Genomic DNA, 72,089 nt, shown 5'->3' with positions numbered 1-72,089 from the left:
GTAAATTTTATTGTTACCAGGGGTGAGAAAAGTCAAAATATTGTTCAGAGATGAGAGTGCTTTATTAGCCAGATGTAGGTAAGGAATAAAGGGGGTTCTGAAGCTGCAAGGTGCATGGGTAAACACACTAAAGATAAACTCAGAGGCACCAAAAAGTGTCAGCATCACATTCAAGATTGAAATCTCAACACTCCCCCTGGAACTCATTTGACCAAGAGAACGCCCAAGTTTGAATTCTCCTGTTCTCTCCCAGTGCCTCCTATCTGTCTATATAGTTCGTGTCCTTTACCCTTTCTGCAGTCTGTTCTATGTGTAATCTTTCACTGTTGCCTATGTGTTTTATGTCCCTAACAAAGTGATTTGCTCTGTCTTTTTATGGAGAAGCACAAAATTTATCATATGGGAAAGGAATGATAGGTTATTTATAGAAATCTTTAGCAGAGTTTTACAAGGGATTAAGTTATTCATTCCAACTGACCCCAAAGCACTCAGTACTATAAACACACTATTATCAAGCAATTTATGCCCAGTACAATATTTATGGTGAATGTTTATTGTATATTATGGCTTTTGACCTGTTCATTTATTTCAACAAATTATTACCATGAGACATATACATAAACACATATATGTATTGCTGTCTGGGTCAGGGACATGGAAGAATACATAACGAGATTAAAACTATACATTAATTTAGGTTGCAAAAGGTGATTACATGAGAAAACCAAGGCAAGTTGGTTGTTACGTTGTTCTCAAAGATGGTAGGTCAAATAAATGGGTTGAGCACACAGAAAACTATCAGGCTAAGTCTTAAGTTACTTCAAGGTACATTATTAACTTGGATGTGAGGTCCAGCAAAAATTCCAGTTCTTTATAAGAGCTATTTCGATAAAATGAATCACTACAGCTAGGTTCATTGTTTGATGAAAAGAGTATTTGCAGACTACATGTAAATGAAAGATCTAGGCTGTAAAGAGCATTATTATAAGGGTTGTACATAATCGAAACCAAATAGCAACCTGCAGAACTAAGCTATCCCTACTGTTGCCTGCCTCCATTCATGGGGCACTGAACTCAGGCGGTCAGTCTTGGCAAATACCTTTTTGTATTGATCATCTCACTGCCCCGTTAAAGGCATTTTCGAAGGAGCACAAAACACCATAGTATCAACAGCCTGATAACCAACATTCAATTATCATTTAAGACACATGTAAGTGCATGCTTTTATTAAATGATAAGTCATGGCACAATGGCCATGGTGTTAAGAAGCAAGGCTATGAGATAAGGAATGTGTTGAAGATATCAGTACAGATGTGATGGCTAAGGAGAATCATGCCATAGTTCAGTGAGAGTAAAGCCATAAACTACCCATTCCATAATACCACTGCAGACATGGTGCATTTATATAAATGAAACAAAACCACATCCAACCAGACCATAAGGTACATCTCAGCCTATCTCAGGAATTAATTAATATAAGGAGCATATCTTTGTAGCAAAGTCCAATAAAATTATAAACTAATAACAAAATGATCTCTGTTCTTCTTTAAGAATTTTAAAAATAAACTACAGATTGCTAACTTATTCAGGGACAAAAGAAGAAATCATGAAGAAACGAAACCAAATAACATCAGAAGTGAGAAATAACAGCCCACGCCCTCAACTACAAACTCTCAGGCTTACACTAGAGGGGTACCCCAGCATTGCTTTTCCTCAATACTTATATTGAAAAATATAGATGTTTTTTTAAAAAATTAATCATCAGAGAGGATCCCACTCAAGAAATTAGGATCAAAACAGCAAATAGGAAAACACACTGAAAAGTTAAGAAAACAGGACAACTAATATACAGCAGAAGTTAATGGAAATGAAAACAGCTAGGGCAGAGGCTGACACATTCAGTAAACATTCTTTCAACAAACACTTCCACGACATGGGCATGGAGGATTCATCACGACCCCTATTGGATCAAAAGCTCTGCTCTTAGGTAATTTGTTCCTCTTGGGAGGAACAAATAATAAACAAGATTAACAAGTAAATAAAATACATGGTATGCAACATAGTGATCTATACCAAGAAAAAAACACCAGGAATTGTGGATACAAAAATTTCACAGGCTGTGGGAAGTAAAATCTCAGAGGAGCTGATGGCAAGGGGAAAGACTCAAAATGAGACTTTCTGATGTTTTAAAAATGTACACAGCTCATGTTGGGGCAGGCATGTTGGTGAAACTTCATGGGTGTAACTTCTGAAGTTACTAGGAGACACGATCTCACAGCAAATTTTCTGCTCCCCTGGCTCTTATAGTCTTTCTGCCCCTCTTCTGAAACACGCCAAGCCTTGGGTGCAGGAGGTGTTTTGTTGATGTATCCTCCAAGAATGGGCTCCACAACTCAGCATTTTGACTGAAATAGCCAGACAGCCAACCAGTAAGCAGCACTGCTTCATAGTTTCCACTTGAGTTTCCTGCCAGCCCTCAGTGACAAACTATGATGTATAAACTGAAGCAAACACTTTCCTCCACTAAGTTGCTCTTGGTCATGGTGTTTATTATGGCAATACAAAGCAGACTAGAACCATGACATATACACATGTACACAAATGAACAATATTAAGAATTTTCTAGACCATGAAAGTATTTCCACAACATACTGTGATCATAATTCAAGCCACACCTTCGAATCAGTATAGCTTAAAATGTCCACATAATAACACATTTTATTTGAATCTGTAGTAAAATTTTAACCTCAAGTCTACCTCCAGAAGCAAAAAAAAAAAAATTCTACTAAGATTAGAAGAAAGAACTTATTGGGTTGAACATGCCCATTTATGAGTGTTGCCCTGCTTGGGCCAAGAACATTTGTGGGTGTGGTGGTGTTAAGAATCATTAGGCCATGGGCTAAACATATGGTCAGTGGTTAAGACCTCTTATTGTTCTTGTAGAGGAACTGAGTTCAGTTCCCAGCGCCTGTGTGGAGGTTTACAACCACCTGTAATTGCTACAGGGACCCAATGCCTTACCCCATGAAGCTTGTTGGAATGTATAGCAACAACTTTAGGGAACAAATACACAGATGATCTCAATACTATTTTTTAAATTTTCCAGATAAAGGCAAAGATGGAGAAAGCTAGCAAGCCATTTTATAACACTAATACAATCTTGATTCCAAAGTAGGCTAAGTTCACTTATGAAAAAAGATATTCACATACCTATCAAGCAAAATAGAAATAATAGAAATATCCTAAATGCAGTGGTATGTGTACATATACATAATGTACTATACTTTAAAGGGCATATAGTATCTTTGAAATGCAAAGTCACCCTTGGTTACATTTTGAGTTTAGGAGCAACCTGGGGTGAGATGGTACACTCTTTTAATCCCAGCACTCAGAAGGCAGAGGCAGGCAGATCTCTTTGAGTTCCAGACCAGCCATAGCTATATAAGAAGATCTTGTTTCAAAATGAAACAAAACAAACAAATGACAAGCCTGGGCTACATGAACCTCTATCTTTAAAAACAAGAAAGCAAATGAAAATTTTGAATAGCAAATTGTTCAATTAATTAAAATAAAACTAGGAACAAAAATGCCGTGATTTCTTTATAAAAATACTGAAATTCCAGGAAAAACATACTTACATTCAAGAATTGAAGGGCAGGTGTAGTAGGGCCACCAGAGCTACTACAGGACAGGGGGAAGTAAGGCCAGCTCCATGGACACTGTAGATGGATAGTAAGGTTTAAGAGATCTTGGTGGGGTCAGCTGTGTCAAGACATCAGCTTTTTCTGGTCCATGTCCCTGTCTAACTGCCTTCTCTGCCCTCTCCTGATCATCTCCAAGCCTTGAGAGTCTCAGTTGAGACTCCATCAACCATTTGCACAAGAATCCACCACTCAGCCCCAAGAGGCTGAGACTATTTCCAAATCTGGTTCCCAGGCCAGAGTATTCCTAAGAGAAAGCATTCCCTGTCATTGCAATGTGTCAGCAGAACAACCATTTCTGATCACACTGTCATTAATGTGCTTTGAGCTGGTAGAATCTATTGAAAGAACAATGGGCATTCAGCAGCATAATGGTATTTTCTAGGACTGCCAAGCTTTTCTCACTTTGCCTATGCTGAACCATCTTCTGTGACATTCCCCGACATAGGATCTGACCTCTAATTCTCTTCTAGCTATTAAAAGTTCTAATTCTGCAATACTATATTACACAAAACCTTTGAATTTCAAAACCTGAGTAGAGACGGGCAGTGGTGGTGCATGCCTTTAATCTCAGCACTCGGGAGGCAGAGGCAGGTGGATCTCTGTGAGTTCGAGACCAGCCTGGTCTACAAGAACTAGTTCAAGGACAGCCATAAAAGCCACAGAGAAACCCTGTCTCAAAAAACCAAAAAAAAAAAAAAAAAAAAAAAAAAAAAAAAAAAAAAAAAAACATTAACAACAAAAAAACCTGAGTAGAGTTGTCATGGTGGCCATGTTAGTGGTAGTGGTGGTAGGTGTGTGTGTGTGTGTGTGTGTGTGTGTGTGTGTGTGTGTGTGTGTTCAATGTACTTATTAGTGTATGTCTTTCTTATGGGTATGTGTGTGAGTATGAACATGTGGTAGGTCCAAGGTTGACACTGGGCCTCTTCCTTTACTGCTCTTCACTTTTGTTGTTTGAGACAGGGTCTCTCATCAACTTAAAACTCATCAGTTTGGCTAGGCAGGCCAGTCAATGAGCTTAAGGTATTTGCGTGTCTCTACATCCAAGCCACACTCCCCAATCCTTACAGAGCCACAACAGGATTACAGGTACTGTCACACCTGACTTTTTAGGTTGGTTTTTCGGAGTCAAATAAAAGTCCTGTGCTTGCATGACAGGAACTTTAGAAACTGAGCCATCTATATCTCCAGCCCTGTGATGGTTGGTCTTGATTGTCAGCTTGATTGGATATGGAATCTACTAAGAGATGTCTCCAGGCAGGTCTGTAAGGGAGTTTTCAGGATGGGTTAACTGAGGGGGTGGTGCTGCCTTCCTGTCTGTGTTCACTCCTTGCTTGTGTGTACATCCATCCAGTGCCACCTCCTCTGCTGCCGCTGCCACCAGCCCAAATCCTGTAAGCCAACCTAATAAATTCCCTTTTGTAATATATATTAATTTCATTAATTCTGTTCATTTAAAGAACCCTGACTAATGCATGACTCACGATCCCATTCCCTCTTATTTTCAGAGGAAGGGAAAGGAAGGACAAAAGAGAAGTGACTAGTCCAAGCCTTCATTGCCTCCATTCTCTCAGTTCTAGATACACAAAAGGGAAGTAAGAGCTTGCAAAAGTGATAGAGCTGCACCTGTTCCACTGCAGAGACAGCAAGCAGACAGAAGAAAGACAGGAGACAGACAACCGACAGATAGCAGACAGTCAGACAGCCTGCTTCCAGATTTCATCATACAGTGACAGGCACGGGAACTTACTCTTGAAGAAAGGAGGCACACAGCTGAAGAGTTTTGCAAATTGTCATGAGAAATGGGATGTAAGACACAAAACAAAGTTCTTTTTTCAATTTATAAAATGCCTGGGAGAGGGGTGCGGAAGACGGCTCAGTGGGTAAAGGTGCTTGCTGAGTAGGTATGTGGTCCTGAGTTTGAACCCCTAAAGCTCTCATAAAAAGTTGGGCATGGCTGCACGTGCCTGTAATCTCAGCATCTGGGGCAGACACAGAAAGATGTCAGGAGTTCACTGACCAGCCCCCAACCCTAGCCTAAACCCAGTCAGCTTTCTTTTCAATGACAGACCCTGTCTCATGGCAATAATGGGGAGAGCAATGAGAAAGACACCTGACCCCCTCCTCATTAGCACACACATGCACATGTATGTACCATATGTATATATACCACACACCCACACAAAAATAAAATAACAAAATAAAATGGATCACTGAGTCAGATATTATAACAATACAAACAAATGCCTGCGGAATTAATAACTATCATGTAGTCAGTATTAACTTTGTCTTAGGGAGATGACGCCTCTCAATCCTGTGAAGGGGATTTCCTTCATCCTCATGTTTGTACTGAGTCCAGTTGACCCAAACTCAACTCATGTAACTCCAGCCCTTCACAGCAGATCTGTTGCCTCTCCAAACTCATGTTTGCTCAAAAATACCTAGAGCTTTAGCTTAAAATATAAAATCTTGGGGACTACTCTTAGAATTGTAGATTTGCTGATCTATAATAGGATGCAGAAATTTTCTGAGGTAGCACTGTGATGTCTGTATGTCTGTTGCCCTGCTGGTGCACTGTGAAGAGAGCTGACTATTGCTCCCCTGCCTTAGTTATATGAAATCTAAGTACTTTCACCAGTGGCAAACAGAGAAAACAATGATGTGATCCCCCATGAAACCCAAGAGGAGTTAAAGGGCATTCTCTTCACTGCCCAGCATCATCTTTTAGGCATGGCTATATTCACACAATAGAAATATTTTTGCAATAATTTAGCAGCCTAATATTTGAAATTTATTAATGTGTGTGTACAGGTACATGTGTATATTCATGTGGGTATATGCATATGTTCATGTTGGTGTGTGTGGGGGGGGGAGAGACAGAGAGAGACAGAGAGAGAGAGACAGACAGAGAGAGAGAGAGAGAGAGAGAGAGAGAGAGAGAGAGAGAGAGAGACTATGGCAGTCAGGAGTCAACCTCAGATCTCATTCTAAGAGGGTCATCTACTTTTTCTAATGGATTAAGCTAGGCAGGCTGGACAGTGGGCCTCAGGGGAGTCTCCCAGCAAATAGCACACACCGCCACATCTGGCTTTTTACATGGGCTCCCAGGATCAAACTCAGTTCCTCAGCCTTCTAAGGCAAGTGCTTATAGCCTTGGCCTCCCTGCAACATAACTTTGAATTCATCAATTAAGTTTCATTTTATGTCTTTAGCTAAACATCCAGGATTAGCAGTGATACTTGAGGATGCTTCTATTTTTTAAAAAATAAGTAAAATTCTTCCAAAGCCAGTTGGATACTAACCATGTAATTCAACTTCACTGTATTACTTGTCCATAACACACCATTTGTGGGTGAAACAAAATGTATTCCTCTTAACTTCCAATTCTTTCCTTTAATAATATGTGGCTCTTTAAAATCTTTTTGTTCACGGTCATCACACATTTTCAAAGGAGACAAAGACAAGCTAGTTTAATACACGTACCTGAATCATTGGGATGCCCATGGTCATTGGGTGACCTTCAGAAAGCCAAAGGGTCTTGAGTTTAAGAGCCCTCAGTAGAACTTAGTACAAGAGAATTCAGGTGTTCAAACCAGCAGGGAATTATGACAAGGACACAAGGACTGTCTTCCAGCAAGCTTTGTCATGCAACCACATTTTGAAAGCAATGACCAGGCAAAGTTAAACCTTGCCGTGCTCAGAAGGGGTTCTGAGAAGCTTCTAAGTTGACTATACCAAAGCACAAATGGTAAAAGAACATAGTCTATGTATGTCCAAGAGCTGACTGCTCTCTGTGGTGGAGGTGGGGCTGGGGGAGCGAGAGGTAAATCACAGGACTCACTCAGTGACAGGCCAGTTACCTAGGCATGGATTACTATGAAATTTAAGATACGGAAATTTAATTCTTACTCATGCTAGTGGTTTAGTTTTTAAGTTTCTGTGTACTCCAGACATCTCAAATATTGTAAAAATATTTCAGAACACTCAACATCTATGAAAAGACTGTAAGACAAGAGGGTCAATAAGGACAAAGTAAGGAAGTTTATCATTTTTTCACACAATCTTTTAATTTCATGAGCGCCCAGGTCTTTTCAGAGAATAGTACTGTTTACAGCGGGGTCATTAGGGGGACGGACCTTGACCTAATGTTTTAGAAGTGGCCTGGTTTGATTCCAGTGTGTAGAATTTATGACTTGAGGGGTCTGTCTTTGGAGTGAACCCTGAAGACTGAATCCAGATAGTTCTTCTCTTAGATGCAGACATTGTTAATGCTCAGAATTCATCTCCAAGATAATGAGACCATAAAAGGACATATCCCATCCTGTCTGTGGTCTCTCAAGATGCATGGGGGAGGGGCACCTGAGTGAGGTCAGCTCAGCTTCCCTCCACCACTCTGCTCTCAATGCTTGCCCATCTTGTTCTAAAACTGCTTAAAACACTGGCCACCCTTTTCCCTTCCTCACTTCTGTGCCTTGGAGCTCAGATGCTTGTTGTAATATTTATCTCCACTTCTACTTTGCCTCCACAACCACACAACAGTGTCATTCCTAGAATACAAGCTCATAGTGTCTTGCTTGAAGATGCCCTCCAGTTATTCTAGGCAAGGTATTGGCAAACTCTACAGTATGAGGCAGGTCCAGCCCACTTGCTCATTTTATCACTAAAATTTTATTGGAACACAAGCATACCCATTCTTTTATATATTGTCTATGATTGCTTTCAGACTCTTCCCAAAGGCTAGAAATAGTCTCTATCTCGACAGAGAAAATTGACTAATTCTGATCTAGGCCTCCATCTACTTTTTCAGTCTGATTTTTCTGCCAGTTCTAAATGTAAATTCACTATTTCCTTAAATCAGATAAACTGTTCCTTAAATTTATCATTGTGTTTTAAGATTATTTTCTTCTCGGGACTGGAGAGATGGACTGTAAGCATGAGGACCTAAGTGTGTGCCCCAGCAACCATGTTAAAGGTGGGTGTAATGGTTCATGCCTACATCCCCAATGCTGGGGAGGCAGAGACAAAAGGATCATGGGAATTGCTAGCCAGCCAGTCTAGCCAAATGCACAATCTCCAGGTTCATAGAAAAAAGGTTGCAAGTTCTGAAAAAGTAAGTTGGAGAGTGATTGAGGAAGATAACTGGATACCTTATATCAACATTAAGCCTCCATGAGGGGAGAGAGAGAGAGAGAGAGAGAGAGAGAGAGAGAGAGAGAGAGAGATCAATTGCTCTTAAATATACAGTCTCTTCCTTGAACATCATATCATAATGCTAAAACTGGTCATTTCTCTTTCTTTCTTAAGACTTGACAGACAAAAAAGATAATCTCTGGGAACAGCTCGCTGACTCCCACAAGCAGACTGGCCTCTCCCTGGTCTTTATACATGCTCGAGGATATTCACCATGTCATAGCTCATTCACCAAGTTCCTTCATTAGCCTGTAAGCTCTTGGAGGACAGTTGTCTGCACTTTTGTAATCCAAATGTCTCACAGAAGATCAGGCTTACCCAAGAAAACAGTATGCATCTGATAGACAAATTAATGCTATGCAGACAGAGCATAACACTTTTCAGGGGTGTTCAGTTTTTAATTATTCCTCCTCTTCCATTAAGATTCAGTTTATTATTTCTATTTTCATAGCTATTTTATTGCATTTAACTGTGTATATGTGTGTACCTGAGCTTGGGTATGTGCTTGTGAATGCAGGTACCCATGAAGGCCAGAAGAGGGCATTGGGTCACTCAGAGTTGGAATAATAAGTGGTTGTGAGCCACCTGACTTGGGTGCTGGGAACCAAATTCAGATCCTCTGGAAGATCGGTGCATACTCTTAACCATTGAGCCATCTCTCTAGCTCTCCAGCCTCCAATTTTTATTATTTTTGAATTATGAGTGTGCATGTGTGCACATGCACTCGTGTATATAGGTATATGTATGTAAATGTGGGTATCCATACAGGCCAGAAGATAGTACTGAATTCCCTGGAGCTCAATTATACATGTCTGAGAGCCATCTGATATGGGTGCTGGAAACCAAATTTAGGTCCTCTCTCTGCAAGATCAGTATGTGCTGTTAAACAATGAGCCATCTCTCCTGCTGCCACTTCTTTTCTGTTTTAAAGGAAGAAGGAAAAATTGCCAGGGCTGAGTTTTAATTAAGGATGTTTGTAAGCATCACTTTCCACCTTCTTGATGAAAATCCAATATATCAAATAAGGATTTATTGACTAGAACTTTAAATTCCACTTTGTACAGAATTACATAAATCCCTCCTCAGACCCTTTGTAAACCTTTCTATTGACCAATCAACACATTTAACTCTGAATCAATCTTAGGCCAAAGGCACCTGTGAACACCCACAACTCTGTGTTACAGAGCCAGGCTGAAAAAGGCAGAAGCAAGCATGTGACACCACCCTGTCTATTTTTTTTGCTCAAGGTCTATTTCCTGACAATTCCTAACCTTGAAACAAGCACATTACTGAAAGCTCAAAATAATTATTTTTATTTAATAGGCTGGAACAAACACTAAGATTCATGATGCTCATTTCATACCAGAGATTGATTCATTCCTTGTGTCCTCCTGTATATGGAAATGGTTCTTCAGCTATTTTTGAAAGACTTGTTCTATCATTAATGAATAGCTAAGGTGTACAGAAAAAGAGAAGCAAAACATTAGAAGATTTCATGGAAATGCATCGGCCCCAGTTTGAGCACAACAATGGTGGCCTCACTTGGTCATTTGGGCAGATCACAGCTTGCTGCTCCTACTTGGCTGGGTGGGAGGTGACAAGTCAAACATGACTCCTAATTGCTTCTTTGGCTCTTGTTGTCCCATAGCCTAGCTCTTTGGATGACATGACTTTCACGAAGGTACCATAATTAAAAATCAAGTTTACATCTTGGGGGTTAACTGGTTTAGACTCAGGAGACCTGACCTCACGCCATGTCTTTAAACTGTTGCTAAAGGGGCTTGGGGGAAAATGGCTCAGTGGTTAAGAGCAGTTGCTGCTCTTGTAAAGCAGACAGGTTCAGTTCTCAGGACCCACATGACAGCTACCAACCATCTTTAACTTCAAATCTAAGGGGCCTGGCGCCCCCTTCTGGCCCTCACAGGCACTTCATGAACCTGGTGCACATAAATACGGCCAGGCAAAATGCTCATGCAGATGAAATAAAAATAATAAAAATCTTAAGAATAAACAATAAAACAAAACCATCCCTGAGCTTCTGAGCCACTCCTTGAAATAAGGGAAGGCTGAAAGTACACGAATTCAAAGATGGAATACTGGGTGAAAGGTTAGAAATCATCTTGGGGAGCTACAAGAAGTAGAGATCAATTTTTAAGATGATCTTTGGCTGGAACAGCTTTGGTAAATATGAACACAGAGAGGAATCAAAGAGGAAAGGATCACACATTACCCTCTAAGACCCTGAAAAGAATGTTCTCGGAATTGTGCAACCATGGCTTTGCAGGGATACTTACGTTCCCTTCTATATTTTATTAGAGAGTCAATGCTTCCTCAACATGGAGTGGCCTGAAAAAGTCATATGTGCTTATTGATTTGGGGATTTTCTAATTACTGTAGAATATTTCTACCTATATGTTTTTTTCCTGCTTCTCTGCATGCTGCTTATGGCTATTCCATAGGGTATGTGTTTCCTTAATGTATGAATGCCAGGCACTGGGGAAAATCATGAGATTATTTAAAAATACTATATGCGCTCAAAGAATCCAGAATGGTTAAAATCCACAGTTACAAACAGGAAGGGAAAGACATATTTAGCCTGTGAAAAAGCAAATGATATACCATGGGGAAAGTATTGCACTCCACTTCTGCAACTCTGATAACTAGTGCTTCAAATTCTTAGACATAATACAAATTTTCAAAGTAGTAAGAAACATCGCCATAGTCTTAAATAGAATTGTTATTGAAACCATGAACAGAAATTTACAAAAGAAACTAAAACAACAGTTAAAAGCAAAAAGCACACAAATTTCACCTTGCCATTGACCCAAGAGCAAATTTAAATAAAGCTATTGTTGGGCTGAAGAATGTCTCAGTGGGAAAGCTCTTGCTGTGCAAGCATGGAGACCTGAGTTTCAATCCCCAGAAGCCATGTAAAGCTGGGTGCTGAAGTGCATGTCTGTAACCCCAGCTCTCCTACAGTGAGACAGAAGGAGACACGGGAGAGTCCCCAAAAGTTCACAAACCAGCCAGCCTCCCACAGCCAGGAGTGACAACCAAAAGACCTTGTCTTAAATGTGATGTAAATTGGGAACTGAAACTCAAGATCCTTCTCTGACCTCTACACATATACACATACCTGTATATTCCTGCACAGACAGGAGCACACGTACACAAAGATAAAAAAGGAAAGAGAAGAGAATTTGGTGTGCATTTTCTACAGTGGGTCTCACCTTGCTGTGTGTCACAGTCCCTTGGGAGCTCTTGGGTAACAAAGATGTCTAAGTTGCAACTCTCAAGGAAGCTGATTCAGGAGATCAGAAATGGAGCAAGAACCTGTCTGACAGTTCCAACAGGGACTCATGCTGAGAACACCCCATGCCCTTAGTTCTCTGTGGTTTCTATGCTTGGTGCTCATCTTATTCTGGAACTTTCCAATCCTTAAGTTGTCTAATTTTGACATGAGTGGTATACTTTACTTTGCCCTGGTATCTTCAGGGCTTGATGTTGTTACCTTCACCTACAAGAGAGTTCTGGGGGCTGGGAAGATGACACAATGCTTAACATCATGTTCTGTTGTAGGGACTAGAATTTGGTTCCCATCATTAGTGTCTCTTAGCCTACAACCACTTGTAATAGGGAATTTTACTCCCTCTTCGGGCCTCCTCAGTAATCTGTATCCATGTGTGTGCGTGCACACACACACACACACACACACACACACACACACACACACACACACACACTTAAAATAAAATCTTAAAAAATAAATAAAAATAAGGATATTTGGGCTTAGGAATATAAAACAAACTATTTTTTACTATTTTATGCTCTCTCTGGTGTGTGTGTGTGTGAGAAAGAGAGAAAGAAAGAGAGAGAGAGAAAGAGAGAGATCCACATGTCTATTCACACTCAGAGGACAGAAGCAGATGTGGGGTGTCCTGTTTTGTCACCTACCTTATCCCCCTGGGAAGGCTCTCTGAACCTGGAGCTGATTCTCTTGCCTGCCCTGCCCCAGCTTTGGGCTTTGGGGTTACAGGAACATGCACTGTCACACCCAGTTTATTATGTGGGTGCTCAGGATTTCAGCTCGGACACCTCATACTTGTACAGCAAATGCTCCTTACCCACTGAACTGTCTCCCTTGCCCCTGTTGGTATATTTGTTGTGTCTTGTTGTTTTCCTTTATGGCAACCCACTCTTGTTTCCTAGATGTCTTGAATTCCTTCTTGAAGAAAACAGGGAACAATACATTGTAAGATTTGAATTTGAACTTCAGAAAGGTGTCTTTAAGGCTAACCTCTTCCTTTAAGCCACCAGACAATTTATTCTTTCAGTACCTGGCCCAAGACAAGTCTTTTTTTATCCAACATGGGACAGAGAAATCAAAAGAGTTAGGCATCTCTGTTTCATGTTTTCCTTTTTATGTTAAACATAGCTTTGCACCCACAGATCACTTTGCGTCTTCATGCTAGGGTATCTATGCATTGCCTCTCAGCCTCCCTCCCTCTCTTCCTTTTTCTGTTGTTTATTTGTCCTTAAAGATAGGAGAAGATCCCCCAGAGCTAGTGTCTCAGCAACAGAAAAAGCAGGGGCACCCTTCAACCTCCTGCCATCCAGCTGGGTGCCAGCAGCTCCCACATCTTAGATCATTTTGATAGATAGGCAGTTCCCTCACTTGGCTCCCTGCTGACAGCCTTTCTCTATCCGGGTGTGTTTGGTTGAGCCTCCGTCTGGTCTGATATTTGCTTTTCTGACATGACTTGAAGAATCAGTCACAGTTCGAAACAACACCCGCCGTTCACAAATCTCTGTCTTTCCTCCTGTCTCTGAGACTTTTCTATGGACAAGTAGAAGCTAGTGCATATGGCATAATGAGAGCTCTGAGATACAGTGGTTAAATACTTGTTTTTAAAAAGGTTACTGGGGATAGGGTGGGCAGACTGGGAATGTGGGCTTGGATGTCATTGTTTAATGGGGGTGAATCTTCCTGTTTTCCTGGGCACAGGGGTGCTCAATACACCAGAACCATGCAGGTGGATACAGACAGCCTTCCTCCCCAGGACTGTACTGCTGTAGTTCAGCACATGGGGAATAGGTTAGAGATGGGTAATGCTACAATCAGTGATTTGGTTAATGTCAATTTTCCAGCCATGGCACATTTAGTTGATAAGTCTGTCACTGCTTTCTGTCTTTATATGCCTTTTAAAATGGGGCATTTCACTGGGACACCTGGAGCCGGCTTACTGGGCACATCCAATTCACCACTCTGATCATTCAGAAGTACGGTGTCCTGAGTACATTTTCAAACCCCTTCCACTCAGATACCCATGGATCAGAGTGGGAAAGTCTGTAATGAATAAAGACAGAAAATGGGCTAATTGAAGGTGGTACGAGGGAATTAAAAACCCTAATTTTACATAAATGTAGGCACTTTATTTCACTGCACCCCCTGAAGGTAAGCACAATGCAATTGGGGAATAACTTCTGTTAACAAATGGTAAGAGCCGAGACACTTTAAATTGGGTTAGAAAATCGGAAATGTACTACAAAATGGATTGTGTAAACATAAGATCCTTGCCTTGGTTGCAGAGTGTGGGACCCACTCTTGCCCTATTTACATCTATGCCAGTAAACACTGGTATAATATATACACAGTGTAGTATCCACTAGACTACTGAAGGAGGTGTACCCCCAGACACTGTCTGCAAGGGGGAAACTCAAGCCTCACTGTGTCTCATCCTCCAGGGCAGAACTGGTCATTGTCCTGAGAAAAAACACAAGGACTTTGGCAAAGCCTTGAGAGTATCTGAAGTGATGGAGGCGCAGTCAGTGTCAGCCAGACACTGGCTCAGGGAACTAGAGGATTGGGGTAGCCTGGGGGGTGGGTGGGGAAGCAACTAAGACTAAAGACTACATAGTGAGTTTTTGAAGGATGTCATTGTGTATATAGGACTTGGGAGGCCAGAAGAAGGTATCAGATTCCCTGGAACTGGAGTTACAAGTGACTGTGAGCCCTCAGTGTGTGTCCTGGGAACAGAACTGGCATTCTCTGCAAGGACCTTCTCCCTAGTCTCACTTAGAGATTTTGGGAAACACAGCAGATTCTCTTTCTCTATGACCTACGAGGATGTTAAAGTATATCACATTGTTAGAGGCAGACCTAAATCATCTAAAGTGACTTGGGGAAGGACAACCTTGGGTCTTGGGGACAAAATTCCGAGGTGCCTGACTGGTGGCAGAGCAAGTTTTGTTGTAACAAGTCTGATGGGGCATGATGAGTAATCCCTTCATTTCCTGTCTCTTGTGCTTTCAAATGTTGGTATTGAATTGGCTGTGGGATTCCTTCTCGCCCTTGCAGTGCTCTCCTGAGTTAGTGATTCTCAGCATTGACTTCAGCAGAAGCAAAAGAAGGAAGAAGAGACTCAATAAGGAAATACAACAAGAAACTAGGACACCGATAGAAAACACGGCCCTCTTCTGAATCACCCAAATGACTCTCCGAAGGGATCTTGTGGCAATGTTTCAGTGGTAGAGCTTTTGGTCCTAAAATTCAAGACCAATGTCTTTACCAAGTACTTTGCATGTGTCGTGGCATGCGTGCCATCTCCCTGTTTCTTATTTCCTCTTTGGTTTTGTCAGAGAAACATGTGTAAGTAGCATTGGTGAAAGGGCGGGCCCAGTGGAAAGTAATCTATACCATTGCATTTGTTCTTCATAATAACAGGGGAGTTGGAGAAGCAGCTTGGTCAGGAAGGCGGCCACTGTATAAGCACAGGGACCTGAATTGATTCCCCCAGAGCCCATGTTAAAAATTATAAATAATAATAATAATAATAATAATAATAAAAACAGGCACAGTGGTGTCTGCTTGGAATCCCAGAAGTGGGGAGGCGGGGGCAGGAGAATCCCTGGAGCTCATCACCAGCCTAACCAAATTGGAGAGCTTCAAGTCAGTGAGAGTCCCTGTCTAAATAAATAAATAAATGAGTGGAGGAGCTAGGGCGATGACTCAGTGTGTAAGAGTTTGTCCCAGGAAAAGAGCTTGATGTAATGCTGGGAGGAGCTTCCCTGCTAGGCCAGTGAAAGATGGGATGTTCTGCCTCAGGCAGTAGTAATAATTTTAGTCACTGAAGGGATTCGAATATAATTGTACAATGATATAGCGGAGAGAGTTCTGTATCTAAGCAATGACACAGCACCAAAAACTGCCAGAAACATAGTGGTTTGCATGTAGTTTATCTGCCACCAAGGTTAGGTATCTGTCATGGTTTGGCCATAACTCCCTTCCTCATCCTCTGTGGCTTTCCAAGAGGTCCAGGCAGACAGAAGCAGCCTCAGATGGCAAGTGCATGTATGTTTCCTGTCCAAGCAAAAGGAGGAGCATAACAAAATTGTGTGTGTGTGTGTGTGTGTGTGTGTGTGTGTGTGTGTGTGTATTCATACATGCACACATGAAATGTATGAGGACACAGACATAAAGTACAGAGGTTATCACTGATGCCATTCTTCAGGAGCTACCCACTTTATTTTTTTGTTGTTGTATTTTTTTTAGATAATCTCCACTTGGCCTAGAACCTTCCATTCATGCTAAGCTGACTGGCCAGTGAGCCCCACAGAGCTCCCTGTCTCTTACCGCTCCAGAGCTGAGACTGTGTCTGCACAGCCATATCCAAATTCATTGGGGGGAGGATATAAGCAAACTCTTGTCCTTATGCCTAGAAGGCAAGTGCTTTGTCACCTGAGCTATCATCTCTGCTCCAGGAGTGGATTCTTACAGAGTTCAGAATGGTATTTCTGTACATATTTCATTAGCCAAACCAGACCCTATGGCCTGTCCTGAGTTAAAAAGGGAAGGACACAGAAATGGCCATTAGCTCTATGCCTATTTCATACCCCTGTAGGGTAAGGAAGACTGTGACCTACTGTACCACAATGACCATATGATGACACGGGCCATGAAGCAGGGTGGCTTTAGCCAGGTGACTGTAAGCTTCCCATTAGCCATGAGATTCCAGGACATATGCGGCTCTCTCTGTATTTGGGGGCAGGGAGACAAATATCTGGTGGTGTATTCATACAGGGTATGAGAATGTGGAGCAGAAAGAGAGGGTAAGTTTCCTCCAGCAGATTACCTTCATCCCACTGCATCCTTCCTGGAGGATGCCAGAGGATTTAAAGCTCAACAGAAACTCGTGGCACTAACAAGGTCAATGAAAGGCAATGGTGATAGTCATTCTAACCCTGTATGCGATCCAGGACAATTGAACTGTTACCATTTCAATATCCAATAAACATAAAATTATCAATATGATCTTATAGCCTTGGTGAGACTAAATTGCTTGAGTATGACTTTAACTTTTTGAGTATAGTGCCTCATTACTTAGAGTGGCCATCATATAACTCTGGCATCAGACAGGCATGGATTTGTGGTCTCGGGACAGATGTGAGGAGGGACTTTGGTTGCTGTTATTGAGGTTAGAGTCCTAGAGGGAACAACAGTAATAAAGAAGGTCTCATATATGTCACTGTGTGGCTGTGGTAAGTTAAGTGACTAACCTTGGAGACTGAGTCTAGACTCATGGGATTTGAAGCCAGATGTACCTCCCACCAGCAGTACCCTTGGGTAAGAAACTTTACTTCCTCTTACACGCCTTCCTCTCCGTAGAAAGAGGATGATTTTGCCTCCCTTGAACGATGCATGTAGGCATTATTGATAGTTTATATTATATATGTCACTAGGCATATGATAGACTCATAAGTATCTATGATAAAACCATGTTATCATTTTATAAAGGAAGAAAGATATAAGGCAGGCATGGGTTTGCTCAGCAGTTAAAGTGCTTGCCACATAATCATGAGGGCTGGAGTTCAGATCCTCTGACATCACTCAAATGCCAGCAGACATGACAGTTCACCTGCAGTTCTAGCATTAGAAGGAGGATACAGAGGATCCCCAGAACAAGCTTGCTGCTGAGACTAGCAATATTGTGAACTCTGGGTCTAATTGAAAGACTGTGAATAAGGTGGAAGAGTATTAGAGGATAATCCTGACTATCAACCTGGGGCCTACTCATGCACATGCATGCATGTGCACATATACCGTCATACATGTGTACCCCCCATACAAATGTTCATATATATGTACACCACACACACATGATAAAAATACAGGTACAGGTGACAAGAAGAATTATTACAGGGAGGAAAAGAACTAGTGATGATGGCCAAGGTTAAGGTTAAAGAACAGGGAGTGGGCACCAATTACCCAGGTAGTAGACCCTGGTCCACATTGCTTTCCATTGCTGTTTGCCCCACAAGTTTGTGTAAGTGAGCATCTTTCTAGAGACATTCAACTCAACCCCTATATATTATACTCTTTGTTTCAGCAATCCAGATGGAAAGGCGTTGTACTTTCTATTCCAAAGGGTTTGGGGAAATAGTCCACAAATGACAATTAGGTTTTGTAGATTCAAGATGGATACAGTAGATGAGACTGGTACTTCTATCAGCTTACTATGGAGTGCCATCTTGATATGAATGGTCAGTTTGTTCCTGACTAAATCCAATATACTACCATCGTTGAAACTGAAGAGACACTACCTAAAACTGAATTTCCAGCTGCATCCTGGGAGATCCAGCACATAATCCAAGATACTTCCCAGGACAGGGAAAGTCATTTAAGTTGAAAAATAAAGAATCTGGGGTTTAAAACATACCCAGAAGTGCTGGGCATGTAGCTCATTTATAGAGTGCTTCTCTAGCCTTGTACAACACCATGAGTTCAGTTCCCAATACCACATAAAAACAGGTGTGGTGGTCCATTCTTGTAATCCCAGTATTTGGGAGATGTAGGCAGAAGAACCAGAATTCAAGCTTGGTTACACAGCAGGTACAAGGCCAGCATGTCAATACACAGACACAGACACAGACACAGACACAGACACAGACACAGACACAGACACACAGACACAGACACAGACACAGACACAGACACAGACACAGACACAGGCACAGGCACACGCACACGCACACGCACACACACACACACACACACACACACACACACACACACACACACACGCACACACACACACAGACACACACACACACACACACAGAGAGAGAGAGAGAGAGAAGAGAGAGAGAGAGAGAGAGAGAGAGAGAGAGAGAGAGAGATTATGTGTGCATCTTTGGACTGACTGCTCCTGACTCTACTGTTCCCAGCACTATCCCTGGATTTAAAAAAAATAATTCCAAGCAACCTAGATTCTAGTTGGAGAAAACTTGTGACATACTCCTTTCCCAGGGCAATGAGTGCTTCAAAGTTGATTCTTGATCCCACAGCAAAGCAGAGGATGAGCCACGTCCTCTGGCTAGCCCAAAAGCCCTGTTTTCTTAGCAACCAGCATCATTGGCTTCAAAAGGAAAGAGGCAACCTTCAGAGTTTCCAGTGGCCAGTTTCCCAGAATTACCTCCTTCTCTGCTGAGAACAGCAAAGCCCAGTTGGCTTACACAGGGTACCTGTGGTGATCTCATGACACCTGGAAAGACAGCAGAAAACATAGCCTAGATAGTTCACAGTAAAATTACTTCTAACTTCAGTTTTCTATATATCCTTAGTTACCTTTACACGGTATATATATACATAAATATATATATATATATATATATATATACATATATATATATATATATATTTCCTCCCAGAAAACATGGGTAACTCTCTTAAAATGAGATAGGAGTGTGCACAATTGAGACAAATCACAAAGACATTGGTTTCACTCTATTTGATCTTGTTATTTTACATAAATAAGAAAACAAATGAATATTTTATGAACTTCACTTTCATCATGAATAATGTTATATTTGACATTTAAACATACTCTTAATTATTTACTGCATTTTTTGTTAATTTATGGGCACTTAAAAATATGGATTTTAAAAAAATAATCTGGAAACGGGTCGATTTTGCATAAACATACCTTTCAGCACTTCTATGCTATCTATTCATTTCAAGGACATTCTCCATATAGGGTCCAAATTCTGCATTTCTTTTGTGCTGCAGTTTAATGAAACCCCAGCATTTTTCTTGCTCCAAAAATGCCAAATGTAGTTAAGAATGCCTTGATAATATGCTGTTGCTAAAAACTATTTATATTCATAGATTCCTGACAGGTTTCTGCTTTGTAACATGGTATTTCTCATTGTAGGGCTTTGACCAACATATGAGTTTGTATATGTATGTATATATGTCTGTGTATATATACCAGGTAAATATGTATCTTGTGTTAATTTACATAATTAACATATATATTGTAAAAATTTTACTGTACTTGCTTTCCAACAGCTACTAAACATCTCATATTCTGAGAAATACAAATACATATAGCACTCATTATTAGGATAGAATTCTATACATCTATAAATCATCTTTAAATGGTTATGAATATTTTAGAAGCTAGGAATAATGTATAGGGAAGCAAGATGCCCTAAATTTCAAATACTGTCAGCTTCACATTTTACTGCTTCTATTTGAAATATCTCACTACCGTCAAGGATAAGATTAAAAGACAATACTAGTGGCTTCTGTGAAGTTTGTGTGTGTGTGTGTGTGTGTGTGTGTGTGTGTGTGTGTGTAAGTACACACATGCACATGTGTTGTTGTAAGTGAAGAAAAGATATAGAAAAGGGTTTAAACTATTTCAATGAAAGAATTTGATACAGTCTAGCTTATGTGTGAACATGCAGTATCATTTGAACCTTGGGTATGTGTGTTCGTGCACATGTATACCTCTGTGAAAATCAGAAATTAACATCGAGTGTTGTCCTCAATCACTCTCCACATTGATTCTTGAGACAGAGTCTCCCCCTGAAGCTGAAGTTCAAGGATTTGGATAGACAAGTTGGTTGGCAAAGCTCTAGGATCCTGTTGTTCTTCCTTTCCAGCGTTAGGATCATAGGAGTTTGCAACCACATCTGAGTGCTGGACATTTGAACCCAAGTCCGTACCCTTGCATAGCAAGCAGTTGACCAACTGAGCCATCTCTACCCAGCCCTGGAAAGTCTTTTTGTTTCATCATTAAAAACTGCTCCAGAGGTGCTGGAGACATTGGATCAGCCATTAGGAGCACTAGCCACTCTTCCATAGGTCCAAGGTTTGTTTCCTAGCATCCATACTATAGCTTACAACCTTCTGGAACTCCAGCTACAGGGGCATCTGATGTCCTTTTCTGGCCTCTGTAGGTACTGTGTGCTCACGTTGCATAGACATACATGCAGGTGGACACACATACAGATTAAACAAATTAATTATAAAACTGCCCCAGAGAGACTGAGCACAGATGTCACAGAAGTCAATGAGAGTCTAGATATGACTGCAGCAATGAACAGGTTGTAGTAGAAAAGGACAAGCCTATATTTCTGCCTTTACCATGTCCCCTGAGTAACTGTGTAACATTGTCAGTGGGTGGGTTATTGGTAGAATCTTTCCCTGCTGGCCAGATAATGAGTGGGCAATTCTCTGGATAAACATAGCTAAATGCTATTTGCATATCGTTTGAGAAAATAGGCTCAAACCTTAGGATGCTTTCCTGGACCTGGGTTTCAACTGTAATCAGGGTTCCGCATGGGATGTCCAGGGTTGAGTATCTTTGACCTCATTTTCAAAAGGTAACAGGCTGGAATACTGTACTCATCTTACAACAGCAAGGAAATGAACAGACTCAAAAGAGAGAATGAATTAAAATGCTGTTAATTATGCCTGAGGCTATAACATTGCTTCCCGGGTAATTATGGGAGGGATAAGCATCCCCAGTGCTTCTGGCTCCTGGGGGGTTGGCAAAGGAAGTGGGAAGAATGGATTGTATTCTTCTCTAGAATGTTCTTGGTCTTCCCAGACCACCTTCAAGCTAGGAAAGCTATTTGTAGGTCATTAGGTCCACATACGCTCTATCAAAATGGGGTTGAGCCAAAAGGGTGCCTGTTGTGTTGATAAAAAAACAATGACCTATTTTTGCCTCTTTTGTTGGTTATAATAGTGTCACATAGAGAGGATGCATCTACTTTACAGAGGGAAACACTGAGGCTCCAGGTATCACAACTGATTTAAGAATTCCCTGTTTTGCCACCATCCTCAGCTAAGCCTCCCATCCCTTAGCCACAATGCAGAAAATAAAGAAAAGATAATACAAGGTAGCTAAAACAGGAGTCAGCCCTGGGCCCTGGAGTTGAAGGGACTGAACAGATCCCTGACCTTCAGAGTCTCCCTTGATCTATGACCCCTAGTTACCGGAAGGAAAGATATTCCAGCTACTGCTGAAGTAGGAAATGCAATGTCTGGTACAATGTCTTTGGCAAATGGATTACAGGAAACGCTGATGGCCTCTGATGTCGTCTCAGTGGCATTTGGGGACAGTCTGGAGTTGAGGAATGGACCTCTGACTATTACATGTGTATCAGAGGTCAGAGGTTTATTTGTTCTTGTGGAGGTTCCAAATATTCTTGAATGCAGCCCAGAGAATGAATTAAGAGGGAACAGGGCCACCACAGGTACTTGGAGACGTGAGGAGACTTGATAAGGGCTCTGTTGAGATGAAAAGCCCTCAAACTCCATTAGCTGTATCCTTGGGGAAAAAACACATGTGCAAGAAGAGACATTCTGAAACTGGTGTCAATGGTACCATCCATTCCAAAGACATCTCACTTGAATGAAATTAATGAAGTCTCAGACAGATGAGACTGAGTCCTGGCGACCTCCGACCCACACAAGCGCCACAGGCCGGCCTCAGTGAGGAGCCCAGAAACTCAGTTTTCCAAAAGTTTGGGGATGGTGAGAGGAACTGGGTCCAAGACAGCACTGACACAAATTACTGAGGAATAAATAAGAAGTCTATTAGACTATTTGAAAAATGTTATTAATGCCATGAACATTAAGATGTACCAGCATGATGGCAGCTCCAAGGAGAGATCCGTCACCAGCTCCAAAGACAAACATGGAAGGGTCAGGTCTCTGAACAGAAACAGGCCATGTGGCAGAAATGGGGTTTCAACTTTATACCTTTTTGAGGGTAGCTGTGGTTTCCTGGCACAAGCCTATAGCCGACCTCTCTGGTTACCAAACAGGAGGCAGTGACAGGGGTGAGGAGGAGATGCATGGCCCTTTGCTATTATCACTTCCTAGGCAAATAATCTGGGCACCCAGAAGTCTGTTATCTGGGGACTCCCAGGAGGAGCCTGACAGCATTCGTAGGAGGAGGGGGGTTGCTGATGTCGACTGAGCAAGGGCTGGTGTCTTCCCTTAGAATCTTAAAGTTTCCCCCTAATTCTGAAACTCAGTCTCTGCTTCTCCATGTTAGGACATCTTCCTCAGAGAAATCAAACATTTCTGAAAGTGTTTGTTTGCCCCTAGACAGGGACCAGGCCAAAGGCCAACTCATCCTGGCAAACCTCAAGGTCACCAGTCTAGGAACTACGTTTTCTGAACCAAAGATTTTTTAGGGTGTGTGTGTGTGTGTGTGTGTGTGTGTGTGTGTGTGTGTGTGTGTGTATGTGTGTGTGTACACATATCAACTGGCAGATAAAGAGACTATTGAGAAGATGCACTGCTTTCTTTCTGTATAGCAAGCAGGTATTTATTTAATCATAGAAACTCGGAGCTCAGGGAGCTTTAAAATAGTCTTCACTGAGGCTGAAATCCTGCTTTGTCTTGTTTTGCATTTTGGTTGTTCAAACAAATCCCATTCTTTTAGAAACTGATTCTCAAACTGGCAGCACACTGTAATCAGCTAGAATTAAAAATATCACTTACAGGAACTCAATTTAATTGGCTGGAGAACCACTTATCTAGGAGATTTTAAGTACACATGCATACACAATTCATTGCATTATTAACAGTTTGAGTTTATCTTAAAGCAAAAATCATGCAACTACTCACATAAGGCTGGACAAAAGAGATTTGTTTTTATGTTAAAAAATGGCTTTATGGAAACAAGTTAAGCACTCTGAGGACTGGAGAGATGGTTCAGTTGGAAAACAAAAACAAAAACAAAACAAAACAAAACAAAACAAAACAAAACAAAAACCACTTGCCTCACAAGGACCTGGTTTTGTATCTGAAGGATCTACATAAAAAGCCTGAAGCAACTGGAGAGACAGAAGGTGGAGACAGGATATTTGGAAGTTCTGGCCAACTACCCGGAACCACATGGTGAAGTTTCAGGCCAATGAGAGAAACCCATCTTAAACAAAATGGTGGAAGGCCACCAAAGAACAGCACTCAGGTTTTACTCTATCTCCACACACATTCTGAGCAGGTGTGTGCCCACACAGGCAAGTGGACACATGTGTGTGCACACTAAAATTACATGCAAAAATAAGACAAAGCAAGATTTCTGCTCAGTGATTAGAATATTTGCATATTGGGATCATCTAATAAGAACTGTTGGCTGGGGACATGGAGTATCATGAAAGACATTCTAGGAACAACAGTGTGTGTGTGTGTGTGTGTGTGTGTGTGTGTGTGTGTGTGTGTGTGTGTGTGTCAGGCTGACTAACAAAAATTAACAGATAGCCACATGGCCTTTTCTGCCAATTTTATAGTTCAGGCTAGCCATCCAGAGCCCCTCCATTGCAGAGACTCCCCTTAGACATCAATGCATTGCCTGGGATAAGTAAATAGCAGAATTTCTGCATCATTCCTCCTTTTACACAAAGATGCATGCTCACCCCAAGGGCAACTCTGAACATATTAGCTGACAGTGGCCTTGAATCTGGTTTAATAGAAGATTATATTTCAAAGAAGCCAGAGAGAAATGAGGATGAGGCCACAGCCACTAGCTTTTGGGGGGCAGACGGGAAGGTCAGATGACATGTGTGATTAGAAAGTGACCCATGGTATCCTCCTCCAATCTGCCACCTAACAACCACCTCATCCAGGGTCTGAAATTTCATTTGCAAAGTCATGGGTCCTGGGAGCCATACCTGCTATGGGTATTGGGGTAAGACCCCGCAGGTAGTGGATGCTCTTCCATGTAATACTTCCCCTTCCCACAGGGAGCTGGAATTACAGGGTAGTGAAGGACAATGTTGATAATGGAGAATTATTATGTATTTCATACACATGGTATGGAGATATATTTTTAAAAACCCGAGGACGATTGATTTAGACCAAGAGTGATTAACATTTTGGCACAAATTAGCTGATCAGATGTTAGCAAAAGCCTTAGGGACAAGGACATGGGAGAGGAGAGATGTGATTGGGAAGTGGGACAGTGAAATCCAAGGCTCGGGGAGAGATATCAGGAGAGACATTGTCCCAACGGTCGTGGCCAAGAGGGAGAACAAAGGAATGGGAGTTCTCAAAAGACAGAAGTGAAGACAGGACACAGGGGAAAGGCTGAAGGACAAACTGCATGCTGCCCCATCTGAACCCGACAGGGAGTGAGGCAGCTAGCCTTGTTTCTCCTTCCCACATCCTCCTCAAACTAAACATGTTTGAAATCGAATTTTCTCTCTTTCCTCCATTAATAGTAGTAGCTAGCAAGTGCATGCTGGGTCCCAGGCATCACTCCAATCCTTTACACCATCTCTATGACTTGGTGCTCAGTAGCCTCACTTTAAAAATAGAGACCAAAAAGACCAATTTGCCAAAGGTAACACAGCTTTAAGTCTCTAAACTAGAATTATAAATGTAGCCAATGGGTGTGTAAGTCTCTGTCTGTCTCTGTCTCTTTGTTTCTGCCTTTCTTTCTGTCTGTCTATCTCAGTGGCATAAGAGTCAGAGTTAAAACTGCACTTAAATCTTGGTAGAGTGGATATCCATCCTCTTCTTTCTATGTAGATGGCTCTGGGTGTAGATGTGGTAGAAAGGTGATAGACAGAGGGGCTAGCATATAATATCTCTCTTAGACAGAGGCATAGAAACAGAGAGACAGAAGGAGAGAGGGAGGAATAGTTATGAGGTTTTATTTGAAAGCAAGAGTTAATGGGGCTGAGGCCAGAGATATTTGGGGTTTTGCTGGTGAATGGAGAGGATAGGGGACTTGTGTGGCTAGGAAATTATTAGAGGTATTTTGTCCAAACCTAGCCCCAACCACCCAACAAGCCCCAGAGCGTACACGTGTGTGTGTGTGTGTGTGTGTGTGTGTGTGTGTGTGTGTGTGTATGTGTGTGTGTGTGTGTGTGTGTGTGTGTGTGTGTAAGCATGCACATGCCTATTATGGCTACATATATGTTTGTGTGAAAAGAGAGAGAAGACAGATAATATATGCATGTATTTCAACTGGCATGTAATTATCTTTACAGGGTGCAGTGTGACATTTCAATACACGCATAGATGTGCAATGACCAGATCATGACATATCTGTCACTCAACATTACCCTTGTCATGTGTGCAGCCAGGGAAGGTCAGGAGCCTTGAGGCCTGTGTTTGGTCCTGGAAGATGGCAACCAAGTTGGAACTATTGCCATTTTGGGTGTGAATCTAGCCTTCAAGAGCTGACCCACCCTTCCAGACCCTCAGGTGGAATTCTTAAAGATTACTCCTGATTCCACATGGCTAGTGAGCATGAATGAAGGAGACAAGAGATGGGGATTTTGAGGGTGTGCACTAAGTAGGGCTTATAAGAGGACAGAGTTACTCTGAAGAGGAGTGGGAGAAGTGGAAAGCCATAAAGGACCTAGGGGGCCTAGTGTCAGAGACACTGGGGCTCACTGCAGACAGTGGTCTCAGTCTGACAGGCTGGCATGAAGGAAGCAGGCCTCCAACAAACAGTACCTGTCTTTATAGCCCAGAAATAGTGTTGCTCTCGTCACTTCAGGGCTATCTATCTACAGCATGGCTCTTTCTCTCTTAAAAACACAGAAGGGCTTCTGACTGAGCTGCTAGCATCAGCAGCTTATGCCTTCATTGCAGGTGCCTCTCCAGGTCATGGGCTCCTTTCACAGAAGGAGCCCTGCATTTGCCTTGATTTTAAAAGTAGTCATTTACAAAGTAATACCAAAGGGCTAAATGCATCTGCTTGTGGTGAAAGCCCCCCAAAGCTTCCAGGGTGGCTCCAGGTTTGTTCCTCCCTGGTGCTTCAGTGGATCATTTAAAAGAAAGACCTGGAATCTCTCTTAAGTCCCTTGTATACCTAGCTGGGTGATGGAAATATCCCACATGCCATGAGGCTGGACAAGAAGCACTATGGGACCAGGAAGCTCCCTGTCTATTTTTCTTGCTCTTGTGGACACTGTACTTACCTCAAGGAGCAGCACAAAGAAGGTTCTTGGCCAGGAGATTACAGTCCAGAGATGAAGTTACGTTCCTGAAGTTGCACAGTGAGTGTGTTTGTCATCTGTTGGGCACAACAAATTACCACCCACACATTACAAATCCCTGCTAAGAGCCTAGTATAATGTTTATTATCCCAGTTTCTGAGGGTAAGATAGACAAATACAGGATTGAAGGTGTACCTCAATGGTAGACCTTAGCATGTGCAAGGTTCTGGTTTCAAACCTTTGTATCATGGAAGGAAGGGAGAGAGGAAGGAGGGAAGGCATGCAGGGAGAGAGAGGTGGGGATGGAAGGAAGAAAGGGGGAAGGATGAGGGAAGTGAGAGAGAAGAAAGGGGAGGAGAGAGAAAGAGAAAGGAGTAAAGAATGGAGGGGATGAGAGAAGAGAAAGCAGATGGGGAAAGGTGAAAGAGGGAAGGGAATAAGAGAGGGAGGGAAAAGAAGAGGAAAGGGGGAGAAGAGAGAAGAGATAAGGGGAGGTGAGGAGGAAGATAGAGGGGAAGAGAGGAATGGCAGGGAAGGAAGGAGTGGAAATGGGAAGGACAGAGGGAGAGAAGGAGAAAGAGAGAGTGGGGGGCACTACCTCTGCCCCAGAGTCCCCTCAAAGCTGAAGAAATGGTGTCATCAGAGACCACGCTCCTCGAAAGCCAGATGGGGACAAGTCCTCACCTTCGGCAGGATCTAGTCCTTTGCTAACCATGGGCCAGAAGCCACCCTCACATCCATGATAGTTATATCCAATCCATGGCTGCTTTCTTGGTCAAAGACAGAGTCTGTCAGGTAGAGAAAGTCACTCTCATACCCTGACCGTAAATATGGCCTCACCAGGTCTACACTCTGCACCAGTGAGACACTCTCCCTGCACCAAAAAGAGAGACTTAAATGAGGCAGTTACCAGGAGAGCCTCATTACCAGGAATGTCTCAGAGTCTGGTCCCAGAGTTGATAGTGGCCACGAACCTGTTGCAAGCAGTGTGTACCATAGCGCTTTGGCCTTCCTTCTCCTCCTTCCTTCTTGTCCTTCATGGTCCCCCAGATTCATGCCAACAACACACAAAGCAACATGAGAACAGTCTGGGTGACTGTGAGAGGGACTCACAGTCTTCTGGAAAAGAGGGCTGCACACAAAATGTTCCTCAAGAAATGCTGACCCATCAAGCACACACTGGGGGAGTGGGGGAGGATTCAAGTCCAGAATCCTAAGGTCCAGTGAACTCCATCAGCTTGGAGCTGGAGTTGTCCAGGATGTTCACAAAGAAGGTGATTGGAGATGGATCATGAGTGTATAACTACCAATGTGCATTGACTTTTACCTACATGCTACTAAGGCTTTTACAAGAAACATTTCACTTAATTATCAAAGCAATCCCCCATAGGGGATAGAACCTGAGGGGTTAAGGGATAAGTCGCCGAGGACTACCCAGCTTCCAGGTGGTGAAGAGGAGGCTAAGCACATGCATCACACAGTATATACACTCTCCACTTATTACTGCTATGTGGTGATGCTCTCACTGGCCTGGCTTCTGGGGTCTGAGAGAATGGGAAAAAGGAATTTCTTGAGGAGGAAATGGCATTTACAGAGGCATGAGGACAAACAAATACCAGCTAACTCTTCTACCAGGAAACTTCAATTCCCTGTGTCTAGAAAATTCTTTATCTCTTTCTGGGTCTGGCCCATGATGGCTTCAGATTTCATCTCAGACATCATTTCCAGAGAAAGTGGTTAGGACCCCACAACCCATCACTACCAGCAGCCACCGTCTGTCACAGGATCTTGTTTGTTCACTGCCCTGGTATCACCAATGTGTTCATAGAGGTCATTGTAAAGCACATGCCTGATTCAGGCTGAGGTGGTCACAGATGAGGAATGTGGCCCAAACAAGGACTGTACAGGGTGCTCTTAGGAAGTGTGACTTACTCAGCAAATAGTGGTGGAGCCATGGGATGGGAACAAGAATGGCAGAGCTTAGTGACATGACAGTGTGAGGGACACAATTCTAGGCAATACTAACTAAGTATGCTTTCAGGTTCCTAGAAGCTGTCTCCTGTGTCCTCTGCCTCCCAGCACCCAATCCCACCTCTCCACCTTCTTCCTCCCAGAGGGAAAACTTCTGTAGAGGGAGACGTTTGGGACTTATTTCTGATTCTTCAATAAAAATTTTCATTTCACAACAACAAATTGAATAAATAAATAAGTAAATAAAAAGTAAATACCCAATGCTCGACATCTCAGGATCCCAGGTTCCAGACCTGATTTTGGCTCTAAATGCTGGGTGATCTCAGATAAGACTCTCCATATCTCTAAGCATGAGCCTTCTCTTCTAGAAAATGGGGGGTTGGGCTAGAAGCCAATTCTATGATCTCATTATACTTGTTCCTAATTTGTAGCTGGGAAAATTTGATATATAATTCAGGACAAATGGGGCTTTATTCTAAGGCTAGGAAGATGCCAACATATCTAATTTCATTGTTTCTTGTCACCTGTTAATAAGGAATGTCATTGTTTCTAGTTATTACTTCCTGGCCTCTATTCCCAAAATTTCTTGACTAGTTGTCAAGAAAACATATGCCTTATGTTAGTCAGATGTGTTTGTTTACATATCTCAATATTTTTTCTACTTTTAGACAGGGTATCATATAGCCCTGGCTGAATTTGAACTGCATGGCCAAGGATGGCCTTGAATTTCTGATCCTCCTGCCTTCACCTTCCAAATGCTAAGATTACAAGCATGTACCACCATGCATGGATTGTTCATTGCTAGGGACAGAATCGAGTGCTTCATGTATGCTAGGAAGAAAACTCTACCCAGGTTGCTACATGTCCAGCAATCGACATGCTTCCTTGAACTCTGCATCCTCCTCCATGAAAAATCTAGAAATATGTGTCTAGTGTCCTGAAAGACAGTTCTGAAGGTAGGTGGGCATCATATTCTAACACCTTGGTCTACCAGATATGGACACAAGACAGGGTCATTCCAGAAATTTTGAAGGCAAGAAGAAACAGACAACAATAGGTCTCGAGACTTCCTCATAATGCAAAAGTAATACAATACTCACAAACACCATCATTCTAGAACTGTAGCCACTGTCTGCCTGTCCTCTGCCCCCTGTACTGTCCCATCTTTACTCGGGTCTGTGCAGCTTCTGGTAAACACATATTTAGGAGTTCTCAGAATTACTTCCATGTAAGGCTTGGCCAAGGAACACAAATGCAGCATCTGAAAGGGACCTTGGTGATTTAACATCTGTGACCCTGCCTCACCCCTCTCTCCTGATCACACATATGCCTTTTGCTTTCTAAAGGCTCTCTCTGACCACTAATCTATCTATCTTCTCTCTTCACAAGTTCAGAATCTTAAAATTTCACTTCCAGATTGAAAACACAAAAACTATATTTAAATTTCTTCTCATATTATTTCAGAACAAGGCAAAATTCAATAAAATGAAATTCAACTTCCCCATTCAAACCTGGAGTCATTTAATGAAAGCCAAGGGGGCTTAACCTAAATTATCTCAACAAGAAAGGTATTGCTTTCCCTAGGAGTAGGTGACAGGTGGAGTGCAGGGCATTTGTCACCCCAACTTCTGTCTTAACATCTATAAAATTAAAGCAGTGATGAAATGGAGACCCTGTATAGATGTGAGGGCCCACTTTTCTTTTCTTTACAACTGGTGTATGTGAACATGTACTTAATCCAGCTAGGGCACAGTTAACTCCAATGTATATAGGCCCAGCAGAACTTACATGTGGTGTGAGGCAAAAAAGGACACCATCTGAAAGGCTCGGTGGAGTGACAGGGTCATTCTAAACACTCAATGAACCCAGAAGCCCATTCATTGTAAGCAAATAGAATGGAGAGCAGAGATATCCAAAGGGGTCCAAGGTCACCCACTGGGAGTGAGAAGAGAAGATTTGCTTCCTCAGGATGGGGATGCAACTCCACTGGTGAGGTACTTGCCTAGCACACAGGAAGCCCTGGATTCAACCCTCAGCATCACATAAACCAGGTATGGTGGTAGATGCCTGTAATTCCAGCATTGGAGACCTGGAAGGAGGAGGATCAGAAGTTCAAGGTCATTCCTGGCTACATAAGGATTTCAAAGAGGCCAGCCTGAACTACAAGAAGCCCTGTCTGAAAAAAATAAAGAAATAAAAAGAAAATGGATTACAGATTAAGTCACGGCATCCCTTGGTGTGTGTCAGGTTGTCTGAGTGACCTGAGACCAAGCAAGTCATCCTTAGGAAAGACTGTGCTCCTGACAATAAGGACATGCCCAGAAAGTCCTTGCCCAGGTTATGCCACTGTGTTGAGTCAAATTAGTGCATATGTGCAGTGAGACGAATGGGACAATGCTGTGCAGTTTGAACCAGACAAAGTACCCATGTGTCTAGGAAAGCTTTATGCTTCACTTCAAAAGCTTTGTAAATGATACTGTTGATAATCATATCGGGACTGTTTCCTAATGACAAAGCTAACTTGACACAGCACATGGGCACTGGCAAAGGACACAAGACCTCTGGGACAGAGACAACACTTATCAAGTGGCAAGAACCTTGTGTGTGTGCAGCAACATTGGTCCCAAGTCCACAGAACCACCAAGGGGACATGGGAAGGCACTGGCCTTGTAGTGCTAGTGCCATGGCTGAGAAACCTTGAGTGAAAGAAACCCAAATCTTTTATTATGGTACTATGAGAAAGCCCATCCAACTGGACCTCCAGGGGACAATATAATCTTTATCAGGCTGGATGGCAAACAACACTGTTCTCTATAGTGAAGGGAGCCTGACTCTTGTTTCAAGTAAAACATGCTCCAGACTGAAGCTGTTGGAGGCTCTTCCTCTTCTCTCCTCCTTTCTCTTTTCTTTTCTCTTTCTTCTTCTTCACCAAACAGGCAAGAAAACAAGAGACCTGTCTCAAAGTTGTACAGTGATATTGTATATAAATGCAATTAAGAAAGGATGGACTACTGCTACTCCAAGACTAAGCAAAGCCTTGGAGAAGACCTGATTAAAAACCTACCTTAAACATAGAGTCACACCCGCCATATAAAACCTGATGCAAAGATTTTTAAAACCAGATGTAGCTAGATGGTGCTTGCCTGATGTGCCTGAAGCCCTGGGTTCAATCCCCTGCCAGCACTGCATAAACTGTGGGTGGTGATACCAGCCTGGAATTCCAGCACTCAGGAGGAAGAAGTATGAAGGTCACAAGTTCAAGATCATCTTTGACTACACAGCCAGTTTGAGGCTGGGATAGAATACATGAGCCCATCTCAATAAGAAGAAAAAGAAAAAAATTAAAAACATGATGCAAATACAAATATGCCTTTAAATAGTAGCAAATGGTAATCGCTCATTTATATAAGGTATAAATAAGTATTCAGGAAGAAATAAATCTGGAGTCTCAATTTGTTTCTTGGTGAGGAATCCTCATTCAAAGGTTATGAAGCTTCACTTTCAGAATGGATTTCCCACAAAGGGCAGAAGGAAGAAGGAGGGGAAAACACTGGTATAACATTCTTCTGGGGTGGCAGAAGGTCCAGAACCAGCAAACACATAGCATGTCCTAAGTGTTCCTCATACACTATTTTGTTCTTTTCTCAGTTCCTGTGTTATGGAGCAGGCAGAAAAACTGACAAGATACAGAAATGTTCTTTCTAACCCTGACTCCATTAGACGTATTGTTTTATTGCTACCATCTGGCATTTCCCATTTCTTCATAAAAATTTAGGTGCCTGTATGGTATATATGTGCATGTATGTGCTTAGAGGTTCATGTGGGTGTATTTGTTCATACAGATGCATGTGAATGTGTGTGCTTGCATGTGGGGGCCAGAGGACATCCTTCGGTGTTATTCCTCAGAAACCATCCTCCTAGTATTTTTAAGACATGATCTTTTCTCTGTCCTGGAATTCACTGATTAAACTAGGCTAGCTGGCCAGTGTGAGCCCCAGGGCTCTTTCTGTCTCTGGGATTATAGGAGCATTGCACCATGTCCAGAATTTTTACATGGGTTCTGGGGATTGAACTCAGGTAGTCATGCTTGTAAGGCAAGCACTTTATAGACTGAGTCATCTCTCTGATCCTGGGGAGGACCATTTCTAACTCATTTGTGATATGAATTAGTGATAGGAGGAATTAGTAAACAGGAAATGCTAAGATAATAAAAAAAACATGAGATTTAGGGGCATTTCACATTCAGATCATAACAACCCCATGCATCCTTGCACAGTTCATGCTTCTGGGGTTTGTAAAGCAGAAGCCAAGAAGGTATTCAATGCTATAGGATTTACCAGGGGAACTTCCCATGAGAGCAAAAAATGGCAAGAATGGGGGATTGGTACAACAGTCACACTGTTCTGAAAGCTGGATCTCTCTGTGCATAAGAGATAGAGAGGGGAGTCAGATGGAAGCCACCAGGTTGCCACACAGAACACAAAAGGTTAGGCAAGGACACTGCAGAATTCTCTAGCCAAGTCAGCTGTCACTGGAGTCCTGTGTCTCTTGGGAATGGGCCTGCCTTGGCATTGCTGCCACAGTCAGTCAGTGGCTGGGGATGCCTGACTGGGAAGGCCTGGCCTAGACACAAAGACAGCAGTGGCTATCAAAGCAATTCAGCTGGGTCCTAACTCAACTGCCCTTGTAGTGTAGGCCCGCTGGCTGATTCATGTGACCAGCACAATTTAGGCTCCTCTATACTCACTTTCCCTCTTTGGAACAGCTTCAGAGCTAGACATTAGAAGTCTTTTCCTGACTGATTTGAAGCTATGGAAAGTCATAGTATATTCAAAAATACTTCCTGGTGGAATAACTGAAACACCACTACTTATGTTTTAACCCCAAATGGATTTGATGGCTCTTTGAAGAAGAATTTATTCAAGATTTATTCAGGTGAATTTGAGACAAAGAGGTAGGGTTGAGTGGTATTGGAGGGTGGAGCTGTTAAAATATGAAATTCACTTTAGGGGAAGTGAAATTTCCCCTAAAGATTCAGGCTTTTGAACACCTGGTTCCCAGCTGGTTGCATGTTTGGGAATGTTATGGACCCTTTAAGAGGTGGAGCCTTCTCTTGGAGGAAATGAATCACAGGGGACAGGCCTTGAGGCTCTGTAGCCCAGCCCTACTTCCTGGTCACGCTCTGATTCTATGGAAGCACCTGTAGTGGTGACTTCTCTGCCATGGTGGACTGCAGCCTTGAACTGTAAACTGCAATAAACCCTTTGCTGTATAAGTGGACTATAGAGCAAAGTATTTTATCACAGCAACAGGAAAGTAACTGCCATGGGGTGAGGGTTGAGAATGTTCTATTCCAGATGATGGATAAGCCCTGAACGACGCTACATCAGTCTGAAGGGCTACCATGTGAGCATTTGACACAGCTGACCGTCTCACTGATCTTCACCAAAAGATAAGCCTGCATTAGGAGAAGTGTGGCATTGGGACCTAGTGCTGTGTCCAGATGACTTCCCAGGGCATCTCAATGTGGGGGCTGGAAAAGACCTCCCAGTAAGAGTTTATATGCAGATTCGGTCTTACCGAACACAGTCCCCAGCAAAGCTGGTCCCACAGCTTTGGGCTCTGTGACCTCAGTGGAGGCTGAAGGACTCTGCTTGTCTGTCCTCCATGTCCAGAAGAGAGTTGTGGCTGTTAGAACATTCAGGTCTGAAGCACATACCCTCTTTGGCTGGAGCTGTGGTCCCGTCAGAGGACAGAACTAACAACCCCCTGGAACCATTCCCAGAGATACATTTCTCTAGGAGCCAAGAAGAAATACAAGTGATCCATTTTGAACTTATTAATAATCGTCACATTCCTGTCAGGGACATGGGAGAGTCAATTTGGGGGAGGGTTGGTGCCTTGGGCTCTCTGTCATAAGTCAGTATGTCGAGATGGTTCAGGGCTGTGAATTTCCCATGCAGCTGCCCTTAAGAAGACTAGGGCATGGGGATGTCAAACGAATGTGGATCCCAGGACTCCAGAATCCCACTGAAGATGGCCTGGGATCCTTTGTGGGAGAATCTTTGTCTGTCATTCACATGATCAGCCGCATAGGTATGAGCCAAAAGCACCATCCCCAGAAAGGCACCCGAAAACAGTAAGATGTTGTTGATTTTTACTTCATTCTGATCTGAATTAGATTTCTTTTTGGAACAAACTCAGAAGAACTATGGCCAATGCATTAACATAAAGTCAAAATGACCCACATGTACCAAAGGGTGGTTTCTGCAGGCAGTTGGCTACCTGGCCCTTAGATGGAGGTTAGCATACTGGTTTTGTGTTTTCATATATGTAAAGTGTCTTAGTTGAGTTGCTATTGTTGTGATGAAATACCATGACCAAAAGCAAATTGGGGAGGAAAAGGTTTATTTGGCTTATGCATTCATACAATTGTTCATTATTGGAGGAATACAGGACAGGACTCATGCAGAGCAGGAACCTGGAGGAAGGAGCTGATGCAGAGGCTATAGAAAACTGCTGCTTACTGGCTTACTCCCCATGGTTTGCACAGCCTGACTTTTTATAGAACCCAGGACCACCAGCCCAAGGATGAAACCACCCACAATGGGCTGGGCCCACATCAATCATTAATTAAGAAAATGCCCTACATGCTTTCATACAGCCTAATCTTGTGGAAGCATTTTTCCTAACCGAGGCTTCCTCCTCTCCAATAACCATAGCTTGTATCAAGTTGACATAAAGTAGCTAGCACATAAGGATATGCATGTACTTGTATGTGCACGCACATGGAAGCCAGAGGACAACTTTGAGGGAGTGTGTGTGTGTGTGTGTGTGTGTGTGTGTGTGTGTGTGTGTGTGATAGTCATGGAGGCTAGAAGAGGGCATTGGGTTACCTGCATCAGAAGTTACAGGACGTTATGGCTGCCCAGTGTGGGTACTAGAAACTAAGGTTGGGGCCTCTGGGAAGACCAGCAAGTGCTCTTAACCACTGAGCCATCTCCTCAGTCCCACCCCACTCCAAAGGTTCTGATGATTGAATTCAGTCCTCCTGCTTACATGACACACACTCCACTAACTGACCCCCCCCCCAGCATACAGGTTTGACTTATAGGTGATTCCTAGAGTCGGCAGCTACGGGAGAGGAAAGAACCAGAATTGTGCAGAGGGAGGTGGCTAAGCTGTGATGAAGTCCCAGGAAAAGCCCTCCAGGACCCCAGAACAGCTTGGGTGCCAGGCTAGCCTTTTAGAATTTCCTAGAGTTGAGGAGGGTCCTGAGCCCTTGAAATCATTGGGCCAACTTCATTCCCTGAAGACTTCCTGTGCAAAGAACTGTGGCCTTGAGCAGCTTTACTAAGCCCTAAGAAGGCTGACAGCTGAGGGCACCTGTTAGGAGCACTCACAGCATCTGGAGGGGTGTCCTTTATTTTTGTAGAGGGATCTAGGGGCATAACCATTGCCAAAGTAGTTCAAAACTTCAGATGTGACTCATGTATACTTAGCATTTCATCAGCACCTGCTGCACTGGGAAGCAAGCCAGCTTCCTCCTCCACCCTCCGTAACACACTGTCTAGTATGAGCCCCTGATGCCAGGGGGTGGGCGGGGTCAGGATCTATCACTTTTTACCATCTGAGAGACACTGACTGAGCAATCTATATGTGGGAGTCAAATGAGACAACAGATCAGGCATTTGGCTTTTAACGTTTGATAGAAGAAAGTTATCATCCATGCCCTATGATGACAGGCCAAAAGGCGGCAGAGAGCACCAGTGTTCGCCAACAAGGGTCTTTTTCTTCAGTTCATCATGAACTGGAGGGAAGCATGTACTATCAGAACTCTAAGGCAGAGATTCCATCAATTCCATAAACCACAAAATAGTGACTATACTATCCAGCAGGACACACCCACTCCTGACCCCATCTCCTTCGGATAAAACATGAAGAAGAGGTTTTCTATGGTGGGAAATAATGATGCCACACGCAGGTATTTGTACTGGGTTTTGAATGTCTCATGATACTGAGACTCCCCAAATCCCTCAGTAATTATTTGAATCATCTGGGGAAAAGACCCCCACCCCATTCTTTTGATGAGTATGACTGTTTGGCTTCTCTGTTTACTTATTCACTTGTGATGAGTGGCAGGCACTTGGTGAGTCTGTTCTGCTCCTCCATCAGATTCCTTTATGCATACGTTATTTGAGGCTGAGATTTATGTTCAAAGAATAATGAGGGAAACATGAGTGAAAGAAATAATTTAAAAGCAGTTCATATTAAAGAGGAGATCAGATATACACCGAAAGCCTAGAGAACCCCAGCCTGCTACTTGGCTCTGTTTGAAAACTGTGTCAAGGGATCACTCAATCCCAGGGATGACTTCTCCAATGAGACATCCCTCCACACCCCACACTCTCAGATTCCCTTTTATTTTTAATTATGTGTACGGGTACATATGGGAGCATAGAGGCACAAAGTGCAATTCCCTGCCTGGGGATGCCAGAAGAGGGAGTCACATTCCCCAGAGCTGAAATTACAGGTGGTTGTTGGGTACTCAGTGTGGGTGCTGGGAACTGAATGCCGGCCCTTTGAAAAAGCAGTGTGCCACTCTTAACTGCTGAGCCATCTCTCCAGCCCCTTAGTTTTAAGAACAAAAACTACATTTGGTTTATGTGTACAAGTGCCTAACCTACATGTATTTAATGTACTACATAAACATCTGATGCCCATGGAGATCAGAAGAGGGTATCAGATTCCCTGGAATTGGGGTTTCTGGTGGTTGTAAGCCACTATGTGACTGCCGAGAACTGAACCCATGTCCTCAGGAAGACCAACAAGCGCTCTTAACCACTGAGTACCTCTCCAGCACAGCCACCACCTTATTTTTATTTTCTAAATTAAAGAATTCTGCATGCATGTGTGTTCCCTAAAGGTTTCTACCTGGATGTAGAGTCTCCACCTTTAACCCAAACAACATTGATTCACCCATGTTGGAACCCAGCCCCCATGGGGTCTCTAAGAGTTGTTTTCCAGCATAACCACAAGTACCTCCTGTTTTCCTGACCTCACCCCACTGGGATCAATATCCTGCTGTGAACCCTTTGACCTGGGTTTTTGTAAGTTTGTATGTAAGGCTTCTCCACAATAAAGGTGGGAGACATTCTCTCAGAAAAGGACCAGGAGTCTTGTGGTTCATCCAAATGTCCAGGCTTTTGCCCATTACTTGGACTTAGTGGCCAAGAGCAGTCACAAATGGAGGTTTCACCGAGATAGGGAAAGGAAGGGGACCCTGAGAGATCACCCTCAGAAGGCTGGAAAGCAAGTAAGGAGTTGTGAGGGTGGAATGCAAAAGGTACTAGGAAATAGTTACCTCAACTCCTGAGAGAGTTGGATTGGCAAAAGGTACTAGAAAATAGGTACCTCAACTCTTAAGACAGTTGGATTGTAAAGGTACTGGAAAATAGATACTTCAACTCCTGAGAGAGTTGGATTGTAAAGGCACTGGAAAAGGGGTGCCTCAACACCTGAGAGAGTTGGATTGTAAAAGCACTGGAAAACAGGTGCCTCAACTCCTAAGAGAGTTGGAATGTAAAAGCACTGGAAAAGAGGTGCCTCAACTCCTGAGAGAGTTGGATTGGAAAGTTACTGGAAGGGGTGCCTCAACTCCTAAGAGAGTTGGATTGGAATAGAGATCACAGTCAATCACATAGATAAAGTTTAAAGAGACAAGGTACTGGTAAGATTTAATTTTAACTTTGAATTAAGCAATAATGCTAAGAAAATTATTAAAGAAAAGCGGGAAATCCGATACGGAGGAATCCCTCCTCCATGAGCTACCCACCAGCAGCCAGCTGACCCAGCAGCCCATGCTTTTGTCCACTCCAGCCTGTTTCCGGCTCCAGTTAGTCAGCAACAATGTGGTGTGCACAGGCTGGCTGGAGAAATTGCCTCCTGAGAAAAAGTTGGGGCACTATGCTTGGAAGAAACACTGGTTCATCCTACGGAGTGGTAAGATGTGTGGTGACCCAGGTGTTCTAGAATACTATAAGAATGAACACTCCAAGAAACCCCTGGGGATCATCAACCTAAACTTCTGTATGCAGTTGGATGTAGCCCTGACCTTCAACAAACAAGAGCTCCAAAAGAGTTTTATGTTTGATATCATTACCAATGAGCTCACCTTCTACCTGGTGGCTGAGACAGAGACTGACATGAATAGGTGGGTCCAGAGCATCTGCGAGATCTGTGGCTTCAGTCAAACTAAAGAGAGCACTGACACCCTGAGAAACCTTTCTTCAGTCAGTCATAATCTCTGCTCTTCTCCAGTTGAATTCAACAGCTCCAGTCAGCCCCTGCTCAGAGCAGGGTCTGCGGCAGATAGTGAGGATATGTACACCTTCAGGGCACCCAGCAACACCCTGTGTGTGGAATTTGGAGACCTCCTAGTAGAGATAGCCATAGCTCCCCCACCACAGCACCACAAGACACCTCTGTGGGGCAGCCCTCAACAGAGACCTCCAGCCAGTGACTACAAGTATCCAACACGAGGTGAAGAAACTGCCTGCTGGCCTGCTAAATATCTAGAAAAGACTGTCATGGATCGATCAGACACTGCCAGCTCTGATGACAACTATGTGCCCACAAACCTAGTTTCTGACATCCTCATGAGCACAATGCCCCATCACTTTGCCAATCGAGGAAGCGAGATCCAGCCACCCCCGGTCAACATCTACCTCAAGCCTGGCCAAAAAGCAAAGCCAGTATCAATGAGCTCCCTTTCAAGACACCTGTCACCAAGTCTTTGTCCACGGTCAACCACACCTTTAACTCTAGCTTCTCCCAGTACAGCTGTTCCAACTCCAATACAGACTCCAGAAACAGTGAGGAGAACTATGTCCCTATGCAGAACCCAATGTCTTCATCCCCTGTATCCAGTGGCACTAACAGCCCAGCTCCAAAAAAAGAGTACTGGCAATGTGAATTACATAGCCCTGGACTTTCAGCTGGTCTCCCAGAGCCCTCATTGCAAGCCATCCACATCATCTGTTGCATCAGATGAAAAAGGAGAATATGTCCAAGTAGATAAAGAAAAGACCCAGGCCCTACAAAAGACCATACAGGAATGGACAAAGATGCGGCAGTCCTCAACACCCTCCAAAGATGCCAAGCTATGGTAAGGATGGCCATCCCTGACACCTCCTCTCTTTTGTGACTTTTGTTCAAAAGATGTATGTGTGTTCTGTATGTATGGTGTGGCCACACGTGTGTATGAAGTGTGATGGTAAATGTGTGATTGTTAACAAAAGAATGCTATTGTATTGTCTTTGGATTTTTTAATTGCTGGGGAAGGAGCAACAGTTGTTAAAGTACAGGTTACTTGGGAGGGAAATTTCTGCTTTTTTTTTCCATGGAGGGTGAAGAGCTGTGGATTTCTTCCAGACTGGTATGGTTTCATGGGGCAGGACACCCTGAAGCAGTGGCCCAGGTGATCTGAATATTTGTTTTCATTTAAATTTGGTCAGTTAGAAATGGTAGTGGTCACAGTCAATCACTTTTAAAAGAAAAAAGGAGGAATATGATATAGAAATGATACTTTGTATTGGAATGGATCCTCATTTGTTGATACTTTGTATTGGAATGAATCTTCATTTGTTGATATTAGTTAGGTTTTCTAGATATATAGATATCTTTCATACCATTCAAAGACCTATGAAATACATGTCATTTAAACGGTTTAGGGTTTTTCTTGACAGTAAGACACAACTGCTCCTGGCACACCAATTACATCTGAGAGGAAGATGGGCATCCAAGAAACTTGTTATAGAGTTTGCCTTTGACATGGCAAGACCAGCCATTTGGTCAAGAAGCTATTCTTGCCTGAACTATTTAACTGTTTCTTTATAAACTGGACATGTAGGACCCACAGAAAAATGCCTAAAGGGTTCCTGCTTCATGGGGGAGTACAAACTGCCAATGCAGGTGGACAGTTTAGAATTTCCTGCTTTGCTGAGAAGTCTGCCAGACACATTGTGGCCTGTAGGCTAAAGATGGATGCCCCAAGATTACCAAGAAACTTTGGGTGACTGTCTAGGAAGCAAGATGTCTCTGTCAGTTCTAGAGTTTATATATTATCCTTTTATGGTCTTTGATGGAGTTGAAGATAGATAGTTATAGTAACACACTAAGATAGAATGGTTAAAATCTTATAGTTCTTACTTGATAACTGTTTTGTTATATATAAAGAAGGGGGAGATGTTGGAACCCAGCCCCCATGGGGTCTCTAAGAGTTGTTTTCTAGCATAACCACAAGTACCTCCTGTTTTCCTGACCTCACCCCACTGGGATCAATATCCTGCTGTGAACCCTTTGACCTGGGTTTTTGTAAGTTTGTATGTAAGGCTTCTCCACAATAAAGGTGGGAGACATTCTCTCAGAAAAGGACCAGGAGTCTTGCGGTTCATCCAAATCTCTAGGCTTTTTCGCCCAATACTCGGATTTAGTGGCCAAGATCAGCCACACACCCACATATTCAAACAATTCACAAAAACTTAATGGAAGCCTGGCTTGATGTGTAAGTCACTGGCAAAACCTCTGATGCAATCAAAAGGCATTAAGCAGACCCAATAACTTGATGACTAGAAATATAAACAGAAATATAATTTGCTAATGGTTTGTTTCTAAGGCCAGACCTTACTCCTTTTACCTGGTCATTAATCAGTGACATCAGGGAAACGAGATAGATGCAACATATTTGAATTCCATGTTGAAATCTGTCAGGACTCTCTGAATGGATACATTGAGAACAACAGTGTCTGGGACATCAGTGGTAACCTGGAGGGCTGGTCTTCAGAGCCAAGCACAGTCTTACATTGTGTTTTTTGTTTTCTGCAGTGACTGTCCTGTAACTACAACATATTGATAAAAATCTATGAATAATAATCTGACCTAGGGAAAACCACTCTACAGCATTTAACCAGAAGCCACTGGACTCCAAACCTATGTCTCTAGTGTGTTTTCTGAGCTCTGTGCTTGCCTGCCAAACAGATCTGCACACTGTCTGCAGGCAAAATTACACCTATTGCCTTATTGCACCCCCAACTGCTTTACCTTCTGCGGTTCTTTTTTTTTTTTTTTTTTTTTTTTTTTTTTTTTTTTTTTTTTTTTTTGTGTGTGTGTGTGTGTGTGTGTGTGTGGTGTCATGTATACAGAAGGGGTTGTACATGTCCACAAAGCACATGTGCACATGTGAAGGTTAGCAAACAAGCTTAGGTGATGGGTCTCATCTTCCCACCTTGTTTTAGACAAGGTCTTATATTGCTTCATCAGTCTGGCCTTCAGGCTTCCTAGAACTGTCCTGTGTCTGCCTCCCACCTCAACAAAAAAAAATATAGAAATTAAAAACAGGGACTTCCCAGGCATGGTAGTGCACACCTTTTATCCCAGCAGAGAAAGGTGGATTTCTGAGTTCCAGGCCCAGCCTGATTTACATAGTGAGTTCCAGACTAACCTGGTCTGCAAAGTTCCAGGACAGCCAGAGCTACATAATAGAAAGACACTGTCTCAAAATAACAAAGAAATGAGTAACAACAAAAATCAGATACTTCCACATCTAGCTTTACATGGACTTGAACTCAAGTCCTCAAGCTTGTGCTTTACCCACTGAGTTATCTATCTCCCTTACCCTTCACCCATTATTTTTAATATATAGGCCATAAGCTAAATTCACTTGCACGTTAACCATAGCAATGTATCTAATTTTATGGGCTCCACACTATAAACATTTGTCCTATGGTAGGCATTGGGGTGACAGTACAAAATGCTGAAGAAAAGGAAAACAATATTGTATGGCTTTTAAGTCAAAGAGGAGTTAAAGTTAAAAAAGATCTAACTCCCTAAATAAAGAGATTTGGAGCTACTGTAACTGGTTAGTTCATTATGAACCTATAGTTTAACTGGCCTCACATAGGCCATATGACCTGACATTTCACTAACTAAATTACTGTGTTTGTAAGTGAGGAGCGCTTTCCTGTGCCCCACACTTTCAGATCATAATTCAGTTCTTGGTGCTACATTTCTATGTGAAAATAGATGCACCTATATTTAGACGAGAGAAGGAAATGCTGAGGGACACAGATCCACTATTCAGCAGCGTTTGCAGGGAATGGGAAGCTTGCCCATGAAGAAGAGGTTTCTGGGGACAAGGGGGCTCATAGGTTGGATGTCATGGCTGCCTACATTGGGTTTGCCTAAAGGATGTTGTATAGTGCCCTGGTCCCAACCTGCAATACAGTCTGAGCTGGACCAGTCAGATAAGACTACCCTTGCAATGATGTTCCAGTCTCAAGTCTCATTCCAAGATCCCAAACAAGCCCTGCTGTGTTACTTATACTCTAAAGGTCCCTTGGTGATTCTGCACACAATTTGGAAATTCATGCAAATGAGATTTCAGGATCTATAAACAGACAGCCAAGAGCCAATGGATAAAGTAAATGTCTGTAGACTATCAACAGATACATTTGAAATTAGCCATCCAGAGAAGTGATTGGCTTCCTTAAGGGAAAGGATGGCATGACAAGTCACTGGAGAGTAAAAGAAAGCTGGAGGGACATTTGCAAGCATGAAATCAAAAACTTGGAGTAAAATAGGCAGTCATACTTCATGGTCTTTAGGGTCTTTGTAAGACTTATATGGGCACAGCCTTTATGGGTACTCTAAGATTGTCTAGGGTACAAATACCAGTCAATAGCAGCAGCTGCTGGTGTCCTGTTCCTCCTTAGGAATTGCCTGTTGACCAGACTTCATTCCGCAACTCTTTTGTGGGTGTGAGTACGTGAAGATGTGTGAAGAGTTGTGTACACACATGTGCTCAAGTTAGCACAGCACCAATACCACAAGCTGCTTTGCTGTCTCTCTTCTCTCTACTCCCCTTCTCCTGGGATCACCTCACAATTAAATTACTAGTGCTCAAATCCTTGTCTTAGGGTCTGTGTCTAGAGTAACCCAAAATAACTCTCCAACCAATTATTGCCAGCTAGGCAGCAAATAATTACCCATTAACTCAAAGTTTATGGAAATCGGAATTGAAAAGACATCTAATTAAAAAATTTTTTAAGAAGACTTGGCAATTTGACAGCACCTGGAGTCTGGGGTGATACTGGTAGCTATGGCTGCATTGGAAGGTCTGGCTGCCCTCATCATCTGCCTGATTGCTGAGGGTTGTTATCTGTTGACCGAAACTGCTCCAGCTTCTTCCATAGGACTTCCTACACCTATTCCCCTCGTTATGCATTGCAATCCCTTCTAATTCTTCCTACACACTTTGTTTCAGACATCTGAGCCTCTGAGTTATTTCCCATCATTCCGGAATCTTCTATTTGTCTATAGAAGCATATTAAAGCTGCCTCTTCTTTCAGCAACCCTTTTGTTCCCTTTCTTTAGAACAGTGGAGTCAACTGATGCTTTGATTATTTCTGCATCCTGGGGTCAAATGGCAAAATTGCTTACTCAACTGCTGATTCTATATCAACATAGAAGTGAGTGAAACCAGAAGGCAAGAGAGACATCCCCCCTGGTTCCTGGTTCTCCTATACCTACCACAGAGGAGGGTGTATTTCAACACCAATTTAATCAGTGTTCCACAGCTAGTTGGGTTAGAATGAAATCAGTAAGCCAATATGCAACACCCTGAAAATGAAGATATATTATTCAACAATTTAGAACACTGTTTGAGGGACTGGAGAGATGGCTTCATAAATAAGAGAACTTACTGCTTTCTTAGAAAACCAGAGTTCAGATCACAGCACCCATATCAGGAGGCACCAAATACTTGTATCTTTAGCTCCAAAGGATCCAGTGCTCCCTTCTTGCCTCTGTAGGTACACACATGTGTGCATGTACACACACACACACACACACACACACACACACACACACACTCAGGAGAATAAAAACAAAATGCATATGTTGCCTTCTTCATGGGGAAGAGCAGGATACATCAAAAGGAACAGGATAGGGGTCAGATACAAGATTGATATACAAATAGCATTTAAATACTACTCACTTGGTTCACATAATTGCAAAAAAAATCTCATCGTTAATAGCCATGAACATATAATGTATCTGGAAGCAGCCCCTTGAGAGCCATGACATACGTGAAGGAAAGCAATATGCTTTGGCAGGTGGTATGAAAGAAGAGCTGGGAGAGCAGAAAGATGGATGTGCTTATAAAGTCATTTGAGAAACACTTATTACAGTCTTTAATGCAATCTCAATTAACAACCCCCTTTCAGCGAGACAATTTGAATTCTGTTGAAACACGAGATGTGAGAGAATAAACAGCTTGGAGCTTGACATGGAGGAGACACCAAGTATGCCAGGCCACAGACCAGATAAGCCCCTCCCCCTTTTTGGTTCTTTGTTTACACAGTTTATAATCACTGTGCAATTTGAAGAAATTTTTGTGTTGACTCTCTCTCTCTCTCTCTCTCTCTCTCTCTCTCTCTCTCTCGTGTGTGTGTGTGTGTGTGTGTGTGTGTGTGTGTGTTTGCCTATACACAAGTGTGCCTGGTGTGGTTGCATGTGTGGATGTGTGTACATAAGCTTGTGACAGTCAGAAGACCCCAGGTGTTGTCTGTCTCTTTTTCTCTTGTTGCTCTGACACTCATCAAGCAGGTCAGGCTGACTAGGATCCCCCTGACCCAAGCATGTGTTAACACACTTGTCTTTTTTTTTTTTTTTTAACTTGGTGTCTTGGGATTGAACTCATATCCTTAGGTCCTTGTGCTTACAAGAAAAAAAACATAGTTTTCCAATTGTGCTTTCTCCACAGCCCTCTTTATAACATAAAGTTTGAATTTGGATCTTTCATTGTTCCCTCCCAAATAGGTTGCAAACTCCTTACAGTCAAGGAGTAAGTCAAATATCAAATGTGCACTGGTCATCCACAGAGATGTCAGTCTACAAAGCCATCATTGGGTCATTCCCACAGGAAACAAAAATGTTATTAGTCACCATTGGGCAAGTTAGACTTGGGTGTTAGCAAAACAAAGTGACAAGTTGCCTAAGCACAGTGCTGTCAGTGGCCTGAGCCTTCTGTCAGCTAGAGCAGTCATGGCTACATACATTGGCTGAGACTTCCAGGCCCCATTCCTAAACCATCCAAGAATGGCTGACAGAGGGCCCAGGACAGCTCACTCACTCTGTTGAAGCTTCTCATACAATACGTGTGACTAGTTTGAAGAAATGTATGTCTGCTTAGTCTCAGCCCACGACCCACAAAGCCAAAGGTTTGAATGAATTCCCCCAAAGCTGCAAGCACAGAATCTTTCAGAAGGCTGCTGTGAGTGGGTCTGGCAGGTTCTCAAAGTAAAGAGACTGCAAATTACTCACTTGATATTTTGAGCATATTTTATGTGCTTACATTTGTTTAAAAAAATCTGTAGAAGTTGGGGAGAAGAGACGGTCAGTTGGAAAGTCTCTGAGGAAACATAAGTATGAAGTCAGTGTGTACAGCTTCCAAGAACAGTGAGTAAGCAAACCACGTCTTGACTTCAACTGGGTGTCAGTTCCACGGAAATATATGCAGGGTATTAATGCTATACTTGTGTTTACTTTCACAACCACCAGGCCTGTGTGAAAATCAGCTTCGCAGCCAAACAGAGTGATAAAAATGACAACTCCAGGAACACAGAAGCCACTTCGCAAGTTCTGCCTGCATTTTTTCTGTGCAATCTCCGGAAAGGAAGAAAAAAAAAGGCAAGCTTATACTCATCTACACCATTTACCCATTTCTGAAGACCCTGGTGACTCACAAGTAGGGGGTCTTACAAAATTCAAGTTCAAAAAGCGCCTCCTGTGTTCCAGCTATTGCTAAGAGCTGGCTGGATGTTAGTCAGAACCCCTGCGTGTCAGAGCAGAGTCACCCACTGCTGACATAGCCCCTAGAGAGAGAGAAGGGAGGTAGGCCCTGCCTCAGAAGGAGCTCAGCTTCCTTGGGGCCAGAAGGAGGCTTGCCTCCTCTGTGTGCCCTCTACTTCAGGAATTTCTAGCAGGCTACAGCACAGGTGTTCAAGGCCTGTACTCTAACCAAGCTAAAATATATTGGGGAAGAAAATTCACAAGTCACATGAATTAAAATGGAATTAAAAAATAATAAAAGAAAATCCATTAAAAGTTCATGATGAGGGCTGGGGCTACAGCTCAGTTGGTAGGATGCTTGCCTAGCATGCACAAAGCCCTGGGGTTGCAACCCAGCACCAAATAATCACATGGGGGAATAGTGGTGTGTAACTATAATCCCAGCACTGGAAAGGGGAAACAGGAGGCTCAGGAATTTAAGGTCATCACTGGATACACAGTGAGTCTGAGGAGACAGTGCTGTGATGGGACCATTTTAAGAGGCTTCAGCCATTAACAGGGGGCCACTTGTATGTATAGTATGCTTCACAATTACACACACACACACACACACACACACACACACACACACACACACACACAACACACACGGAGGGGGTGTCCTTGCCTGAAAAATGGGTCTAACAGTATCTACCTTGAGGTCTGAGTCAGGTAATAAAAGTAAAACAACTTGATCTTCAAAGACAGACTGGCAACAGGAGATGGAGGAATAGGGAATGCAGTTCTGAGCCTGTGCTTGGGAATTGCTAGAGTCTGAAGCTGCTTCCCTGCATCACTAGCTTCTCTGATTTGAATGTGCCATGGCCCCCAAAGGCTCATGTGTTTGATCACCTGGTCACCAGCTGGTTGCACTGTTTGGGAAGGCTGTGGAACATTTAAGAGCTGGAGTCTTGCTGGAGGAAGGGGCTCACAGGGAGAAGGCCTTGAGTTTGTATAACCTGGCCCCACTTCCTGTTTATTCTCTGTTCCCCGAATGTGAAGATATGTCCTCCTATTTCTGCCACTATGCATTCCAGCCAAGATGGGAAAGATGGTTGACTATAAACCAAGAGTAAACCCTTCTTACTGTAAGCTTCTACTTGTTGTATCACAGCCATAAGAAAAAGTACCTAATCCTCTTGCCAAAACCCATTTGACCATCCTTTAGGAATTTGACTCAGAAAAGAGCACATCTTTATTTCCTTATTGGTCAATGAACACATTTTGTGGCCAGCACAGTACCATCAGAATACCACCCCAAATAGGAAGACATCACAAAGATAGAATAAAACAACTGCTCTAGCCACAAAGGGCAGAATTTTCATGAAAATGGATTTAAGAGTCACTCTGAAACTCAAAAGAGGTGTTCCCCCAACCCATCAATAAGAAGTTTTCAACTACATGAAACCTGGAACCAATGCAAATGTTCAGGACAGTATAGACAATCTTCACCAGGCCTCCCCAAACTTATACTACACCCCGAGATTCTTTTTCTGCTATTACCTTCCTACTTCTTCAGCACAAACATTAAGAGGTTGACATGTGCCCCATTAATCGATCATCTTGGTGCTATACAGCTGTAGCCAATGAGCTGAAAATGATTCATCCAAGGAACATTCTAGCAAAAGAAAGGGTAATAAAGGGGCCATTTCACGACCATCCACGATGATTCCCAAATTTCACATTTCTACCTATGATCTGGCAATTACAGCTACAGATTGAAGATTTTCAAGCAATTTCTGCCATTCCAGGTGCAGGCAGAGTTGCTTCTGGGTGTTTGTAGGTGAGGAGGGAGCTAATGGGACTCCCTCTCTATGACCTCCCGAAACCCAGCTGCAAAATCTAGAGACTCTGTCAAAACAGTTTCTCACCTAACAATATAGAATCCGAGATCCACTTAGAGGAGCTAAAATCAAGCTGTTGAATAGCAGGCTTCAGAGGAGAGAGGAAAGGGGTGGCCCCAATGTCCTTTGGCTCCATGTTTCTGGGGGACACTTAGGCCATAGCACCAGATTGCCAGTTGACAGAAGTCTAGTGATAAGCTTTTGCTTTCTGGATGAGACCTGCCACACTTTCTTCTTTCACACACCATGGGCTGGGAGGCATGCTAGAGAATCTACAGTCAACTTACAAGTCAATTTTTATAATCACTTCTGCACGGAATGGCCCACTTTCCCCCTAGAGCTTGGGGATTTCATCATATTAAGGAGAGGCTGTGAAAGAGGCACGTTCTACCCAGCAACCAGATACATCTTCAGGCAACGTCTGCCAGAGAAGAGGGGCTCTCAGACCAGCGTGTAACTCCCTAGCAATCACTAGTAAGTCCTTGCAGGTCACCTTCAAGGAGTGTATGCAAAACAACTGTCTGTCTTATTAATGGGGGTACAGTTTTTTGTTGTTATTGTTTTTTGAGACAGGGTTTCTATATATTACTTTTGGAGCCTGTTCTGAAACTCTGCTCTGTAGACCAGGCTGGCTTCAAACTCACAGAGATCCCCTGCCGCTGCCTCCTGAGTGCTGGGATTAAAGGTGTGCACCATCAATGCCTGGCCAGGGGGATACAATTCTTAATACATAGAAAACAAACTGACACAAACCTGCCTCACTCATGGCTGAGCATGTGTTAGTTTTACAAAGCAGCAGTGGTACCGGGGCAAAGCTGCCTCTGGTTTGCCTCCACTACTGTCTGCCAGCCCAGTCTGTCTTCATACTCACTAGGACAGTGCTCTTCAGTTTGTCCTCTTCTGTCTGTCCCTCTGTTTGGCACACTCTTGTTACTCAGTTAACCCTTCACATCAAGATCAGAGTTTCTAAGAGGCATTTGAAGCCACATGGGTGAAAGTTCTGGTAGTATTTCATCCACGTGTGATAAAAGTCAAAAGGATTTAGTGGACTGAAGCCTCTGTTCTTGCCTCAAACCCTTCCTTTTCCTCTCTTCTACTCTATCCAGTGATGTTGCACCAGCAATCTAGAACCTTCTTTGGGAAGGTCCTGGTTCCTTTAACACTTGCAGTCCTCGAGGGTTGCACTATCCCTACTTCTGCATAGGAAGATGTTATTCATTTTGGAAAGGTCACCGCCTCTCTCAAGCTTCTCCTATGACCTTTAGACCTAGGTCAGTTTCTTCTTCCCTGGGGTTCTCATACCCATTTCTATGACAGCAGCCATAAAATGGGTAAGGTCAATAAGGAGTAGAGGTGGGTATCCCAGTGGGGTAATTTCTTTTGCTTTCCACCAACACACACCAAACCCTCAATAAATGACCAGTTAGAGGGCAGTGGAGAGCAGTGGCCCTCCCTGGGAGTAGAGATTCATTTTTCTCACTTTCCATGTCCATTGACCTTACTCAATTCCTATCATATTTACACACACGTGCCACCAATAGAAACACGGAGGCTGACAGGACTTAGGTGCAAACCCATCTCTCCCACCACCGAGCCATCTGGAACAGACCTCCGCAGCATGGGGATTTGTATATAAACTACTAACTGATTTGTGCAGCAAGTGGGAGGACAGGGGAACCAGGTGAAGGTTGACAGCCACCTGTGAGGTACCCATGCCACCCTGGCTAGAGTATAGCCTTTCAATCCAGATATGTAGTTGGGTCAATGAGCACTTCATCTCTGAGAAGGTGTCGACTGCTTCTTGGATTCAAAGAATGATCCTTTCTCTAGAAATATTTACCTCGTGCAGGCAGCTTATTTGCTGGCACTGACTGTGTGTCCATCTCCCTGTAGCAGCTTGATCCTTTTTGTTGCTGTTAGGTTCCTCGTGATGCACTGTTCTGGTTACATCATAATCAATTTCCTGTGTATTTAAATCTTGTTTTCCCATCTGGGTAGGTGACAATTTGGATACATCATTTTTGTTAGACCTCACAGTGGGCAGTTATGTGACAATAGTAGCAGGTGTCCAAAGAGTTCTTGTTAACATGGATATTGAGGGCTCCGGAACATGGAGAGATTGAGTGTGTCTACATACATGTGTGGTGTGCTAACTGCATCTGAATTACTCTTAAGCTAATCACACTGAGGACGGTCTAGTGGTATCATCTGAGAGTGAACATACAAAGCTGATAGGCTAAGGGTTCAAGGCAAAGCAGAACAGGAACACAAGGACACAGGGAGAAGCCAAGTGTCTGGGTAGGAGTAGGACGGCTCATGTGTATGCTTGAGAGCAACCCTGAGCGTGGGATGAGAGTGGGCCCCAGTCCTGTCAGCAGTGCTAGGAGCCTAGGTAGGCAGGTATGGGAGGGATGTCTAGTATCACATCTCTGGATTTCCTTTATCTGCCTCTGAAGTGTTTGCAGCCTGCTGTCTAGTGCCAGGGATCTGTGTGTGGTCACTCACTGGTAGACACGGATTAGACATCGAAGAAGCCACATTGGCATTAACTTGTGAGTGAGGGACACAGGACAATGGCTAGAAGCAGACACTCAGAGACAGAGGTGAGCAAAAAGCAATGGACCGCCCTCCTACTCCCCAAGACTCCCAGAAATTTGGAGAATGGTGTCTCATGGTCATAAAATAAAGTTCAAACAAACTCAAGGGACAGGACAATGAAACTGACTAGTGCCTAGAATGGGGGGTTTGAGCCTTTAGGAAGCCTCGTGGCCATGGTTAGGCATAGTTAAGGACACAGAAGCACCGACAGAGGAGGCACCTGGGCCAAGGTCACTTTTGAGGGAGGAGGTGGGGGCAGAGTCCCAGCTTTCTGGACATCTTAGTCCATCTTCTACTTCATGTGGTGCCTCAGCCTTAGCTTGGCCGTGGGACCTGAGAGCACGGCCTGTCCAAGACCACGGCATTTGTTGGATTTATAATTGGAGAAATTTAGGTTACTGTGTGTGCCAGCGATGGCTACTGTTTATCTAAAGGCTGTGATCACATCTGTGCCGATTGGCCATCCAGGAGAGCCATCTGTCATTTGGGGGAATCTTAAGGGAGTCTGGCATGGGACATGAAGTCCTGGAGTGGGTGGAATTGAGGCTACCTCTAGTAGCCTCCAGGCTTCCATCCTGAAAGTCCCTTCACTGTCAAATGACAATGCAGCCTTTACTTAGCTGTGCTGAAGAGTCCAAGAAAGAGCTCCTGGCTTTGGCTACTGCTTCCAGTTCATGCTTACTGTATACGGACAGTGACCTCCACCAGACTTAGGACCTGACCCACAAGAGGCAGTGGGATACAATTTCAGGGTAACCAGGGTAGCTAGCCAAGCCTGAGAACTAACCATTTAGTTCCCTCTGCCCATCAAGTTTCCCTACAGTCACAGGCATGGCCTTGTGAATTTGGATAGACTTAAGTGAAGCTAAAGTTTTGCTAAAAAGAAATAGATGTTACAAAACAAAGCAGCTATAGTCACTGACCCCTGAGCCCGGAGCCAGGAGAGTCAAGCAGCAGCTATCCCCAAACAGTGAGAGAGGCAGAGGTCTCAGGTGGCTTGTCAGGGGTGTAGGGGGGCTATGCAGAGCAATGGCTATCCTTAGCTGATTCTGAGAGCCTGAGTAACTAAGAGGAAGAAGGATGAAAATACTAAGCAAATGTAGCAGCCTACTCTGTCTTTCTCACTTGCTGGATCCAACATCTGATGACAAGATCAAAAGCACACATCTCTTCCTCTCTGTTAGTGTGTGAAAAGAAGTATGGTTAAGGAGACTGAGTAGTGGTCAGCCATCAAACCGGAAAATTCTCTAAGGGATTCTGTCTCTGCTCTTCTCCCACTGCTACCAGTCCTGTTTCTATTGCTATTGAGCAAACAGATGACCCCTTAGGTCCTGGATATCCTGGATATAAACAAACACTAAATGCCCCTTCCAGTTTTGACACTTGTATTATGAAAGGTAGAGTTGCCCTGGTAATGAATGCTTCTAAAGGGAGTGTTCTGAACCAGAAACTCTGCCTGAAGACCTGTCAGTTCTTTAAATGTATCTAAGGGGAGGTGGGTTCTGATAGACTCATGCATCGCTTAGCCAGTTAGAACTGCTTGAAAGAGGTTTAGCCTAAGGATAACACTGGAAGTACATGTTTGATAGCTTTTAGAAAACTACCGAGCTAGGGTCAGTTGATAAAGTGCTTTCCATACAATCATAGGAAACTAAATTGGATCCCCAGCACTCACAGAAAGGGCATGGTTGTCTATGCTTGTAATCCCAATGCTGGGGATTGCAGAAATAGGAGGTTCCCAGTGGTTAACCTAATCAGAGAGCCCCAGGTCCCACAGAGATAGCCTGTCTCACAAAACAAAACAACCACTAGTTCCAGGAGAATCTATCGCCCTCTTCTGGCACCAACAAGCACAACACTCAGATGTACATACCACACATTTTTTTTCAAGGAGGAATTTGAGAGAAAGATCATAATTCAGATATAGCCTCTATTCAAAAGAATGAAAAGTATTAGAAAACTAAGTTAGAAAGTTAAAACTACATCCTTAGGTATGGATGCAGCATTATTGGGCTGAAAGAATACAAGGCACATTTCCATGAGAGACAATGATGAAGCAGGGTAGTAGGGCAGGTTTGTAGACAGTCCTTCTTTTAAGAGGTTGAAATGATGTGCATTTTTCTGAGTCATGTTATTTGTTTGTTTGGTGTTAGCTTAATTTGGAAAATAGGAATAATATGGCAGTTCTATGTTTAGTTTGTGAGGCCCCTCCATAGTGATTCCAAGGTGACTATGCTAGTTCATACACCCAGGAGCAGAGAACAGAGGGGATTGTGGGAAGGTGGTTTCGCTTTCCCTACATCCTCACCTGTGGTTGATATCATCTGGCTTTTCATGGCAGCCCTGCTCCTGGGCCTGTGCTTGCCCACACTCTTGACTCTGCTCCTGATTGTTGGGATTGCTGCCAGACTCCATGCTAGATGGAGGCACTTGGGGACACAGGGGAGCCTGGGGACAGGGAGAATGGAGGAAGGACTCCCCCCCACCCCGTGTCTTGCTACTTGCCTTTCTGGAAGCTCATCCCTCTGCATCTTCATATCAGCAGCAGTTAAAGTCACAGTGGCTGAATCCGGTCTGTTCCTTCTCCCAACATTTGTGAAAACAGTTTCCCAGCGGAGAGATGTCTTCACCAGCTGATGGGCATCCCCTCCTCAGAGGTCTAGATACCAGGTTCTTGGGGTTCCTTTCTTCCTTGAGCTCAGAGTCTAGCACCCTACAAATGGTAGTCGTTCTTCCAAGATCTAGGGTTCAGACCCTCTGTGTTCCCACTGATAGCTTTTAGAACTGACTAGAGCCTTCCCTCAAGGCGCCAGCTGCAGGACTTGGTAACATGAGCATGAGGAAAGATGACCTCTCTGTGTTTTTGATCCCTTGTTAACTTAGGGCTCCTCTGCCTTTTTATTGACTGAGCTGACAAATCCTCACATATAGTTCATTTCATCAAATAACTGGTAGACCACCATCTCCTTCTCAATCCCCAGAGGGTACAAGTCACTTCCTAAGCTTTTCTGTGTATGAATCCTTCCTTCATGGAACAGCTTGGAGGACCAGAATTCTGCCCAACACCAGAAAGGCACTCTAAGCATCACCATCAAATTAGAGTGGAAAAAAAGAAGAAATCAATGAGAAAAACTCAAATAAGATCCACAAACTTCCTCATACAAACAAGAGAAGCCTAGCAGAGGCTGTGTGCCCTGTGGAATTAATACACAAGCATCACTTTGGAGCAGCTAGGTCCATGAAGGCAAGACTTTGAGAAGCAGGAAGACACACATTGAAAAGTTAACCCTCAGGGGTTGCGTTTCAGCCAAGACTTTCGAATCTTGTGCATTTAATCTTCATTTGTGTTTCATTTTATCATCTTAAAGTCTTATAGTCATTGTGGCTTAATCATTTATCATGCTTCCTTTCTTTTAGATTTGTGGATTGGGACACCTTTTCTTTAAAATATAGTGCTCAACCAACAAGCCATGAATATTCCCTCTCCACTTTACAAAGCTAATTAAATTCTCTTTCCTACTATAAGATGGGTTCTTCCTGCCAACCCTCCCGTTAAAATATCCCCCACACTCATCTTCTCCTATTCACTCCAGCAGGCATGATTTTTCATTTCTGTTTTTCCTCGCCTGCCTGCCTGGCCTTGAGAACATGTGTACGATTCCCAACTGCTGGCCTCTCCCTATTTCTGCTCGCACTCTGGGCCACTCACACAGTGATGTGCTATATTTGGTCAGTCTTCTGACTACTTCCTAACTACCTGCAGAGCCCGCTTCTGTTAGTCAATCTCCATTCCTGTCTTCTTGAAGGAAAGAACTCAGTCCTGTTAAGCAGAAGTGGCTTTATTAAAGCCATGGAAGCAAATACTCCAAAAAGAATTTGAGGTGGGCTGCCCCAAGCCAGGGAGCAACTCAGGTTCTGAGTTATAGGTTTTAAAGGAGGTATTATGGGTGTTTATAAGTAATATGACTCCCCCACTCCAAAATCACGGTGGATCAGATAACCAGAGCTCCCATTTTCAAGTATTTTGTCCCATGATCCTCTAGAAAAGCACCCAAAGGGGACACCTCAAAACCACTATGCTAGTAATACTTCAATGATACCAGGTCTTCTGTTAGTGCACACACATGTGTGCTTTAGTTTCTGATTTAATGGCAACAACCTTACTGTAGCTTCAAAGATGCTAACCCTCAAGCAGTCCTCTGTGCTTCTATTGGGGGGCACAGCTACCACTGCCCAGCCCAGTTCTCCTCTATCCCCTCTCATCTTACTCCTCACCCAATCGGTATCATATCCTTAGCATGACACTCAAGCTGCTTTCCATCTGACCACTGCAGCCTGATCTCTAGCAAACCATTTTTCTATTGTGCCAGGCAAGTGAGGCCATTCATTGTTAATTGGAACTGTCTTCTTCATATATATATATATATATATATATATATATATATATATGTGTGTGTGTGTGTGTGTGTGTGTGTGTGTGTGTGTGTGTGTGTGTGTGTTTACGTATTTACTTATTGCCTTTAAGCTCTCATCACTTACTTTACTATTCCAATCAGGAATGTCCCCCGATTCTCACTCTCCATCTGAATGCCGTATAGTCAAACCCAATGCATTGCCCTTCTATGAGGAAGCCTTCCTGACAGAAGCAGCATGCATCTTCCTTCCTTGAACTGCCCTGACTCTGATGAGTCTCCCCCATCAGGAGTGACAGCCAACATTTGCAGAGCATCTATTCTCTGCAAGTTCTTTAACTGGATCCTTAATGATCGCAAATCCTCCCAATAGCTCTTTACCTGGTTTAGATGAAGAAATTGAGATTTGGGAGGTGCAATGTGCCCTGAGAGCAGGCAATTTGTTGGGAGACAAAGTCAAGAGGTGTGCTTCATTGGCTCTACCATGCCACTACTCATTGCCTTCCCGTTAGGAAAGCAGTGTCAGTGACTAGCAGTCAGACCTTGCACAGATCATGTCATCACTATGACTCCAACTTTTCCTCTTTTAAGGCTGGTTCCATCATTGGCATTCTGAAAGCCCTTCCATAGAGGACACAAATCCCCTTCTGATCTTCTAGATAAAAATACGACCTCTGGCAGTCCAGACTGGTGTTTCCATTGGACCTTTAATTCCCAGAGAAGGGGCAGCCTGGTGAGGGTCAGGACACTGAAGCAATTTATTTGCAAGATGCTTGATGGCATCTTGTCATATTGAATTAAGCATTTGTCTTTGTTTAGGAACTCCAGAAATGTTTCAGGAAGGGGTTGCCAGAAGAGAGTTTAAATTGCCGAATCAGGGAAGAACAAAAGCTGTGGAAGGTCCCCTTTCCCCTGTGGGGGGCAAAGAAATTTGTCTTTGCATTATATGGGCCTTTTTGGAAGAGAAAATTCATGTCTCATTGAAGAGAGAAGATTGTGTTCAACTACTTCAGAAACAATCTGTACCCAGCCTCATGGATAACACAAGGTAGATGGATATGCACAGCTTTTTCCAGAAACAAAAAAGTGTCTCCTGACCCCTGGATATAACCAGGGAAATGCAGGGCACTGATAGGGAACAATGCACATTGGAAAAGAAACCCTGGGGACCAGGGATGTAGCTTGACTGGTAGAGTGTTTGGCTAGTGTGCACAAAGCACTAGATTGGATTCCCAGCACACCATAAACAGATGTAGTGGTTAACACCTCTAATCCTAGCACCTGGAAGCTAGAGACATGAGGATTTGAAGTTTGTGGTCATCCTTTCCTACATATGGAGATCATGGCTAGACTGAGACTCTGGCTCCTAAGAAAGGAAAAAGAAGCTAAGACCAAGGCAGGCAGATTTTGATCTCAAAAGCTCTGGTTAAATTCAAATTCCTCCCTGTACATACTCTGATCCTAGATAAAGGACAAGTCTGGACTTAGGAGTCAGACAAACTGAATTCACACTGGACCTCTCAGATGTTGACCACTGTCTTTCTAATGATACAACTCTAATGTGGACCCTTGGCAAAAGTTAGCTTCACTTCCAGCCCTGGTCCAAATTCTCAGTCAAGCAAGTGCCATCTACTCAACAGTATTTTTGAATTTGATTGGTGTGTATGTGTGTGTGTGTGTGTGTGTGTGTGTGTGTGTGTGTGTGTGTGTGTGTGTCTGTGTGTGTGAGTCAGGAGTGATGGCCTGCCTAAGAAAAAGGTTGGGCAAACATTATCTCTCTCTCTTGGTACATTTTCTCTCATTTGAATATCCCATTTGTCAATCTTGCAAGACAGCAAAGAAACAACTCCTTGTTGAGGGGATTTCACGCTTTCCCTCTGTCCTGCTGCTGGAGGTGAATCCTGAAAGAGTCAGCGCAGCATTTTTGCAGTGCTGCTACCCCCAATCCTGCGAAGCTGCTCTCCTAACTTGCTTTTAAGTGCTCGCATGACTAATAAAGTGTGACATGGCAGAGATTTGCTAGCCTTCTCTTCAGGGTGTACATTCTAGCTGACAAAATATGGCTAAATTTAGCTGCTTTAGACAACGAGCATCTTCCAAACAAAATGGGCCTCAAAGGCGAAAATGAACCATGACACGACTCTGTCCTGACACGGATTTGCCCAGTCTCTCTTGGGCCTCTCACCCAGGCCCAATATGCACGAATATGGAGGCCCTAGTGGACAGGGTGTGAACTGTGTATCCATGGTGGTGGAGCTACCTGCAGGAGAAGCAGGCTCTGAGGCAAGAGCTCCTTTTCACTGTGGGAAGATGAACACCCAGGCAACAACAGACCCCATGGAAGTGACAGCACAATACCAAGGCTCCCCGAGCACTAGTTGTAGACCAGTTCATGTCTGAGTACTGTATTCTCCTGCATCATATAATCACAGTGTTGAGCCAGTAAGAGAGTCCAGAGGTACATCAAGTGTAACAGCCAGTTCCATGCTTGGAACAGCAAAGGTCAAGAAAGGTGAGGCAATGTGTTCAGGATTCCATAGCCAATGGGGACACAATACTCCTGTCTCTTGATTGATCTAAGTGCTTCACAGGAAAGATAAGTGTGGGGAATCTGTTGGGACATATGGGAGACACTCTGTGGAGGAGAATCATATGTTGCTGAAGCAGTCTGAGAGCTAAAACTGTCTCCCTTTCAGCCCAAAGTTTGTGTAGTTGGATCCAAAACATTGTGAATGCATTTGGCACACGGTATTGAAAGCAGCTGACCTCACTGAGACAGGCACAGGCTCTGAGCGTGAGGGGTGACATGGCCTCAACCAGAGACAAATAATAGCCGGGTGGGGACCATCGAACCATCTCAGTCCCATGTTCAGGTACTACATAGGCTGAAAGGAAAGATGCCCTCACTCCTGAGGGCTTTTAACTATGGAACTCATTATTGAATTTCAGAGCTAGATACAGCCTCTGTATGCTAAGAGTTGCTTACTGGAAATGTTTTGAAACTCTCTCAAGGTCTCAGGGTGGCTTGCTGTGCTTCCTAGGCTCATATTTAAGCAGGTTTTCCACAGGGTTTCCACATAATTGCAGTTTTGCCTGTAGGGGGCCACTTGTGTGAGTGTTGGGAAGGAAGCAGAACCTATTCTTTCCCTGAAAGAGCTATGACCATATGGCATCAGCTACAAGTTATCAGTTGCCTTTGTATTGATTGCAGGATCAATTATGAACATTGGCCATGATAAATTTTCTGAGTTTCTTGACCACCAGGAGAAGGTAGAAATGTCCCAGTTCTCAGAATCACAGTTAGAGTGGTAACACTAGAGCCAGTGACTGTCTTCTTGTTCATCACATGTATCTACTTTGTCCCAGATTGAGAAGATAAGAGGGTTAGGAAGCTGAGATGACTTTCCTGCTTTCGCCACTATGATAATCTTCACTGTAACGTTGATGGGATTTAGACTCATTGTGGAAACAAGGTTTGGGGTAAGCCAGTATAAATCCTTCCTTTCTCTAATTGCTCAGGTCAAGTATTTGGTCACAGTAATTCATCCTCTTATCAAATAACAAATTAAGGAATAACCAAGCTATCTGATGCCAGAGTCTTATGCTTAGCTGCTTTACAAACTCCCTTAATTTCTAGAACAACATATACCTCAGAAGACTTATGCAGGGTCACCATCTAGGAAAAAGTGTGTCTCTAAGGAACAGGAGAAATTGGGATATGTCAAGATAAAGACTGGGAGTCATCCGTGGCCTCTGACCACACCTTTCTCCCATTGACCAGTGCAATTCCACAAACACATGTGGTGGTTCCATGTACCTAGCCCTCTATCTTGGATTGTTTCTCCACAACTCCCAATCATTATCTGCACAGTAGGGATCATGGCCCTGAGCTGAGCTTCATGTCCTATGAAGCCTCATCCCTTAATCACCCCGTGGCTGTTCCAATAAGAAAGACTGCCTTCTTCATCTTACTGTCAAGGCAAACTGATCCTATCTCCTTCCTTTCCAAGACAGTGACAGTTGCCTCAGTCCATTCTGTCTTGGGGTGAGCTATGTGGATATTCAAGTTGGTCCACAGGCGTCTATTGTCAAGAGATACCTTCTCCACAGACTTCAGCAGCTTTAGCTGCCCAGTGGGAGCTCCAGGAGAACCCTAACTAACACAATTAGGTTATACCATACCTCCAGGCATCCCTTAAAGCCCCACTTCCCAACACCCCACCTGCTTCTGCTAGTCCTTGATCATAACTCTGACTCATATATAGGCCCACTTAGCTCTGAGTGTCTTTTGACCTGACATCTGGAACTGCCCAATTAATACTTCCTGGAGCTGGACCTTGCCTGCACATTATTTGAGAAACTCTTAAGAGTCTAGTTTGTCCCTTCCCATGAACATTTCTACCACCCCCACAGTTTATAACTCCTAAGCCCTATGCCTCTCTGCCAGATTGCTTTGGGTTTCTCGTTGGTGGTCTTGTGACCTACTCACCATAAGAATTCTGAAAATATCCAATGAAATAGAAGAGAATGTCCTCAATTTGGAAAACCACAGATCACACCCCCAAAGGAAGAAAGTGACATCAGTCATATCAGGGGCACTGGGGAGGTCATTGAGGATGAGGTAAACCAAAAAATATTTGAGGAGGTATTGGTCATTTTGATTATGGAATTCAGACAAAGCAGATTAAGGCAGATCCACAAGAAAGAAGAAGGATGCATGAAACAGATTGGAATTGGAGACCACGTGGGGCTTTATGAAGCTGAAAGGCAGACCCAGGGAAGCCATCATCAGGGGGTAGGTGTCAAGAAAATGCTTTGTAAGAAAAGGAGAGACAGGGGAGGGAATGGGAGAGGAGAGAGCAAGCTCTCAGAAGATGGAATATAAAATAGGGAAATAGGTCAAAAGTGTAGGAAACATATTAAAAGGGGACAGAGAAGAATAAAAGAAAGAGAAAGATGAGAGAAAAGACAGGAAGAAAGAAAAGGGGAAATTCCTTGAATTAAAAAATGGCTCTCTCCAGAGATCACTGAAGAAGCCTTCAAATGCTCACACAGATCCGTGTGGATGCTGGGAGATTGCTATCCTAGCCCTGTCATTTGGGTTCTCAAAAGATACATCTAATATATCCATGATGCTTTGGTCAATCTTAGTCATGTGAGCATCAACAAATATCTATCATATATGACTGACTTATGAAATTAAGGGCTATTTCTTATTTTCACTTTGAGTCCACTGTTGGTTAGCTGGCTCTGTGCTCTTCTACAGTACCCTTGCTTAGGGGCTCAGACCAAGGGAGAGTCCAGAAAAGGTCATGTAATGGTTTATAGGGTTTCTTTCCTAGTTATATTTTACAGACCACCAGCAAGTCCTGTGACTATGGATGATCCCCAAGGAGAGGGCCCTTAATCCTACTATGGACTTGAAAGAGTTGGGGACACTTTATTGACAGAAGTAATGATCACTATATGGGTGATCTGCAGGGTCACTTTCTGACATACCCCTTTAATACTGATATATGTGTTAATAACCCTATTATCTGCCTGTATGCGTGTTCCCGTGTGCGCGTGTATTTTGTGTACGTGTGTGTGCTCATGAAAGTGTGCTCACATGTGTGTGCAGAGGTCAGAGGTCTTTATTCCTCTCTACCTTATTCTCTTAAGACAGAGAATTCTCTCATTCACCCTAAAGCTCATTGTTTCACTGAGGCATGCATACAAGGAACTTACAAGTCTCGCCCCTCCCCACTCCACTAACTCTGGAGTTTCAGGAATACATGGCCACGCCTGGCTCTTATATGGCTACTGGGGATTCACACTCAGGTCTTCATGCTTGCATAGCAAGCACCCCTTACCCACTGAGTCATCTCCCCAGGGGCTAACCTCGTATATTCTTAAACAGAAACCATGCAGCTGTAAAATAGTAAAAACAAGAAGGAATCTGGCAAAGCAAAAAAAAAAAAAAAAAATCTCATTGAACTTTCTTGGCTTTCTGGGAAGGAGGCAGAATCTCAGAGAGATGAAGTGACCTATCCAGGCTCACACTGCTGGTGGACCAGCAAGGTCCTAATTCCCACATTCCCATGCCAGTTGTTCCACGCCAGGGTGCTTCTAGCAGTTTAATAAATATCTGCTTATTTGAAGTACCAGATTAATTTCCACTTTGGAACAGGCTTTTAATTACTACTATAAGGGAAGGAAGGGTTTCTTGCCAAATGCCTGGGCGCTGCCAAGTTCCTTGTACCTCCAGTCATGAATTCCAACCACATAAATAAATAGAAGGCAATTAGGAGTTTGAAGTAAGAATCCGGGTAGGATTAGAGAGAAATGTTTGATGATACACGTTATTGTTTCTGCAAAACATAGACTTACTTTTGGCCATTAGAAGTATATGCATAACAACATATGTATATATGTGTGTATGCATATTCACATTTCATCTCCATAAAATATTTCCAGACGCTTTCCTAAAATAAGTGGTAATAGTGGGAGGGGATCTACAAACAAGAGAGAAAGACATTCACTTTCCTCTATGCCCTACTGTATTTCCTGAGAATATTCTACTATATTTGTATTACTTTTCAAAAAAACAGTGTTAATAGGACAATAAGAGAAGGGTGGTTTTTTTTTTAAGTAGCAGATGTCAAGAAATGCTTAATGGGACTGCAGCATCTTTTAGGGTAACATGAAATAGAACAAGATGAGGGGAAAGGACAAAAATGGAAGCAGCCAGCAGCACTTACCAGCAGGCAGTGCATTTTTTTAGCAGGTTGCAATATATTTTTATGACAGACAAGCATAATTTAAATATCATTAGCTGGGATAATCAAGATCTAGGTTCAAGACCCCCAGAGGCACTCCCAGCTTTTGCTGCTGCTCCGAAGGGGAGGAGATCACAGGAGTTTCCATGGCTTCACATGTGCTCCCTGTGAACAGCCTGTGACTTAGATGCCCTCTATCCATGTGTGTTGTGTGGTAGCCACTTTGGTGTGTCAAAGAATAATTCAGAGGGCATGAATGTATCTAGTAGAGTGCCTAGCATGCACTGAGCCCTGGGTAACATCCCCAGCACTACATAAAACCGTGTTATGATAATGCATGTCTACAATCTTGACACTTGTAGGTGGAGATGGGAAGATCAGGAGTTCAAAGTCATCTTCAGCTACAAAGTGAGTTCGAGGCCAGCCTGGGCTACATAAAAATCCTTTCTCAAGAGAAAAGTTTTTTTTAAAAAAGAGAGTTCAGGCAGCCAGCAGCAAGATTAAGAGCCTCGGAAACAGAAACATCTGGTTTGTATTCTACACCACGCGCCTATTAGCTGTGAAACCCTGAGCAAATTACTTAATTTCTCTCCATTTTCGATAAGGTTGGGTAATGCCTGCCTTCGTAGTTGCTGTAAGGATTAACTAAATGGAAATAGAGAAAGTTCCTGGTACTCATCGGGGGCACGGAAAATGTGTCATTCTCTCCCGACACCATCTCAATGGTCTCACTAAGTAAACCAGCTTCCGAGAGACCTGAATGTACCCATTTCTGGGATCCATCCCTTTCCCTGAAGTGAGACCCTGTGGAGGTGAAGAAGGGCAGAGCAGGTCTAAGCACAGGTGACAGCTTCCCACTTGGCCCTAGGCAGTGTGCCTACACAGGGTCACCTTGACAAGGAATGGCCACTGTAGCAATGAATGAATCTACTCACCTGTTTCTTTAGCCATCTGCTCAGCAGATGTTTATGTGAGCACCTGCTACATGCTGTAGAAGATGTCAGAGGTCACTGCTAAACACAGGAGTTGTAGCTCTTGCCCATAGCAATCTTATCATTCATTCAGTGGGGATAGGCCATGTGGTCATTGAATAAGTTCACTCAAGTAAATGACAAATTAGAGCTGTGCTGAGTATTTCCTAAGACTGTGTGCAAAAGCCCTGTTGCTGGAGGAAGGGAAAGGGCAGTAAGAAGAGAGCAGAGACTTCTGTGGGAGAAGCAAGGTGTGCGACGGTGAGGGGTGACTCTGGGGAAATTTCTGTGAAGCCAGGCAGAGTTTTCCTTAGGACCTTCAGAGGACTGAGGGTTGCCAGGAACCGAGAGCAGAGAGCTGAGATGACAAGGTACATTACAGGCTCTTTCAGCTGTGAGCAGGTGGAAGAGAAGGGGGCAAGGCTGGCGGCCATGGCTCCAGTCATCTGTGCTTCCTGAATGGAATTCAGACAGCCTAAGGGAGTCCTTGTCCTGTGTGTGTCCCCTAAAGCTGCTCAAGAGAGGTGGGGGGGGGCGAGGCAAGAAGAGATGACAGAGTTTGGGAGCTTTATTTCAAAGGCAGCAAAAGTGGAGCTGTAATGCTTGGGGGAAGAGGATGACACTGGCTGTCTTTAATAAAAAAGCCGGGGTTTCAATACTCCCCTTGGCACCCATGTTTTCTCAGCTTTCTCCTGTCTCTCAGACTCGGGCTTTTATTATTACCAATGACCTTTGGAAATTCTTCCAGATTCTAGAAGTCAGAGAGTAAACTTGGGTGGAGGGGCTGTAAGTATTTGCAAGGATGTGTGGAACACCCACAAATTCATGCTACTGTAGTCCCTGTTGGTATATTGTTTGTGTGCATATGTGTATATGTACACAGGCATGTATGTGTTTACCTGAATGAATGAATTGCACATGTGTGTCTCTCTGTGTGCATGTATGAACCTGTGCATTTATGTCTATGGTGTGTACATGTATGTATCTCTGCATGTGTGTGTGTGTGTGTGTGTGTGTGTGTGTGTGTGTATGTGTGCATTATCTCTATGTGTATAGGTGATCATTTGAGTACATGTGTATTTGTGTGTGTTTTTGAGTCTGTGTGCCTCTCTACATTTGTGTTTGTATGTGTGTGTGCCTGTGTGTCTGTATCTGTGTGTATATGTATATCTGTTTCTGTGTGTTTATATGTATGCATGTGTGTGTAAAGGTCAGAGGACAATCTTGGGCACTGTCACTCAGGTGCCATTTTTTTAAAAATTTCTTTGAGAAAAGGTCTTGAACTGGCCTGGAAGTCACTTACTAGTCTGGGCTGAGTGGCCAGTGAGTTCCAAGGTTCCTACTGTCCCCTCTTCCCTGGTACTATAGTATAACAAGCATGTGTACCAAAATAAAACATGTAACTTTATTTTATTTTATTTTTGAAATAAGCTCTCAATATAATGCCCAGTCTATTTAAGAGATCACCCTGCCTCTACTTCCAGAGTAACTGGAATTAAAAGCCCATGCCACCATGTGTGGCTCCTGGTGGCAGACTATGAGGAGGAATGGTTTCTAAATCTCTTTTCCTCATTTGCCAGCGGATGTGTGTGTGTGTGTGTGTGTGTGTGTGTGTGTGTGTGTGTGTGTGTGTGTGTGTATGTGGGCATGAACCACTTTCTACCCTATCACCTCTACCTCACCTCCATTGATGTCAGGAATCTTCCTTGATCTCTCTTACAATTTATTCTTTGAAGAAAGGCCTCCCTCTCAACCAAAACCAAAGCTCACAGATATAGCTTGCTTTCTCCTAAGATCCCTTGTCTTAGCTTTCTGGGGCTGAAATTGGGCGTGAGCTGCAACCCCCTCACCCCGGCATGTACACTGAATAGATCTGTCCATCCAGACTGCAGTCCTCACACTTTTGAAGCAAGTTCTAGATCCACTGAGCCCAGTCTCTTAAAATGGTGCCTGAAACAAATGGTTCTCAACCCTGGTTGCACATTCTAATTGACTAGTTGTGGCTTTTAAAAACAGCTGGGTTCAGTATTTATTCCTAGTGCACGAATGAACTTTGGGAGCCCATTCCCCACAGAGGGATACTCACTCAGCCTAGACACATTTGGGAGATGAGGCCTTACTGGAGGAAGAATGTCACTAAAGCACAGGACTTGATTTTTATAGCACAGCCTCACTTCTTCTTTGCTTCCTGACAGCCAAAAGAGTGTGTGATGGGCCAGCTTCCTGCCCCTGCTGCTGCGCCTTCCCCATAATGGTGGAGTGCACCAATCTGGAACTGTGAGCCACAATAAATCTTCTCCTTTAAGTTGCTTTGGTCAGAGCATGTCATCAGAGCAACAAAAGAGGTCCTGGGACAGAAACAAATACAAGCAAGCAACACGGCATTCTCTGGAATGCATATTAGATGGGACTTTTAAGTTTTATGTTCCCTTTGTAGTATAACCCTCCTTACCACCACTATGGTAGGTTGACCTATAGTGTGTCATTTCATCAACAACATAGCCCAGAAACATTAAAGTAAATTAGGAAGAACTGAGGCTGTTTGGCCTGTGTTAATCTGCCCCCCCCCCCCATTCTCTAAGAAATGGTAGCAATGGCTACACAGAAGAAATGAGGATGGACTATTACCACTGCTGGGAACAGAAAGACTGCCACCAGGAGGTTCAAGATGGAGAAAGACAAATATCTGTGTTACACATGGTGTGGGCCCAGCCTGTTACAACTTAGATGCAGTGGATTCCCAAGCTCTCATCTCTTTCCTGAGCTCCACAGTCAGCAGGCCCTGAACCGGTCTTAAAAGTGCTGTTACCAACCCATGAGATGGAAAATTTGCAGAAACAACCTTCTCTTTCACCTGGTGCATTAAGGCCTCAACAAATCTCACACTGTCCTGTGATAGTGAATACCAATTGTCAACTTGACAGCATCGACAATGACCTTGGAGACAAACCTCTAGGAATGTCATGGGGGAGCTTCTGTATTATGTCAACTGAGGTGGGAAGACCCAATGTAAAGGAGGATGGCATCACTCTATTGTCTCAGACTGAACAAAAAGGAAGAGGCAAACAAAACACCAATATCCATAGCTCTGTATTCACCAGCTGCCTAATTCCCCTGCCACTATGCCTTCCCCAGCATGATGGAGTGCATCCTTGAACTATGAGCCAAAACAAACCCTCCCTTCATTGTTTCTTTCAGGTGTTTGGTCACAGCAGCAACAAAAGCAACCAATACATGCACTGATCTTGAAGTCTTTCCCAGTCACCTGCCTCTAAGCACTCTTGATAATTTTCTCCCTCTACCCCAGATGAATGACTGCACTAGGACACAACTTGAATGTCACCTATACCACCATATTATAAGAAAATTTCCTAGTCCCTCTTTCTATAGACCCTAATAAAATGCTCCACAGCACTATTCTAGCCCACTGCTATTGACATGTTTATTTATCTCCCCGTGGTTTTTCTCTCTGTTAGAACATCAGTCCCCAAAGGGTGAGGTCCTATTTTACTTTGCTCATGCAAGACTCCAATACTTAGCATAGTTCCTGACATGTGGCAGGCTCTCAGTGAACATATGGTGGGTGAATGAATGATGACTGCTCATTGGGGTAAGCCCATATTTCATATTCTTGCATAGCAGAGACCCTATTAAGTATCCTATGCTCTCCACTTTGCCACAGCCATGACCTCTACTCTTAATAAAGACATTTAACTTTTCTATAAACTACAATGGCTTTGAGCATGCCTGGGAATTTTTGCATGCTGGTCTTCAGACTGAGACAGCATTCTTTCCATTCTAGCAAACCCTGCATATCTTTGAGGAACGTGTTCACACTTCATGTCTTTTAACAGCTCCCTTGTCCTCTGCCAGTCTCTCCTCTTCACCCAATTGGCACTCATATCCCTCTCCTGGGTCTTCGTTTTGACTTCATTGTGTTTAAATGCCTCCTTCCCGCACTGGGCCATGAGCAATTCAGGAGCAAAGATGCCTTTTGTTCATTGTGTTTCCATTAGCACTTGGGATACAGTTGACAGACTTCTGTGAATCATATCTGACATTCCAGAAAATGGTCCACATGCATGTTGGTTCCATTAGTAGATGAAGCAACTAATTGCTAGACAAATTGAAGATCAGGTACTCTTGAGATCTTGACCACCCCAAAGGACTCATCTAGGCATGCTCTTTATCCATGACAATGATGAGCAAGAGCCAAGTCCATTTTTGGTGATTAAGCCACATGGGGTTCCTTAGGTTTTGCTACTGTAAATGACCTTCCTTGGCAAACACTGAATGCCTACTATGTTTCAGGCATTGTGAGAACTAGGACATCCCAAGGCAGACAGCATATAGCCATGACCTAAGGAGCTAGTTGTCTCCTAGGAGTCAGGAAAAGTGGGCTTTTCTGTTCTTTAGGCTCCTTCAATTTAATGAGGATAGATCATTGTTGATAAATGAAGATCTTACCCAATGTGGATGCAGGAGGGGGTATTCAAGCAGTTGTCCAAAAAAGGGGGGCTTTCCTCGTGTCTTCCTAAGCATATTGTAGCAGATGGCACTAGAACCTCTGACTCAATATAAGGTGAGTGGCCACTAAAGGAGCCTCTGGAACCTACAGTGCTCAGCTGCCTAATATATACACACAAACTATAGTATATCCCCTTCCCCTAGATTAATATCAGAACCCCACCTTAGCTGCACCTAGGAGGAAATAGATTTCTCAGAAAACAGCCTGTGGCTTTCCTGGATAACTTTTTCTGTTGTTCTAGAACACTTTTCTATTGCCATGTCAGAAATGTGACCAAGTCAATACTCATAAAAGAAAGCAGTTAGGTTGGGCCTTCATTGTTCCAGAAGGTTAGAGTCCATGACCATCATGGACCCCATTTGTAGAAGATCTTTCTACTATGGAAAGACTTGTCTCTAAGTTTTCTGCACATAGAGGAAGGATGGACCACCTCCTGACCACCAGGCTGCTCTACCCTGGCTCAGCACTCACTAGATGGTGAAGAGTCAGTGCTCCTGCCCTAAGTACAGGGTAGAATTGGGAAGATGAGCATCTGTGTCTGCAGAGATCCTCCACTTCCCTGCCCTTTCTTAGGACAAAGATGCTAACTCAGTGCTTAGTGGAGAACCTTCTGGTACTTAGTCTTTTAGGAGTGTCTGACTTTAATCTTCATTTTGGTTTTAAAATCCAGATTGTACCTGTTGTGTTTGTCAACAGAAAGGCTCTGCTGTCTAGATGGGAATCATAAATTTTATAAATGACCTAAGGAATTGCAACAGCAAACAATTAAGCTGGTGGGAACAGCCAGCCCTCTCACTTCTTCTTGGAAGGTGTTTTAGGATAGACACAATGCTATCATCAAATTTATTACTGATGGCCTTTCCAAGGTTGCTTAAATTCCACAGCTCAAGACTGGCAACCACTGAGCTATTTCACAGTGGTATGAGGCTGCTTTGAAACACAACATACCTCTCTGAGAAGTCTAAACTAAGAAAATGTCCTTTAATTTACACCTCAGCTTATAAATGTTTTTGCAATGAGATGAGATCATATTGACTGGTTACACCAAATAAGTCAGGTACAGAACCATTTGTAATCCCTGCTAATACTCCTGAAAGACACTCATGGACCCCACACTAGACATGCTACTGATAATGTCCCATCTGTCTGAACAAAAAGCAAAACTCTAAGGATCTGAGGCTGAGTGTTCTACAGCTGGACCTGGATTGGCTTAGCCCTCTACTGAGATGATGGTTGAAGAATTTGTCAAATGGAAAGAGAAAATGAAATATATAAACACTGTCTTATAGAACTGCCTTAGTTACTTTTCTATTGCCATGACAAAACATCATGACCAAGGCAACTGTGGTGGTTTGAAAGAAAATGGCTCCCAAAGGGAGTGGCACTATTAGGAGGTATGGCCTTGTTGGAATAGGTGTGTGGCCTTATTGGAGGAGGAAGTATGTCACTGTGGGGGTGGGTTTTGAGGTCTCCTATACTCAAACTGTTCAGTGTTACAGTTTACTTCCTGTTGTCTGCAGATCAAGATGTAGAACTCTGTTCTCTCCAGCACCATGCCTGCCTGCCATCATGCCACTGCTGTCTTAGTTAGGGTTTCTATTGCTGTGAACAGACACCATGACCACAACAACTCTTATAAATGAAAACATCTAATTGGGGTGGCTCGATTACAGATTCAGAGGTTCAGCCCATTATAATCATGGTGGAGAGCATGGTAGCATGCAGGCAGGCATAGTACTGGAGAGGCAGTTGAGAAGTCCTATATCTTGCAGGCCACAGGAAGTCACACTGTGAGAAGCTTGAGCGAAAACTCCTCAAATCCCACCCCCACAGTGTCATAAGTCCTCCAACAAGGCCACACCTCCTAATAGTGTCACTCCCTTTCAGGACCATGTTCTTTCAAACCACCACACCCACCATGATGTTAATGGAGTAAATCTCTGAAACTATAAACCACCTCAATTAAATGTTTTCCTTTGTGAAAGTTGCTGTGGTCATGGAGTCTCTTCATAGCAATTGAGACACTAAGACAGCAACTTACAAAAGAAAGCAGTTACTTTGGTGTCTCATGGTTCCAGAGGGGTAGAGCCTATGGCTATCACTGTGAGAAGCATGGCAACAAGTAAGCAGCCATAGTGCTAGATCAGTAGCTGGGAGCTTACATATTGAGACAATAACCAGGAGGAATGAAGGGTATGCTCACTGAGAATGACATGAGCTTTTGAAACCTAAACCTCAAAGCCCAACCTCAATAACACACCTCCCCCAATAAAGCCACAATTTTTTATCCCTCCCAAACAGTTCCACCATCTGGGGACCAAGCATTTAAATATATGAACCTATGGGGGCCATTTTCCTTCAAACCACCCCAATGACATTTTATTCCACCACAAAGAAAAGCAAACTCTTGTCATTTACAGGAAAATGAATAAAACTGGATGTCATACTAAACAAAAGCAAACTAGACACACAAAAATAATCATGCATTTCCCTTTGTATGTGGATATATAATCATATATATTTCTTTATATATGTATACACACACATACATATATGGCATAAAAATACAGAGGGCACCATTTGGGATCAGAATGGGACTAGTGCAAAGGAGACAGGAGAGGGTAAAGTGAGATGAGCTTATCAAAAAAGTACAAGAACTTCTTGAATGAAATATTTTTATGAAACCTATCACTATGCAATGAATATGTGCTAATAAAATACACTTTAACTTGGGCACTTGCTCACTTTGTTCCAGAGATCAAATGCCACCTGCCTTAAATTCCTTTGTACTGCTCTGGAATGGAAAGTGAGACTATGAGTAGCAGCAGCATAGATAATATTGGCTACTATTTTTAAAAGACTTTTTGCTATGCATTTTTATCCTCAGTTTCACCCATCAAAGTCCCCATTGGTAATTTCACAATGCCTATTTTATAATTCACAAATATTGTACAATTTGCTGCATGGTAGATCTAAACCAAGAGAATCTACTTCAAATCTTGTTTTCACCTCTTACAAAGACCCAGAAATGGGATGCTAAACATTTGTAAAGATGCACTTTGCAAAATAGGACAAGAAACCGATTCAAAACTCAGGATGCTTTTAGAGGAAGGACCCAGAGGATGCATACTGGCCTTGGAAAAAGATGCTTACCATCTCCTAAGAGTCACATGGAGCCAGTGACAATTATTTGAGCATTCTTACTATAGTGTTGACACGATGATGTAGAAGGTGATCAGGACAATGACCTGCTACACTGAAATAGTAGGAGTCTAAAGCTGGATGTTCTCTGAGAGGCTGTCAGTGCCAGACTTTTGTCTTGGAGCTAAGAAAATAGAAGTCTAGAAAGTGCAGGAGATACTACCAGGTTCCCAGGTTCCCAAAGAGTATTGGCACTAAAGTCAGAATTATGTATCCCAAGTCCTATTCCCTACTCCTAGGCTGGTATCGTGTGTGTGTGTGTGTGTGTGAGAGAGAGAGAGAGAGAGAGAGAGAGAGAGAGAGAGAGAGAGAGAGAGAGAGAGAGATTAGGAATTCAGGAATTAAAACATAGTACCTAGTACTAGTACCTGGAACATAGCAGGCAATGATCTGCCACTAAACCATAATCCAAGCTCACATTTAACCTCAATTTTATGACAATATCTCACCAAGTTACATAGGCTGAACTTGAATTTATTCTGTGTTCTGGGCAAGCCTTGAATATGTGATTGTCCTGCTTCTACTACCCAAGTAGCTAGGACAGATGAATGTGTATGAGTGTGGGTGTGGGTGTCAGTCCCTACTTTCTACCATACTTAAGACAAGGTCTCTCTTTTTCCCTCCCTTTCATTTTTCTTTTCCTTGTTGTTGTTTGCCATTGCATCAGCCAGGCTATCTGACCCTTGAGTGTCTGGCAATCCTCCTGTCTCCACCTCTCATCTTGCCATAAAAGTACTGGGGTTATAGATATACACTACTGGGTTTACT

Source organism: Cricetulus griseus, chromosome 4 (genome assembly GCF_003668045.3).
Source record: "Cricetulus griseus strain 17A/GY chromosome 4, alternate assembly CriGri-PICRH-1.0, whole genome shotgun sequence".
NCBI classification, from domain to species: domain Eukaryota; kingdom Metazoa; phylum Chordata; class Mammalia; order Rodentia; family Cricetidae; genus Cricetulus; species Cricetulus griseus.
This window is presented reverse-complemented; position numbering follows the sequence as displayed.